This window comes from Phaseolus vulgaris, chromosome 2, assembly GCF_051622355.1.
Source record: "Phaseolus vulgaris cultivar YP4 chromosome 2, ASM5162235v1, whole genome shotgun sequence".
NCBI classification, from domain to species: Eukaryota; Viridiplantae; Streptophyta; class Magnoliopsida; order Fabales; family Fabaceae; genus Phaseolus; species Phaseolus vulgaris.
The window spans coordinates 8,006,733-8,078,821 of NC_143499.1; the positions used below are offsets into that span (position 1 = coordinate 8,006,733).

General features: G+C 32.5%; 3 protein-coding genes and 1 pseudogene across 4 annotated transcripts; 2 read left to right on the plus strand and 2 right to left on the minus strand.

The window, feature by feature from the left end:
* The first annotated feature begins 26,082 nt into the window (after nt 1–26,082).
* On the plus strand, nt 26,083–30,166 carry PGSIP7 (Nucleotide-diphospho-sugar transferases superfamily protein). 2 transcript variants are annotated; one of them, XM_068611882.2, is made up of 5 exons: nt 26,083–26,514; nt 28,207–28,465; nt 28,688–28,889; nt 28,967–29,114; nt 29,317–30,166. In XM_068611882.2, the coding sequence occupies exons 1-5, from the start codon at nt 26,258–26,260 to the stop codon at nt 29,858–29,860; spliced, it is 1,410 nt and encodes a 469-aa protein (XP_068467983.1). In that variant the 5' UTR covers nt 26,083–26,257; the 3' UTR covers nt 29,861–30,166. The 2 variants fall into 2 exon arrangements, with proteins under 2 accessions (XP_068467983.1, XP_090154329.1); XM_090298203.1 differs by having other exon boundaries at nt 26,152–26,514; nt 28,386–28,465.
* Nucleotides 30,167–36,964: 6,798 nt separating this feature from the next.
* Nucleotides 36,965–39,490, plus strand: LOC137810545 (putative pectinesterase 68). Its single transcript, XM_068611883.1, has 5 exons — nt 36,965–37,443; nt 37,556–37,745; nt 37,818–38,024; nt 38,581–38,819; nt 39,241–39,490. Exons 1-5 carry the CDS (start codon nt 37,169–37,171, stop codon nt 39,395–39,397), a joined length of 1,068 nt encoding a protein of 355 aa, XP_068467984.1. The 5' UTR covers nt 36,965–37,168; the 3' UTR covers nt 39,398–39,490.
* A 2,608-nt stretch (nt 39,491–42,098) lies between these two features.
* Nucleotides 42,099–49,904, minus strand: LOC137810547 (protein transport protein SEC16A homolog). The gene is made up of 13 exons (XM_068611884.1): nt 47,696–49,904; nt 47,219–47,539; nt 46,681–46,809; nt 46,481–46,603; nt 46,174–46,341; nt 45,937–46,062; nt 45,723–45,857; nt 45,110–45,237; nt 44,929–45,037; nt 44,528–44,845; nt 44,290–44,424; nt 43,905–44,203; nt 42,099–43,100 (listed from the first exon to the last, which is right to left on the minus strand). Exons 1-13 carry the CDS (start codon nt 49,466–49,468, stop codon nt 42,593–42,595), a joined length of 4,272 nt encoding a protein of 1,423 aa, XP_068467985.1. The 5' UTR covers nt 49,469–49,904; the 3' UTR covers nt 42,099–42,592.
* A 14,033-nt stretch (nt 49,905–63,937) lies between these two features.
* Nucleotides 63,938–64,588, minus strand: LOC137808985 (secreted RxLR effector protein 161 pseudogene; annotated as a pseudogene).
* Between the last annotated feature and the right edge of the window lie 7,501 nt (nt 64,589–72,089).

The following is a 72,089-nucleotide window of genomic DNA, read 5'->3' on the forward strand; positions in this document are numbered from 1 at the left end:
GAATATGAGAGGCAGAGAAGGTGTGTTTTGGAGCATTCTCGTGCCTCTTATTTATAAGCAAGGTGAGAAGTGCAACAACCTACTAGAAGAGGAAAGTGCAGTTCAGGTGGAGGTGACGTCGGAGACATGTCGGTAAAGGTGAGAGTCAACCTAAAGAGGAGGAAGACGTGCAACAAACGTGGAAGACCCAATCTTGAAAACAAACCAAAGAGAAACCCTATCTCGCAACGACAAAGGATTTTGTGGATATTTCGCAGAGTTGTTGCATTTTCACAACCTTTTCCACAACCTCCCTTCCACTACCTCCGAGAATCTCTACAACGGTAACATCTTCCACTACCTCCGAAAAATCTGCACATAGTCTATTTTTTATGTTTTCTATTTTGCAATATCATATATCTGTTTTGCAACAATTCTTTCGGTAGATGAATCCTCCGCCCAACAAGGGAGTGGAGTTGGGGTCATTTTAGAATGACCGAATGGGCTGTTAATCAAGCAAGCCCTGAGGTTCACATTTTAGGCAAGCAACAATCAAGTTGAGTATGAGGCCTTGATAGCAGGGATGTTGCTAACCAAAGAATTGGGAGCTTGAAGCTGGTAGGTGAAAAGTGACTCATTGCTTATCATTGGGCAAGTCATAGACGAGTATCAGGCCAAAGAAACAACTAGCTTCATACCTCAGGTACGTAAGGATCTTGAGGGAAATTTTCTCTACGTTTGACCTTGTTCATGTTCCCAGAGAGCATAACTCCTTAACAAACCTGTTATATAAGTTAGCTAGCTCAGGGAAGGGAGGTCGACAAAGGTCAGGGATTCAGGAGACATTAAAGTCACCCAGGACAACTGTAAAAGTGTTGTCCGAGGTTGACCATTTTAAGGTCTTAGGGATCAGCTCAGGAAAGGGGAGAAGACATCGGTCGATGATTCAAGAAACCCTAAAAGTCCCAAGGATAACCACCCTTGAGTTATTCGAGGATGAATCTTTTGAAGTTTTGTAGGTCAAGACCACAAAGACATGGGTAACACCCTACAAGTGTTATCTTACTGATGGGTTACTCTCCGTCGAGCCTGTGGAGGCCAAGATTGTGAAAAGGAACGCAAGTCAGTATACCCTGATAGACGAGAACCTATTTTGTCACGGTTATACCCACCCGATCCTCACGTGTGTAAGTGGAGATCAGTGCGTCCGCATAATGGTCGAGCTTCATGAAGGCATTTGCAGCAGTCACCTAGGAGGACGAGCTCTCTCGTTGAAAGTCATTCGAGTTGGGTATTATTGGCCGACCATGAAGGAGGATTGTGTGAAATATGTTCAACGTTGTGAGCAATGTCAGAAGCACGTTGATTGGTGCCATGCACCAGCTGAGGAGTTGTGATCAGTTTATAGCTCATGGCCTTTTCATACATGGGGAATAAACATTTTAGGCCTTTTCCCTTTGGTAATACGTCAGATGAAGAATCTCATTGTGGCCATAGAGTACTTCACCAAGTGGATTAAAGCTAATCCAGTTACAGAAATAACTGCTCATAAGGTCCAACATTTTGTGTGGAAGAACATTATCTACCATTTTGGGGTTCTAAGACTCCTAATGTTCGACAACCAAACTCAATTCACTAGCCAACAGTTGGGTAAGTTGTGCTCGGAGCATGGAATAAAGCAGGTATTCACCTCGGTAGAACACCCACAGACGAATGGCCAGGCTGAGTCAGCTAACAGAGGTCTACTAAGAGGGTTGAAAAGGAGGTTAGAAAAGGCAAATGGAACTTGGTAAAGAAATTTCCAGAATCATGTGGTGTTATCATACCACCCCGCAATCAACAACCAAAGAGACGCCTTTCAGTTTGGTATATGAGTCAGATGCCATGATACCAGTAGAGATACAAGAGAATTCTCCTAGGTTCCAAAGTTTTGTTGTTGAAGAATCTAACAAAGGAAGGTAAACCTAGATTTGTTGGACGAGGTGTGTGATCATGCTTGTATCAACTTGGAGGCTTTAAAGACAAGGGTGGAGTTAAAGCGCAAGACCAAGAAGAAACCTTGATAGTTCAAGGTTGTTGACTTGGTGATGCGAAAGGCTCACTCCTACCAGCTAAAGAACAAGTTATCTCCAAAGTGGACTGGCCCGTTTCACGTAGTTGAGGTGCTTGGGAATGAGCGTACAAGTTGGAAACCATGGAAGGAGGAGCCATCCCATGATCGTGGAACGTCGCAAATCTCAAGTTTTACTTCAATTAAGATATTTAGTTTTTGATGCTTTTATTTTAAATAATATATTGTTCTAGGTGATGCTCATTTTCCCTTGAAGGGGTTTTTGGGTTGAAAAAAAGCATCACCTAGAATTTGGGTTTAGGTGTCCAATACAGGGAAAATCCGTCCAGTAGGGTCGAATCTCCTATTGAAGCTCAGACTTTAACAAATTTACCTTTAAAATTTTGTATGACGATTGGAAGAGGGTAAACAAACCTTTTCCAGGGGCACCGTTTAAGGACACCCACAGTTGGCGGCTCGTGTGCTTAGCCTCAAAGAAATAAAGAAAAACTTCCACAGTTGGCGAGATGCCGAGCTGTGAGCACAAAATAATAAAAGCTCGGATAAATGTCCAACTATTTGGATGTAGTTGGGCAGGAGCTACATTGAGCTAAGTTAACAGTTCTTTTTTTAAAGATGGACAAGGGAATGTGAAAAATAACCTTTTTGAAAATGGTGACATAAAAATAGCAAAGTGGACCATCAGGGCCCGACAACTCATCACAGCAAACATGTTCACTCTCCCTACACTCTACGATTTTGACAAAACTTTCGTATTTTTTACTCATGGTGCATCCGTTTTCTCTCAACTCCCTAATTCGTAAATGGGTTTTATAATAAGTGATGGCATTTTCATGTGTTCTTCTTGAATCAAAGTAGAAAATAAGGTGCGGAAGCAATGGGTGAGATGATCAAGACCCTCCTAGGAGTTGTGTTGGCCTTGTAGGTGCATGATGAGTATGGTGTTTGAGTGGTTCGGCCAGCTCAAGGGAAAAGGTGAAAGGATTGAAGTTTAGAGCCTAGATTTCTAGGAGAAGTAAAGCTTGTGCACAAAATTGGCAGCATAACCTTACTCAATTAAACTTGAAAATACAAGGTGTAGGCTCCTCCTTTTATAGGCTAAGGAGGACCATAATGCAACCCTAATGCTAGCCAAATGAAATGTAAATGTGAAGCACATGGGTGCACATGGCACATGGGTGCACAAATGAGCACATGGGGAGGGGTGTGTCTAGTTTTTATGCTCACCCCCCCTCCATGGTCTTTCTAGAATGTTCACACAAATATGCTTTCTACACTACTCTAATTACTAAGCACCCCTAATGGGCCTTTATGTAACAATTACAAAGGTCTTCTCTTCCCAAAACCGTAGCTTTGACCCATGTGTATGTGAAGCTAGACGGTCTAGAAGGAATCCTCATCATGGCCTAGACGCTCCTTATGTAGCCGCTCCTCATCATGGCCTAGACGCTCCTCTTCATGGGCTAGACGCTCCTTTTTGAGTCTAGACGCTCCTCATTATAGGCTAGACCGTCTAGTCTTGGAGGCTTGGCTTTCATCGTGTGGTGAGCTTGGGCCCTCCTCCATCAATAAGAAACCTCTTTCAAATGCTCTTTTTTATCCCAGGGATACATAGAACCATAATCCATTGTAGATATAGCTAGAACACAAGCATAAACACAAACAAAATACAAGCACATTTCAGGCCAGGCAAAGTAAGTGAATCGAAATGAGATTTTAGTTCAGGCAATGCAATCGACAAGATGAATAAGCAATTAACGATAGAGATTAGTGGAGAAAAAAATACCTGGTGCGATAGTGAGGGGAGATAGTTCAACAGTGAGAAGAAGTGCGAAAGAGGTTTTTAGAGTAAGAGAAGTTCTGAGAATAGAAGGTTGTGTAACAAGTAAGAGAGGAGGAAATGAGTTTTAATTATTTGAAAGAAGGAGATGAAGCGATAGTGCTTCCTCGCAATTGATACATGTGCCATGTGGACGCTTCAGATTTAGTATGGTGAGATGTCTCATCTCATAAGGAAACGCTTCAGTAACTGTGTCTCACCTACTCTCTGCGAAAGTGTCACGTCAGTTGCCAACGCTGGAAAGACTTTTCGCCTAGCCAAGCTCGGCTTGAGCCTGGGGGAGCTCGTGTATTGGCTAGGAGTGCTCGTGACCTCGGTCCAAGCATCTAGGTATATGGTCAACTCGATTTTGGGCCAGTATAAGCCAAAAGGGTAGGTCATGAGCTCGACTCAGACACTGGTGGTTAGCTCGAAAAAAGATAATTAGAATAGATGGAACATTTATTTTGGTTATAATACATATGTTAATTAAATACAAATAAAAGTTGTTGGAAATAATGTGGTTAGCACCCGAGAATAAAGGTGCACATGCGTAGAATGTTTTGTTGTTGTTAAGCACCCGAGAATAAAGGTGCACACATAAGCAATATATTTTTCTGTTATGATTATATGCTTTTTTCTTGAGATTATATTCTCCCCGTTGAAATCTTGTTTTGTTGAGATTGGAAAAAACCGTTGAAGGGATATCTATAAAAGGGGCTTGAGATCTCGAGTAAAGGTATGCTATTTCGAAATACTGGAGACTAAAACTGATTTGATATTTTGAATGCTCTCACTGACTTGATCGTGAGAGTGTGATCAACAGGTAGTGTATCCCTTTGTCCCAATGGAGCAACATCTCAAAGCACCGATTGGAGACAAATTAGCATAGGAGTTCGCATATTCAATTCGTCTGAGGTCAACCAGCGAGAACAATCTCCAAAATAGTATCTAATTTAGTCAATATAGTGACTAATTATTTTTTATCTCTACAAATGAACCTCTTTGAAATCAGTCATGATTTCAATTATACGATGGTAGTACTTTATTAGAAGAGGGTCCTTAACTTGGTATTCCTAGTTTACTTGGCTCATCGTTAGCCAAGAGTCCCTCTTGCATTGCACCTTTCGTGCTTTTATGTTCTTTGTTAGCAATAGCCCTGTCAGGAAGACCTCGTATTCAACCCGGTTATTTGAGGTATTGAACCCAAATTTCAAAGATTGTGTTTATCCAGATGTTACCAAGCCCTTCCAAGACTATCCCTGCTCCTCATCCATTTTTGGGTAGATCCATCTACATAAAGAACCCACCTTTCCTCCTTTTCACTCTCATTTTGCAATTTGAAAACAAATTCTGATGGGCATTGTGCTTTTATTGGTCCCTGTGGTTCGTACCTTATCATAGCTCCACCGACCATGTTATCATTCGGCTGCTAGCTCCAATTTTTGCTAGCTCCAAGTTGTCAGAAAAAGGACTTGGTTTTAGAGTCGTAACAAGGTGATGCAGTGCAACTTCGAGACTTAGGTTATGGATGTTGAGGGTCATTTTTCTGAACGGGACCATGAACACTCGAAGGGACTCAAACTTCTCTTACTAGATGTTGATCGTCGTTATATAAGTGATATGGTAGGGGCGGCTTGTGGCGAAACTTGGTCACTAGAGTGTCAAAGTAGTCAATTGACTGATGAGGGAGTTGAATCAACCAACTCAAGGCAATTCTCTTTAACGACGTAGGAAAATCGACACAACAACACATCGTCAATCGTTTAAAGGATGCCCTGTGTCACATAGGTGTTTATGTGTTCGTTGGGGTCTATTGTCCCATTGCATTTGTTCAGGGGTGGGCTCTTCCAAGTATTAGGTAGTGATGTTTCCATGATTGCCTCCCTGAAGGGATGTCATCTTGACGATGTCCCCAAGGTGGCAATCAAAGTTATCAATCTTGTTCTTTGGTGGTAAGAGTTGTTCTCGCCTTTCCATTTTGATATTGTTCGTTTCCTTAACTCCTCCGGGTCCCTGGACACTTCGTGTACTGTTGATGTCCTCCCTATTTCAAGCTTGTGTTTCATTTGTGTGTTTTCCGCTTTCAAGGGGAGGGGGTTACCTACAACTAGTATTCCAACTAGTATTCCAACACTCAAGTAAGATATGTCTGAATTAAGTTATATGTGAGATCAGAAGTTCATTACCTTACAAACTAGGGGTATTCACCTATTTATAGTTTTGGTTATGGGCCCCTACCTATAGGGGAGGTTAAGGTAGGTCCATATAGACCTATATCTTCTTAATCATATTTTAAAGGCTTAATTAAATTCTTTAGTTGCTAATCATTTCGGTATGTTTTCTTTGATTAGACTGAGAGGTCGACTTATTATTCTTTAGTTAATTACTAATCGTTTTGTTTTCTTGATGTGTCGTAAAATATTTATTATGGACTTGATCACTTAATAATACACTTATAATATGTTTTATTTTTTTATCATTATCTCATCTCATGAATGTTGAGGTTGTTGTTGAGAAAATAAAGTTTTTGAAATTGTTAAGCTATTTTTTTTTATTACTATTCTATTTATTTTAGTTTATTGAAATTTTCAAATGACACTCACTTTCTCACCTTTTTCAAATGATTAATGTCTTTAAGTTATGTATCAATACTTATTATTATTATTTAAATACAATATTTTATTATTAGAAATAGTTGTAATGTAAATGTTTTGAAAAAGTGGGTTGTCAGAGCATATTTATCCTAATACTTAACTAAGGAAACATATATTATTTTTTTTATATTATGAATTGATGATTTGTTGATAATTTGTTATAAAATATGAACACGATGTTTGCATGTAGAAATGTTAAACGCATTCTTAAGGAAGATTTTGAAATATGGTGAATTTGATAGGTGTTTGATGTGCACTGTATTGTAAATTTTCTTGCATGCATCTATTTTGAGATTTGGTGTATGTTTAAGGAAATGTAAATTTTGCTTACATGATCATGAAAATGAAGTCTTCACTTAAAATAAAATTGTGAAGAAAAAAATCTCAAGAAAACAAGTTAGAGAATACAAAAAATGTAAGAAAAACATATAATAGAAAGTCTCCGCGTGATAGAAATATATTGAAAAGAAACACAGGATGGAATAAATTGTTTTGATATTAGAATAACATGGGTTATAATAGTTAACCTATGTCTATGTGTAAAATGAGTCTTACATCTTCATTTAGAGTACAATGAATGTCACTTTTGATCACCCATTGAATAAAAATCAAATTGTGTTTTAAAAGTCTTTTTTTGTGTTTCTTTTATAAGAGTTGCTTACTTATTTGGTCTGTCCAAGTGATCTATCATTCTCTTGTCTTCTTAGAATAAAAAGAAGTGGGCCAAGAGACCTTCAAAGGTCATACCCAACTATCATTATTATTTTGTATATTTGATAAGGTAATCACCACCCAACCTTATCCTTTTTCCATTCCTCATATTCACCTATCTTTCATGTTTTTCCATTCAATTTCTTTTGTTTTTCAATTATGTTATTTCTAAGCTTCCATCCATGGTCTCTCCATTCCTTAAGTTTTTTTAAAAACATCACAAAACCCTAAACATAACCCTTGGCCAACATCTAATTTTATTGAATATTTAAATTTTGAACATTTTTAGTTTTGAATATGAAAATTAACTGTGAATTGAACAAAGTTGAGTCAATTGAAAAATGATTTGAATAAACATTCAAACTTTTCTAATTTTTAAATAATATAGTAGATGAAAGGAGTCTATATAGAATTTTTTGCACCTTATCGTGATAATAAATGCTATGAGCTATAGGCTAGTGTGCGGGTTTGATTTTAAGTAAGATGTTACAAGTCTTCTAGAAATGTAGCATTTACGATAAATTAAGATTTGTTATGTTGGTGTTTGATTTCGATAAACATAACATAAAATAACTTGATTAATTAATTTTTTTATTTATTAGTTTAAAAAGAGGGTTTTACAATGTGCATATACACTAGTTTAAGTGAGAGTGTCATCTACAAAAATGGAGCGACAACGGTTGCCTATAATAATCACTATAAACTATCATTTTGTAGACAGTCATTGTCTATACATGTGTCTACCATATAGACTACGATTATTAAATCATAATCGTTATTTATATGCTTTTTTATTTCTCATTTTATGCCTTTTCATCTTCACACTTTCTTCTTCGTTGTTCCTATTGATGTCTTCTTTGCAACCTCTCCTTGTTGTCACTACTCATTCCTTGTAATGTGTCCTCTTTATTATTTTTATGTTGTTTTTCATATATTTTTTACTTTCTTGATGGGTTTTTCTCCATTTTTAGTGAACGAGTGGGTTTTCCAGGTTCGAAATTTTTGCTCATGTTCTACTCATCGTCGTTGTGTGTTACCGTTGAATCTCTTGAGTTCCTCCACAACCTTTGTTCCTTTACCACAACCTTTGTCCACCATCTTGAGTTTCCATAACTCGAAGTCATTCTCTATCGAAAATTTCTCGACATCAAACTTGGTGATCATTTCTTTATTTTCTTGACTTTCTTTTCTTGTCCCCACATATTTTACCAATTGTTGAATTATCAACGATAACAAAGCAAGAAAAATAAGAATAAGATTGAAAAAAATATTTTAGAGTACCTATGCTATAAGTGACGACTATGTAGATAATCATCGTCTGTAATAAACTAATACACTATGTTATGTTTGTATGATCGTTGTCTATAATTCAAAATTATAGATAATGTGTACATAAATTAGGGTTCTAAAACCATCGTTTAAAGTCTTTAAAAACCATTGTCCAAAAATAATTTTATTACAATAAAAAAATTATATCAGTATATTTGTAATTATAATATTCACATAAACTACTTTAGCTATATACACCTATATATATATATAATAGTCTTTTTTAGAATTATTATTTATAATGTATTTGAATTTATGATCTATTTATCTAGAAAGAGATTTAACTACTTTATATTTATATTTATACTATATAAGTTTATCTAATAGTTAGTAATTATAATTACAGGACATCACGGTCATAATTGATTTCCTAATTTATAAAATCTAAAGTTAAAAGTTAAGAAAAAATGGAGAAAAAAATCCCAAAATATATGGGAAATGAATTAAAATAATTTGAAGATATTTGAATTATATTAATATTAACCATTATAAAAAGTTGAAGTAATAACTAAAATTCACTTTTATAGATAAATAAATAAGAGTTTTATATTTAGAAAAACAAAAGATTTTTGAAGGTACTCATTAATGGCATTTGGCACCATATTATTTGTAAGAACAAAACAAATTTTGTTCTATACACTTGCCTGCAAGAAAGTTCCAGGAAATTTCTTCAGTGGCTCCACTCAGATGAAATTTCTCTTTCTCAATGTACCCCACAAATGCATTATTTATTATCTGAAAAAAATTTCTTTCACACTCTAATAGTAAAAAGTAATAATTCTAAAACTATTTTTTTTAAATAAAACATTATATTATAATAAAATAATATTTTTTTATATATCAATTGGATGAAATTGGTATCAAATATATTGTTCTTATTCTTTTATACGTAAAATTTCGTATCCCAAACTTTTATTAGTGAGAATTCAATATCAATAGCAAAATCCATCAAAATCAAATTTTCTCCTCAAAGTTTTCATCCCATTTTAGATTTTAAAACTTTTTATGGTCCCTACTATCATTTCATATAACGAAAAATGGATTATTGAAGTTAATGAATTAATGCAATATAAAAATAATAGACCATTCTTCCTAAGCAATAGGTGTAGAAAATTATAATCTTAATATTTATAGTCATAATATTCTATAATTTTAACTTACAAATTAAATGAGAAGGTGCCTTTGAGAACCACTGTGCTTATAAAAAATTAAATGAACGTTTATTGAAGTCAACAAATTTGATGTCTATAAACAAATTATATAACAATCTTATTTGAGATTATAAAACAATTCTCATTTAATGATACTATAAAATTAGAGTTTAAACATAATTTATTTTATCTTGTTAATCAATTAAAAAATATTACCAGATACCTTTTTAAAATAATATAGAAATTGAAAAGATTTATCACACATTATGTTTACTGGCAAAAACTCTTTTTATTTTTTAAAACAATCTGATTAACTATCAGATATTGTAATGAAACATTTAAAAGAAATATTTTAAATTAATTTTTCTGTTTATTCAAAATAAGATATATTAAAATATAAGAATTGAATAAAGCAATTTTAATAAGCTAGTTGTGAGTTTCGTACACCTAATTAATAGCTATACTTAGATTTTGAAAAAAAAAATGTTCACCGAAGAAAAGAATTCTATTATATAATATTATTATTTATAATTTATTACATAATTTATTACATAATTTATTTTTTCCACAAAATTAATTAAAAACTTAATTCTTATGAATTATACCAATTTGGCACTCTTAAATAATATTTTTACATGTTAAACAAACTACAAATCACCATAGACACAACTTTCAAGAAATTTGTTTTAAAATAATAGTATTAATACTTATATGGTTAGAATGATATCTAATTTTTGTTGGGTTAAACATGTTTTTTAAATGTCAATTATTTTTTTAATTTTAAGTTTTATAATAAAAAAATTTAAAATAAGAATTAGAATATTAAAATATTTTATGTTGTTTGATGAATAATATTAGTTATGTTATAATATTAATTTATATTAAAGTTTTGTTAAAAAAAATGTTTTTTATTACAAGATTTAAGGTTTGATGTAGGAAAAAATCAATTTCTTCTAAACAAATATAATAAAAAACATATTTAATCTATTTTTTAAAATTATTAACATATTCTAATTAAATTCTACACATTCCTAACAGAAGTCTAAGACTAATTTGTTGAAAGACATAATAAATACTAAACCAAATCTTGCCTCTCAATAATTCTTTTATACAATCTGGTTTCCACATTTTTTATTTTTATTATTATATTTATATTTATATTTATTTAAAAAAAATATAGATTTATGAGTATTCGTATGTATTATAAAAGATACGGAAAAAACATAAGAGTTATGTTATTAAATTTCAAGATATTTGAAGAAGAAGAGAGATAAGATGAGAAAGAACAAAGAGAAAAAAAACGTTGATAAAATTTTAAAAAATTCTAAAATTCAGATTAAAAATAGCAATGGGCCATAAAAATTAAAGATATATTTTAAAAAATTAAATTAAAAAAAATTATTCTACATTTAAATCTACTACTACTGATAACTCTTTCACTATGTTTTAAAAAAAATAGAAAATAATGACATATATTATAGTAATAAAATTAAATATTTATATAATAAAATTAGAAAAATTAAGGGATATAATGATTATGTCCCTGACATTCTTTATATACTCCCACCACCATAAACTTAGACTTGGATGTTTATTTTCCTCCACCCAAAAGTACAATTGTATTCGATTTTAACAGACCTATAAGAAGGGACTTTGAAGAAAATGGCTCATTGAGCCAGCAGCCAAAACCAGGTTTTACCCAAATGCGAAGGTGAATGAGCAACATGGTTTGAAGCTGCGGAGAGGCAAAGAAAATGGGGTTGCACATGCTGGCTGTGGCCAAGTTCCACTTCATAGTTTCCAGACACAGTATAGGCCCTGTGGTGGCTTGGACCGTTTGTCCTCTGGCGTTCAAACTTTTTCTGTCTCTGCGTGTGTTCCAAGATGAAGCTGTTTATAAAACCAGGTTGTTCTTCTTCCGAATGTCTCAGATTTTGTTCAACAGAGAAACACCCTTTGCTCACCGCACAAGGGTGGGGCGAGCCTTCCGATTAATGTTCCAGACACTCAACAACAACAACGACAATAATTCTACGACACCTCAGCAAGAACAACTCAACGAGGATACCTTCAACACTCTCTTAACGCTCACACTTTAGTGGCTTTCTTGTTCTTATTAGTTAATCGGTTCCGTTTCTCTTTTTGCTTGTAGTCGGATTAATAAATGTTATTAACTAGCACGAGCCGCAATAAACATTCTCCAGAACTATGTGTTGTATGATATGACATGGTTGGTTGGTTGGTTCTATCAGTATTAATTCTGATCTTTTGTTGTTCGTGTTTTAGATCTCAGCAAACATTGATACTTCTGTTTTATTTGAGATTTTCCTTTTGAGATGTACGGTCAGGTTTGATTGTGAAAATAATAGATGTAATTAGTTATGAAGTAAAGTGGCAATTTTATGATTAAAAAAAAAAACGTTTTGATAAAAAACCTTCAGTGAATTATTGCTAAGTCATTTGTCAGTATTCGAGATTTTTTGTATGCTTGGCTACAGATCAGGCGAAAATTAAACATTAATATTTTAAATACTAAAATCTATTTAAAAGTTAATATGTTTTCATAAATAAGATGAATTTGTATTACATGTTCGAATCTGATAATATTGTTAAGAAATAAATCGTGTCACCAGAAAACTTAAGATTATATTTGATTTCATGATAAGTAATTTATACCAACACTAAAACTTAAAAGAACAATATATTATTTCTTGGTGTAAAAGATAAAATTATTGTGAGGAAAATTCCACCTCCCTTTTTATCTAAAATGATCATGAAGAAGAATGCAACAAAACTTCAAGACAGCCACAACAAAAGTAAATAAAATTTCGGTATATATATTTTTTTCTGGCTTTTAATATATATTTTCAATATTTTTTTCACCACTTTCAAAAGGCTCATGACCATAAATTATACTGACAAAATATTAAAAAAATATAATAAGGGTAAAACGGCAACTTACGAATAAGTTACCTTCACAATGTATCTCACATTCATTATCACTAGGGGTTTTTGAAGAGGAAGGGGAGTTAGACATAGAAGATTGATCACTATGTTCACTTACTACTTGTCATCCCTTAACCATCATGGTTCGTTTTGTTGGACAATTGGCCGGTATGTGCCTAAAACCTAAACATTTAAAACACTTTTTACTTGAGGTTTTGGTAGGGGACTTAAGTATTAGAGTGGAAGGTTTAGAATCCCTAGGGTTGTAAGTGGACTCCTTTACAAAATTGGAGGGAAAAGTTTTAGAAGAAAAAGTTTTTAGATTTCCAAGATGATTGATAGTAGCCATCATTATGAGAATTTTTGGAAGAGGTTTTCTTTGAAAGTTGTGATTCAACTTTGATGGCAAGATGGACCAATTTTTCTAAAGAAGAGTACTCATATAGTTCTACCACATCTTGAATTTCCCTTCTCAAGCCACTTACAAAACCTAGCCATTTTGGACTCTTCACTTTCATGCTTGTCAACTTTAGTTAAGGTTGTTTCAAGTTCTTTAAAATAATCATCCACACTTTGTGTTCCTTGTTGAAGCCGTTGGAGCTTCAACAAGAGCTCTTTCCTATAGTGTGGAGGAAAAAATCTAACGCGCATGCATAACTTTAAATCCTCCCAAGAGACCACGGCTAGCCTCTTGTTAAGTCCAATGTCTATTACAGTTTTATGCCACCACTGCATGACATAGTCTAAAAATTCTAAGGAGGCTAACTTGACCTTTTGGTCTTCTTGGACCTCATGTACATTAAAAATTTGTTCAACTTTAGCCTCCCATCCTAGATAGATATTGGGATCACCTTCCCCACTAAAACTAGGATTTTTTACATAAGGCAAAGACAATTTAGAAACATGTTGGCGCCATTCTACAAAATTGTTCAATCTCCATTCGTCCTCTTCTTCTTGGCTGCCATATTGGTGATAACTCCTTGAGTCACGCCTTTGATTCCCTCTTCTTCCTCTTAGGGGTCTATCATGGGCCGATTCAAGTTCGTGGAGCCTCTCCTCCATTTGTCTCATTTCTTCATCCTTTTGTGTTAAGGATCTTTTGGCCGCTGCCAACTCACCCATAAGGAAAGCTTTTTGGGGAGATTGGGGTTTAGAAGATTTTCCTGAAGAAAGATTAGCCATAATTCACAAGTGACAAACAATTAGTGAAATAGAAGTTAGTAAGAAAAACACTCTCAAGTTTGCGCCACTTATGGAGAGATCACTCAAAGCACTCAAAGAAAATTTTCCTCCCTTCACAAAGGTCTTTGTTGTAGTTGAGAACTCTCAAATGAAAAAGGTCAAAGCCTTAAACACTTGATCTTAAAGGAAACCACCACAAAACTTAAGGAAAATGAATAAAAGACAAACAAGAAAAGCTAAACCAAATATGAGAAAGAGAATATGACAAAACTTGAAGAAAGACAATCAAGAAAAAGGCACACAAAAAGGACTCAAAGATATTTACTAAACTTTTAACAATGAAATTTTTTCTTTAGAAATTGCTAAAGCAAAAGGATAAAAATTCCACAAAGGTTGAAATCCATTTTCCAATCAAGATGAATCCAAAATTTTGGAAATGTTTTTCTTTAAGAATTGATACCACAAATTTGTGTTTCCACTTCTTTTTTTTTTTTTTTATACTAGTTTCTAAATCATGGAAATGAAATGTCCATAGTTTTGATCATGCATATTTTTCAATAACTCCAATTTTCACAAAAACTTTGGGATTCAATATAATTGAACACTTGAAATCTTTTGTTTGGAACTTAAATCCACTTCTACTAAAACAAGTTCCTAATTACTTCTTAAACTTTCAAAATTAAAAGCAAAGTAAATAGAATCAAAGTAAGGACTCCTAGAACACTAATGAACATATGAATCAAAGCAAAAGAAGCAAGAACAATAAAAGACATAAAAATTTAATCCAAAAGCGAAACAAAGCTATGGAAAAGTAAAAATGGCCAAATGAAATTGCAAGAAAATAAAGAGCTTAAAATTTAAATTGCAAGAATGTAAAGACAAGAATTTAAAGGTACTTGAATTTAAAGACAAGAAATTAAAGGTGCTTGAATGTAAAAAATGTAAAGTGCCAATCAACTCAAAGCAAAATAATCTCAAGAACCTAAGCTCTGATACCACATGATGTGAGTTGATTTTAGGATTGTTCATTTTATGGTGTGACACTTTACTTAGATTGAGATTTTAAGCAAGTATATGGTGAGAACTCTAAGAAGATCCCCACTGGACATGAACTTAACCAAGTGGTTAAGTAAGTGTGAAAGTTCACTTCACAAGAACAAAAGAAAAACACAAGTACATGGTGAATATGATGCCAATAGGTGCGGAATTAAAGAACATGAAAAGGAAAGCCAAATAAGAATTGTCGAATGGAAGAATGAAACAAAGCAAGTACATAACACAAGAGTAAAAGCAGAATGACAAATGGAAGAAGAGATGAAGGAAGGAGAAAGCTTATGTGATGGATTTGAGAATTGGAACACGCCACTTGGAGTGTGATTGACCTCTAAGATAAGTGTTGCTAGCCGCCACTTGAAAGCTCTCAATGACTCACAAGATAAGACCTAAATGCTAAGAGGAATCAAACCTCACTAACACCTCACACAATTTGTGCACAAAGGGAAGACCTCCTATTTATAAGTGGAGGAGCCTTGGAGAACAAAAAAGAGGATATGATGGGAAAATTAAACATATGATGCGGCTAGGGTATTGACCTTGATCAATGTCGCACCATCACTTACATTCTAGAAGGTAGGTTTAACTTCCTTCCCTAAAGGAATCCTCATAGGCCCAATTTGATAACTACACCTCCTATTTATGCTATATGGACCTACTCTAGCCTATTCTACTATTTGTCCATATTATTTACAACATATTCTAATAATTAAGAAGACAAACATGAAGAACATTAGATGCTCTGATCTTTGTCCATTTCTCCCTCTGATGAGGTCTTCACTTGTATGTTGAGATGACTTCTCATAGTGTAAATGGTCATTTGCATCCTTGGTCATCTTCTTGTTGGATTGGCTTGTATCACATCTGTTGCAGCATGAAAATATTTTTAATGAAAATGATATCGGTGAAACTTTATTTGACTTCATGGACTAAATACTTAAAAATAGGTAATAATTTTGTTATCTTTAACTTATTACTACTACTATTGTCCTATATTATCTAATATTATCTAGACATTTTGCTATTTGCAACAAACTTATAGTATTATTTCTTGGAACACTTGTACCAATTCTTTGCCTAATTCTCTATTGGCTTCAACGGTTCAAACAACAAGGGAGGATATCTCATATTCATTATTTAGAGGTGAACTTCTGCTCTAGCGTATCTTTTAGAATCTAGACACATTATTTTTATTTCAAATGTATTTATTTTCTTTTCTCTTTATTTCACTTCAATTAAATAATTTTTATTTGTACTCTATTCTTCTCTTTCCTTTACCCATCAAGCAAAATTTTCTAGTATTTTATATTCCATTATTTCTATCTCCCTTAAAATTTAATGTTAGATTTCAATCATTGTTAATATCCGTGAATGATCCAGAAAATAAATGTTGTGGGAGCTAAAATAATTAATTAAAAAAATTATTCCGTGAATAATCTTCTGTACACTTGATATCAGCTTAGTAAAAGATATCCCAAATGAGAATGCATATTTTGATATCGAATTTGTGGCTATAATAGAATAATGAGCATAGCAATGTGGAATGAAGGAGGTGAAAGGTTTGGTGTATGTGAGATGAACTTTGAACTTGTTTAGAAAAGAACTTATCTCCATAGAAAGACTTGCATTGTTAGAATTTGATCTTGTACCTTGAAGACTAAACATTAAAGGCTACCAAGGATGTTCAAATTATTCAATTGAGATAATAGTTATGGAAACTAAACTTGGTTGTGATTTTTCAGCAACTTGCTTCATGGGACATACACATGATGATCATCACACAAATGAAGGGCTGTTTAATGTATACGTAAAGGCCACAGGGACATACACATTGATGATCATCACACAAATGAAGACATTTCCCTTGCTATCGTGTGGAAACCATTGCATGAGCTGATTCTTTCATTTCTTTTTGGTTTTCTTTAATAAAATTAGAATTCTTTAATACTAAAACGTGTTTCACTATTCTGAATTAAAGATTTTTGTGCAAATTATATCTTTATATAATTTTGTATTTCACCATTTCCTATCTATGCACAATGGCATCTAAGTAATTGCTGATGATTTTAACAATTCTAATGGAAATTGTAATATGGATAATTTGGATACTTTTTTAGAAATAATCATTAAGCCTCTGTTTGTTTCAAGGGTTGTACTGTTCAAGAGGAAATATGTGAGTGGATATCCATGGTTTGGATCAAGGAATGTGCAGGGAAGGGAGAGAGTGGATATCTATGAACAGTGATTTTTCTTATCCTTCTCATATGCAGAGATTTGAGGAGAAAGCCACATAAGATGGTGGTGTTTTCCCTTGACCTTTTTTTTTTCTTTGTCATTAATGTAATAATATATATAATAATACCTTTTATTATTATTATTTTTCCATCATAACATATTATGATATTTCATACTTTATTATATATATTTTTTCTTCTTTATAAATAAATTTGTTGTACAGTTCACTATATATAATATTTTTTTATTATAAAATGTCCTCTAAGATATCTACATGGTTATGTATCTACATACAATCAAAATCAAAATCAATGAATATAAAAAACTTTCAAAATGTATAAATAAATATAACAATAAATTTGTATATGCTTAGATAATATTATTTTTATGATTTTTTTCATGTTTCGATAATATTAAATAACTTGTATTTTTTTAAAAATAATTATTTAATAGTATCGAAATAAATTATTCAATTGTACAAAAAATAATTCATAAATACAAGGGTAAATTTGTAAACTTATATTTTACACTTTTAAAAAAAAATTAAAAAACCTCACAACAATTACATCACTCACAAACTCCCATAAACTTTCCTCACACATCCACTCTAACATACCCCAATCCAAACACACACTAACTCCCTGGTTGCTTCTATGGATGTACTGTTCATAGGCAAAGAAGTGAGGGGATATCAGCTATTTGGATTTATGGTTGTGTGAGAAAGAGAGGGAGAGGATATACCAGTAAATATCCTCTCCTCTCAAAATGAAGAGATGTAGAGGGAAAGTCATGTCGGCATCCCTTATTTCCAAATTTACCCTCATTTAAATGTGTCACAGTGCTTCATTTGAATATATTAGTATTTAAATTTTTTTATTGTACAATGTTTAAAATATATATAAATATGTGTAATATTTAAAAAAAAGAAACAAATCATCATAAATTTTAAGGAAGTTTTAAGTTTGTTTATTATTTTATAAAATATAAATTATGTAGATAATGATAAACCAGTGTAAAAAAAGTTATAGTTAAATAAAATCTTCCATTTATATATTAGTTATTAGAGTAAATCAGGTTATACCTATTTTTCAAGTTCTAATAAGATATTTTATTAAATGTGGTTGGATTTAGTTTTGTTTAAATAAAAGAATATACTATATCTAATTAACATTGAAAATATTACCTGGGTTGGATCATGGGCATCACATTTTTCATTTTATTTTATCCTTATTTTTTATTATAATTTTTTATGAAATCCTTTTCTATGGTTAATTAAGGTATATTTTTGTTGCTGTAGTATTTTTTAGATTGCTTTATTGTGAGCTTTTTTAATATTAAAAAATAGTAACTTTCTATTTATATAAAATGTTATTTATTTTCTAATTTTATAGCATATGTTTAATATTTAAAGAAATTATTTGAAGTTATATTTGTATTTAATTTGTTGTTGTATTTATATTAATATATTTCTTTGTATAGTTATTATGTTTATGAGTTATAATTTATTTATTATAATTTTTTATGATTTTTTTTCTATTGTTAATTACGTTATATTTTTTTAGTATTTTTTATTTTTCATTACTACAGGGTTTTTAATTTTAAAAAATAATATTTTTTATTTATATAAGATTTGATTTATTTTTTAATTTTATAGCAGATGTTTAATATTTTAAAGAAATTACTTGAAGTTCTGTTTTTATTTAATTTGTTGAATTCATATTTTTTTTCTAATTATAATTTTTATATTATACATATTTACATTTAACATATTTTTTTTCTATTTATAATTTTTAAATCTACGAAATATGTGAAAGTTGTTATTTTTAAACAAAAACAACTCATTTTATTATTAATTTTTTTAATTGACAAGGGTAAATTTGTAAAGTAACATTTCACACCTTTAAAAAAAAAAAAAAAATTCTCTCACAACCATCACATCACTCACAAACTCGTATAAAGTTTCCTCACACATTCACCATAACATACTCCAATCCAAACACTCTCACTTTCTTTACACTTTCTTCACACATCCACTCCCTCAAATCCTCACACATCCTCTCCCTAATCCAAACAGAGCCTAAGTCTTAGAAAATATTAACATGTGTGTTGAGGGAAAATGTGATCTCTCCTTACTTATGTACATGGTAAATGGATAACACACTTAAGAATATGTTAGGACTTTTTGTATGTCTTAGCCTTCATAATTGTAGACATAATTTGTAGTATACATAAAGAAATTCAAATTTTCCTCATCTTTTAAATGAGCCTTTTGAGATCTATTCAAATTCTTAATTTAGATAGAGAATTTAATTTCTACTATATGTACAAAATATTTATATCTATCATTGACCTCCACTGCTTACTTTTATGGAATCAAAATTTAACCACAATTTATTTTCTTTTTTAGGTCAATGGGAAAGGAAGTAGATTCAAAAAAGAAAATGAAATCTCATGGAAAGAGTGAAATGAATGATCAATATTTGGATATACCTGAAGTTAAATAAAGTAAGGAATTACGGAGGAGGTTCCAAGTCAAGCGTGAAACAGGAAGCATTGTCGAGGCATCTAGGGAACCTATGAGTGTTTGTAATGGACAATTTAATTTGTCTAATTATCAAGTGCAGAATAATAACACTCTTACTGCGAGACTATTTGAGAGTAATAAGACCCCAATACAAGCCATTAATGATTCAAGAGCCAAAATACAAGCCATTACACAATCTTTTATTCAAGTTCATGCCAAAAATCAAAGAAAAAAGGTAACAACACAAGAAGCAACAGGTAAATCAAGGCTTGAAAACATTGAAGTTGCCTTACTTGAACTTGCCAATTCAAAGGCCAAACAACTATCCAAAGGGAGAATACAAAAAGAGATTAGTTCTAAGAGGATTGATAGTGTTATGGGAGAAGGATCAAATATAATTGATAAATCCAAGGACAAATCAAAATCTATAAAGAGGGCAGGAGGGGAACATGATAGTTCAATGAAAAGAAGAAAAGGTGTTAATAGAAGATTATGAGTCAATGATTGAGATGAAAATTGTTGTTGACAATAACATTCAATTGAAGGTCTTTAGTGATTCTGACTGGGCTTCATGTCCAAAGACAAGGCGATCCACTACTAGTATTTGCAAATTTCTTGACACTTCTCTTATTTCTTGGAGGTCCAAAAAGAAAACCATAGTCTCTCGTTCTTCACCAGAATGCATTCAATCCGGCTTTTCATGAAAGAACCAAGCATATTAACATTGATTATCACTCACGTTGTCCGAGAGAAGCTAAATGCTCAACTTTTTCATCTTCTTCCCATTCGGCCTTGTGATAAACCAACAGATATCTTCACCAAACCTTTGCATCATTCTAATTTTAAAACCATCATTTCCAAGCTTGGAATAATGAGTATCTATTATCCAGCTTGACGGGAAGGTACTGTAATTATATTATTTTTCTTTTTAAACGGTTATTATTTATGTTTTTCTCTGATGTTTGTAAAATAGAATTGATTGAAATTAAAGTTTTGAAATATGAATGTTAGTCATTGTTCTCGTCGGTTGACTTTGGTCGATCTTCGAGTTGAGCCCCGCCTTGATTGGTCTCCACTTGGTGCTCCAAGATGTTGCTTCACTAGGATAAATGGAGTTTTACTTGTTGATCACACTCGATCAAGTTAGTGAGAACATTCAAAGTATAAAATCTATTTTAATCTAAAGTATTCATAAAAGCGTGGTCTCAAACCCCTTTTATAGATATTCCTCCAACAACTTTCATAAATTAGAATATAATCTCAACAATAATATCATTCAACAATAATCTGTTTCACCATGTACCTGTTACTTTCAGGTACCAACATTCTTAACCGCTTGCATTTAACACTATACTTTAACTAATTCAATTATTCTTGCATTTAATATACTTCAACTAATCTAATTATTTCTTCTATTATTTTTAATTATCTTTTCACGTAAACTCACTAAAAAAATCTGAGTTGACCTTGCAACAAACTTTTTAGTCAATGCTTGACTCAAGCTGAGCTAGACGTGACACAAACAATCGAACCGACCATACCTAAACGCTTGGACCGAAATCCCGAGCACTCTGATCAATACAATCATTATCTACCAGATGAAGATTTCATCTTCTGTGCACATGCACTGTAATATCTACTCTTTAATTCATTTGAGTTTTTATTCCAAATTCATTATGAGTACAATTGTTTTTTTTTAGGGAATATCATTTTCTTTACAATAACTTAGTAAAAATTCATTTATGAAAGAAATAATAATGTTCGTTACTATTTTTTATCTTATATTTCTTCGTCCTATATTCAATAAAAAAAATCACAAATTTACTTCTTTTTTTCAAGAATTCAGTTACGAGAAAATTAAAATTGAAGCATCTTCTATCCTTGTTCAAGTTTTTATTTGTTCAATTTTTGTTTATGGTTAAAAGAGATTTAATTGAGAGTGAAATTTTAAATTATTTTTTAAATAGTAATAATTACTTTAACATACTTTCCACTTTGATGTAAAAAATGAAAAAAGTTAATAGTGGTAGTGCTAGACATGTCCTATTTCGTTACCGTGAAAACTCTTTTAAATAAGGTATTATTACTCATGAAAAACAAAAACTTTGAATAAAACAGTTGATTAATTAGAATAAAAAGATAAAATGTAATTAAAAAGTTTAAAATGTAAAATCCAAATCTCTCAACAAACAAATATTCTAGAAAAAAAATTAGCAACTTTGATTTTTCATTACGTATGGTATAATAAGTTAAAAAAACAATCTTATTAATTCTAAAAAAACGATAAGTTTCTTAAATTATTCCTTATTTCAGAAAGTAATAAACTTTGTTCTAAATAATGAAAAATCCTATTTAAAAAATAAATTTAACAAAATCACGTTGTTTTATTCTCAGGAGCAGATGAGTATCTTTAACAATATCAAAATTACGCAAATTTAATTAAAAAAAATTAAGAAAAATGCTGTACGGTGTTAATATGTTTTATCCATGTAACAAAATATTTGTTCTTTTTAATTATACAATATCCAAACAATTTAATCGTATATTACTCCAACTCATTCCATTATATGTTATTCCATTCCATTTTCTACCATAATCCAAATAGACCTTAGTTTATAAAAAAAAAAATCTTTGAAAGAAAAAAATATTTCTTTTCTGAAAAAAAAAAATCTTGTGACTGTTTTTTCAACTCCCATTACAATTCCAATTTCAATAACTTCAAAATTGAGAGTAGAAATTTTATTTTTCACCTTTCAAAATATAACTTATAATGGCGGGTAATAACATTAGCAATCTTTATTATTAATATATATATATATATATATATATATATATATATGCACATTTGGATGTGTGTTTATAGAAAATATATTTTAAAATAATCTTAAATGGTTAAATAAAAATAGTTCAACGAATTGATTATACTCTTTAGATGTGAAGATATATCTTGAAAGACATTTTAGTATTTTTGTTTTTGAAGCAACAAATTAACCCAAATGGGAGGAAAGCTTATATCTTACTTTATGCTTTGATTAAGTTCATTGTTTTAGGTATTAAATATTGATGATATCGTGCAACACTTTTAGAAATCTTAGCTGATGGTGTACATGTTCACTTTCATTAAGATCACTCAAACTAATTACGACAATTTATACACTTAAAATAATCAAACTATGTTCGTGTTAGGGTTTTGGTATTGCAAAACTTGTTCCAATGACACAAGTTGTGCATGAAATAATGGAGAAGAGTGAATAGTCAAATGAGTCGTTATTACACAAAGTAACATGAAAAAAACAAACATGTAATAAAATTAGATACAAACTATTAAATCAGAACTATATTGAAACATTTTATGAAGGTGAATTTGCTTAGGAGTTGAAGTTACTAACCAACTTTAGTACACGGTTGGAACATTTACTACGATTGTTAATTACATATAATACAATTAATACAAAAATGTAGTTAATAAATAAAGTTATTGATGTTGCATATATATGAATGCAACATTTATTTATGTTTATGTATTTTTTTTTTATAAATAAAAACTATTTATTATTATTAATATACATTTATTTATTTTACACTAAATTGTTTAATTATTTCATTGTTTTAAGAAGTTGCTACTTGAATTTAATTATCCACATGTTATAATTTTTTTTTAAAAGTCACATTTATAAAAAAAAAAGTTGACTCATATGATATTTACACCTACTTATATATTATGAAATGTCATTATTTATAGTCGATAGGAAATGAAATCTTTGACGTACATTTCTCTAGTGAATGTTAGGGAGAATGTATTTTTTTTTAGAATTACATTAGAAATCAATATATAGTTTAGCAATTTAGTATTTTTTTTATCAACAAATAGTAAAATGAATAAATGGAGATATTTAAGAGATACTTCAACTTTTGACAAAAGAAACTGACTAACCGAGACATTTACAATATCAACATAGGCAAAAGGGTCAAAATTCTTCAAGAAAGCATGCAACGTTATCTGAAAACAACAATACCCCTATAACACCATCTTTGTAATTAGGCCTTGTACAAAAATTAATGTGTTGATTTTAGGATTGCACATTTTATTGGTTGCTCTTTGTTTATGATTTTTTATTTTTAGCAATGTAAGGTGAGAACCCAAAGAAGATCCCACTAAAAAACGAACTTAACCAAATTGTTAAGTAAGTGTGAAAGTTCACTTCTAGAAGACAAAGAGAAAAACACAATTATATGGTGACAATGATGCAATGGTGCGAAATTGAAGAGAATAAGACAAAGATAACCAACAATTTAAGAGACAAACATGAAAGTATAAAGAGGAATGGAATGGGGATCGCAAAGAAAGATAAAAAGAGGAAGAGATGAAGAGAGCTTATGAAAGAAAGAAAGATGTCACACCACTTGGAGAAGAGAAGACTCCAAGATAAGTGGTGCAAAGAGCCGCCACTTGAAATGTTACACACCCAAGATAAGACCCAGAAATGAGAGCTCACAAGTCTCACAAAATCACTCATGCAGAATTTCTTTACTATTCAAATTCAGTGTGTCAATACGTGGAGAAAGGCACCTTTTATATAGGAAGGAGTGACTTGGAGGACAAGATGAGTGAGGGATAGAAAAGGAAGGGGAGAGGGGTTGTTTAGGGTGTTAACCATGGTCAAAACCGCACCTTAGGCATAACTTCTAGAAGTTAGGTTAAAAACACTAATTCTAGGTGCATGTGTCATGAAAAGTGGGTTTGGAACAAACCCATTTTGCTAAGTACACTCCTATTTATGTTATGTAAACATACTCTAACTTATTTTTCTATTTGGACCCGTAAAGTGAGTCCAACTTATTTACAAATATTTTATCTTGTAAGAAGACCAAAAGAAAGAACATTTGATGTTCTGGTTTATGCCCAATTCTTATTTTGCTGAGGTCTTTCTGACATTTGGTGGGACCTTGTCTTGGATGCTAATATTACTTATCAAAGTGTGAAGTGTCTCTTGTGTCCTTGATCATCTTCTTGACTATTTGGGTTGTATAAAAAATGGTACAAACATTGAAATTGGATCTTCAAGAGTACCTCATCCTAAGTGGTCAATTTTGATCTTTTTTACAATGCTTCAAATCCTATTTGAACCACAAAAAATTGTTTCTACCAGCCACACCTTTGTACCATATGACAAAAATAGTCTTAAGTTAATAAAATATTTTCAAATAATTATATTTAAACAATTTTTAAAATTTTTTCATTCATTTAGCCAGTCAACCTTTTGGCTATGAGTCTATGAACAATTCAGCGGATGGTATATTTATTTGAAGAGTGATATGTTTTGGTCGAGTAAAAGGTTGAATACAAAAGATATATGCGACTAGTGAGTTAGAGAGACATTTACATTTCTTTTTTTACTCATTTAAAAAAAAAATTATTTCCCCCCTCCACATCTAAATAGTTTTAGTTAAAGTCTTTTAAGATGTATTTCGAGATTCTTTTACTAGGGGTTCTATTTACAATTAATTTATTCGCTCAATGATTATTTATTAAAGGTGTTTACATGTGTTTAACGGATTTTTGGATGATTTCAATTTTATATTTTAATTGTTGGGTAAAATATATTTGATTTTCATAATAAACCATAAGCATATAGCAATAATAAATATATTCGACTCACAATAAGTTTTGACGGGAGGAACAAAAGATGAAAATAATTTTACAATTAGTTGTAGAACTAGACTTAGCCTACCTACCACTCAATCCATTCAGATTTACCTATCAACTCACCTTCAAAAAATTCATCTAATTGTAAAAATACGTTTAAATTAAAATTTTAGTTTTTTAATTTATTATGTATTTTTGTGAAAATTTGGAATTGATAAAAAAAATTGAAACCGGAAAACTTAATATTTGAAGATTGAGTCTGTTTAACTTTTCAATTCTTTAATTCGTTATATGTAAAAAAAATAAAATTATGGAGTTTTAATTTACATGTATTATTTTTACTAAATATATTAAATAATTGCTTTTAAAATATAGGTAGATCGATACTTATAAAGTTAACGTAGAAGAGAAATAAAGTTAACTCAAAACAAGCTATTTATTAGTAATTAATCTTTGAATAATATATATTTACATTATTAAGTTTGGATAATTTGTTTTACAAAATATTATAAGAAAAAAATATGTTAGTTTTTCAGAGATTAAGAAATGAATAATTTACATATGATATCATCTTACAAATAATTGGATATAAATGATTAAAAAAAGTGATTTCACGTTGTGAGAAGACTTGGAGTTTGTGTGTTTTTGGCGGAGGATTAGAAGAAAACGAATATTACACAGAAAGATTCCAAAATTAAAATATGTATTGGCATGTTACGTTACTAAAAACATGGCTGGTTATCTCGCGTGTTAAAGCAAAAACTCGTGAGTTGATTCGTTCTCAGTTACTGTGTACTGGTCTAGCTAGCAAACATTTAAAACCTGTTCTTTCTTCTGCCTCTGTTTCCTTGTCCACATTCGATCTTCTGCAAGCGCTCTCTCTCTCTCTCTCTCACACTCATAAAACCCTTGCTTCCTGCTACTTCCAACTCCACCACCAACTTTTCATAAAAATGGGTTGCAATGCAGCTTTTCTGAGATGGTCTACGATGATCTTCGTATTGGGGCTGGGGCTGTGCCGGTTGCCGTCCACCAAAGCGACGTCGTTTAGGAATGCCTACGCGACGATGATGTACGTCGGCACTCCCAGGGACTACGAGTTCTACGTCGCCGTTCGCGTCCTTCTGAAATCCCTTTCCAAACTTAACGTCCAAGCCGATCTCGTCGTCATTGCCTCCGTCGACGTCCCTCTCCGATGGATTCGAGCTTTGTCAGTCGCTTTCCTCTTTCCCTTTTTTAATTCTCAATAATAATATTCTTATATTTTCCATTTAATTATTTTTTTGCGGCGTAGATTACAATGCCTTTGCTTCGATTATGTTTATGTCACATTAATCTCCCTCTTTCCTATGTTTCCTTCCCATGAAGCTAAAGCCTGCTCAAATTTAGTCACCTTATTTGGGGGTTTTGGGAATATGCTTTAGCATAATCAAATTAATTTATTATTATTATTATCATTATTATCAATCCATAAATGGCCCACCACCTAGTGAAGCTTTAATAGAAGCCCTGTTCTGGTCCCAGCAAAGCCACCCTAGTTGAAACCAAGTTTACCCCTTTGGAAAAACTCTTTAATTTATTAACGTAAATAAGGATTATTTAATTCAGAAAATAGTATATATATTGATAATATAATATATATATATATATATATACTTGTGAATTTTATAATAATTATTTAAGATATCATCATTTGAGTTAGCTGGCATAAAACATACTTTTACATTTTATATTATAAGAGAGAGTATTTAATTTAAGTTTGGGCATTTTTTTTGCGTACTGTTTCTAGCCGGTTTTGTTCCACCAAACAGTTACTGCTGTTATTATTGGTGGAAACATTACTATATTTTTTTTTCAGTTATCAAAATAAAATAACAGTGGAAGAAAGTGGAAAATGGTAAAAAATATAACGTGTAAAAAAAAAAGAAAAAAAAGTTGAATCTGTCTCATGTTTTAGTATAGGTTATTGACCACTTGACATGCCTACCAGTAAACGACCAGTCCCTCCACTTAAATATAGTTTGATCGCGTCAAGGGACAGTGGTGGGGGTTATGCAGGTGCTGTCTCGTTTCATAACTTTAGGTTCAACTAACTTCTTCTTCATGTTAAATCTTGTCAACAATATTGTTCCTAAATTATTCATTTATCGCGGTTATCCCGTCTGGATGTTTATTTCTCAAATTCCCTTTTAACTTATGCCTTTTCCCTTCAGCTTCCAATCAACAACATATTCGTCTGTTGTCTGTAATATACATAAATATGTCCAGACATGCTTTATATAGATTTCTAATGTGTTACATAATTATTAAGAAACTTACTTTTAATTTTGTTTCAATAAAAGATTTTTTTTTAAGGAATTCATAATTATATATATAATTTAAATTTAATTATTAAACATGATATTGAATGTTGTAATAGATGAAATAATATTTTTTATCCTTAGAATTGCATTGCTTGAATAAAGATATTTCTTAAGAAGTGTTAGATGAGACCTTTTCAATGGAAAAATTGCTTCAGTTATGCAAAGCAATTCTAGTTAGAGATACTCTAGTTTTTTCCCTCGGGAAGCAACGTCTCTTTGAATTATCTTCTAATAATTTTTTTTTGTAATTATTCAATTAAAATGAATAATAGTAATTTGCAACTACTTCATCATCTTATAACAGGCTCTGGTCCACCTTCTTTCGAAAAGTAGCCGTAGTTTTTGAATTTGGAACTTGAAAACAGTGGTTGTGTTGAGTCCCAGCTTAATTAGGTAAAACAGAGTTTGATGGGTTGAAGGAGGCAGTGAAATTGATGAGAGTAGGGCACATAGGTTTCCAAGTTTTGTTAGTGGGTGGGTACTGTTATGCATTTATTGGGTGGGGGAAATTAATAGGCAGCATGGGTTTTATTTATCAGTGAAGAGGAAGATGGTGCAAAAGTGGTTAGGGTGGAAAACATGGAGAATCCGTACAAGCATCAAGATAATTTTGACAAGAGATTTAAATTATCATTGAACAAACTGTATGCATGGAGCTTAGTGGACTATGACAGGGTTGTCATGCTGGACGCTGACAATCTCTTCCTTCAAAACACAGATGAGTTATTTCAATGTGGACAATTCTGTGCGGTCTTCATCAATCCTTGCGTCTTCCACACTGGCCTCTTCGTCTTGCAGGTAAACATTCCTCTTCTCTTTTCAGTTTTAACTTTCCTTTTCTAGGTTGGATTTTTTTTAATAATTGTTACTCGATTCTGTAAAATTGAGTTAGAATATTGAAGAACAATTTTCCATTGTAGTTGAAAATTTATATACTGACAATAAGAAGAAATAAAATTCCTTGGCCATCATAATTGAGCTCTGTGATAACTCATGGGTTCTAATATTTGATAATGGCAGCCGTCAACGGTGGTGTTGAAGGACATGGTTCATGAATTACAGAATGGGAGAGAAAACCCAGATGGTGCAGACCAGGGTTTTATAGCTAGCTACTTCCCGGAGTTGCTTGATAAGCCAATGTTTCATCCACCTCCAAATGGCACCAAGCTTCGTGGAACATATAGGCTTCCTTTAGGTTATCAGATGGACGCTTCATACTACTGTAAGTTAATCTTTCGGTATATATTTTGAACTAAACTTTTGAACGGCTTAGTGAAATCTATGTTTATTTTAATTCAGATCTTAAACTTCGATGGAGCGTGCCCTGTGGACCAAACAGTGTGATCACATTCCCAGGGGCACCGTGGTTGAAGCCATGGTATTGGTGGTCCTGGCCTGTCCTGCCATTAGGGCTCCAGTGGCATGAACAGCGTCGTCAAACTTTGGGGTAATCACTTTTAGTGCCCTCTGATTTCATTGAGTTTCTGATACAAAGTAGTCATTAAGGGATCTGTAATTGAAAAACAGGATTTTAGTAGCCTATTAATTTCTAATTTCTAATCATACCTTTTGTTTCTTGAGATAGATGTAGATGTTTATTTTCATGCAGTATGAAAGGTATTTCAAAATTTGAGGTATCATTGGTGTAGGTATGGTGCTGAGATGGCTGTGATACTAATCCAATCTGCAATATATCTGGGAGTAATAGCAATGACGCGTTTGGCAAGGCCAAGCTTCTCAAAGTTATGTTACAGGCGCTCTGATAAGAGCATCAACCTTGTCCATAACGGCCTCAAAATAGTAGCTTTGTGGTGCATCCTTGCTGCTTACGTAACACCATTCTTTATCATTCCTCACACGGTTCACCCTCTTCTGGGCTGGTTCCTTTATTTGCTTGGTGCTTTTGCACTATGCTCAATTGCAATAAATGTCTTTCTGCTACCAACATTACCAGTTTTGGTACCGTGGTTTGGAATTGTAGGGACCCTTATGGTCATGGCATTTCCTTGGTATCCTGATGGGGTAGTGAGAGCTCTGATCGTTTTTGTTTATGCCTTCTGTTCTGCACCGTTTTTGTGGGCATCTATGGTGAGGACAGTGGCAAGTCTTCAGTCATCTCTAGAAAGAGAAGCTTTTCTGCCTGCAAGATTGGTAGAATCATCGCCAAATTCATGGTTTAACAAGTTATATTGAGTTGTCCAGTTGGACACAATACAATGCTGGGACGAAGAAGCACGTTCTTGGCAAGATCAGCAAAAACTGAAGGGAGCACGATACATTAGTAGAAGATGTGACGGGCTAATTTATTAGAGTTAAAATCATCAGTTAAATGAATGAGTTCAAGATTCACCTCTAGATGGGTAAATCTTTAATCATGTATATTGGTTGATATATATTTGTGTAATATGAAAAAAAAGAGTATAATTGCTATATTCTCATAAAATTTTCAAACTAAATAATGTAATTTCTTTTAATTTATGTTATCAATTTTCAAATTAAGCTCGTAATTAATAATATAGTATTATAGCATAATACACAATTCACTTTGTTGCTAAAATGATATTGTTTTAATTTAAATAGAAATTGTACAATATTGTTTGGGTCAGTTTAAATTGTTTTAATGTTAGTGTTAAAAATTTCATATCGATTTAGAAATAGGGATATTTCATAATGGGTGCAAATTTCATTTTATAAGCGGTTTTTATAAATTTGAGTTAAACTCAAAGTTCAACTTTTAAGATAGTATTAAAATTATTTAAAGTCTATCCTACGATAGTTTATTAAGTCTATTGTATTACTTCATTCACTCATTATGAGATCACTATCGTATCATTTGTCCTGTCTAAGTCGAAAGGTTGAAAAACCAATAATAAGAATGAAAATTAAATATAAATGAATAAATAATTAAATAGTGAAATATTGTAGCAAAGCCTAATAAATAGTCCAAAACATGAGTAGTGTGTTTGATAAATATTAGGCACAAAGAGTAAAAGCCCAATAAGACTTAAGACCCAGTAAGAAAATATTATAAATAAGTGACCAACTCAAAAGGTAAGTAGAGTTAATTTTATCTAATAATTAACTGAAATTGATTCTAACTTTATTATTGGAGTCTCTTACAAGTACACACACCTACTCGAAAGTTGATACCGAGATGAAAAACCGATAGTTTCAGTTAATCAAATCCAACGAGTTAGAGTCCACAAATTATACCAAAACTCAAACTCAAATCAAATGAATAATAAAGCCGAAAGACGAACCCAAGATAGAAGTCCATCTATGTGCACAACTTCTATTCCAACAATATTCATACTCACGTCTTCTTCAAAGATATATTTGGGGAAACTGATATCATAAATATGTTTTGGAAAATGAAATCATTTTTTTATAAATTGAAATTATTTATGAATAAATTCATTTATAACTTTTTACATATTATTTAAATTTTTATCTAAATTAATTTTAGTTTATAAACATATGTAAAACAAACCTTTAACCTCTTCGTATAGATATGTATAATGCAAAAAAAATAGAGACCACAACTTACTCGTTTTCAATATGATATGATGTTACCAAAACCCATGTAAAGAAATGCACTGGCTGATCTTATCTGTATACTCTTACGAGAAAGGGATCTTGCTCTCTAAAGATAAAAGAGTGGTATTTTTTACAAGTTAAGTTTCACCAAATTGTTAACGAAGAGAAGAGAAGACTCGGTTACAAAAGATTTTTAGACTAAAATATTAAAAACACAATTAGATAAAAAAAATTAACTATTTAATATTTATTATTCAATCAATTATAATTAATTAATATTAATATATATATATATATTAATTGAATATATTTAATTTTAAGATATTTACAAATATATGCATTATTAAATTTTATATATAAGCCATTTGTTCTAGATAACAAATGCAAATCACTCGAGTGATTACTCTGTAGAACTAAGCAGAAGACCACCGCGGTTCTCTCCTTACGTTGTGTTTGCTTCAACAGTTTTTTTTCACATTTATGTACATGGGCAAATGCCAACAAATTTATCAAAATGGTTCAGTTTTTTTTTACATTTATGTAAATGGGCATATGCCAATAAAAAATGTGAAAGTTGTCAATGATGGAATGAACATTAATTAAATTTATTAATTCTTGTATTTTTATTTTTTAATTAAAGTTTTTAACTGAATTGACAACTTCAGTTTAAATAAAATTGGATATGAGATTGACAATTTCTCTCTCAATTAAAGTTGTCAATTCCGTTGTCAAGTTCAGTTAATTTTTTTTTTTAAAAGAAATGACAATTAATATTTTTAAAAGTAAAAATATATAGTTAAAAAATTTATTTTAATTATAATATCAAATTTTAATTTTTGTTTTATTTAAAAAAATGATATATAAAGTTGAAGAATTAAAATTACTTTTTTTTACAATAATTTTAAATAAATTGGGTTAAAAATGAGTTGTGTGATAAATTAAAAATATTTACTATTTTTTAAATATTGTTAAGTTAAAAATACACTTATAAAAATGTGATATGATTTATGTATGAATTTTTAGATTATATAATATATGAAAGTATAAATTATATAATATGTAAAAAGTAATAATATACATGTATTTATGTAAAATAAATATATTAAAAATAAATGAAAATATTGAATAGAAGTCATTAAAAGAAGATGATATTAAAATATTTGATGAGAACAACATTACAAATGATGATTCTAGTGTCTAAATGGACAATTTTTTCTATTATGACCTTCATTGTGACAGTAATAACATTTGGCTTGTTTTGACTTCCACATGTCCATCTGCATTTTAAAAGAAATAAAATTACCTTATACATACACATATATGATAAGCAAGAATATATTACCTTGACGATTTTGTTTGAACTTTACACTAGAAGGAGAAAATAATGTGTACAAACTTTCTCCTCGATTTTTTTACTTGGATACAGGAATTAAGACAAGAAAAAGTGTAGAACAAAGGATGAATGCATTTGTGTACAAGACTCCATTGTTGTTCCATTATATAGCAAATGTTGTGTCTGAATTAAATATAATTTTAACATAATCATTAAAATTTGTATTGAGAAGTCAAATCCTCAGCAATCTCTGTGACATTTGTGTATTTAAAACCATAACGCGTGTATAGAAAACCATCATGCCACGCTACACTTTGTTTCATTTATTTTTTTCCAATTTCATAACAAAGAAGTTGTCTTCACACCATTGACAACTTGGGAAAAAGTTGCATTCACCATTGACAACTTTTATTCAAAGTTTCCTTCATGGTTGACAACTTTGCATAGGCACAAAATGAAAAAGTTTCTCACACTATTGACAATTTCAATTGCAAGTGCAGCAGCAGCTTGATTTTCTCACAAGCAATGACAATTTAGAATCACACTCAGACGTTAATGACAATTAACATTTCAAGTCTATCCCTAGCACTCAAATATGCTAAGTATTGATGTTTAGGTCAAAACCCTAAAAATACCTCTCGGTCAGATTTAAGATTCTCAATTTGTCACGGAAAGTTAAAAGTAAAACAACAATACCAATAATCAATCAAGAACTGAATATTAATATATAAGATATCACCTCAATACATAAGAGTTTGAACAGATTACTCCCAATCCCAAATGGTAGAATTAGCCACGCATGTCGGGTCTTCTTCTCAAGTTGAATCGTTTCAACAACAATCTTTTCGTCCGCCAAGTGTTCAACCGATCCAGTTGTTCAGATGATTATGTGTAAAAAAAAACTACTGAGATAATCGCTTATCCATGTCTCTTAATAGATTATGTGATTGTGAGTTGTATTTCACCTTCCTAACTTATTTTTATTTTATTGTTTGTGCTTTTTTTGTTGTGTTATTATTATAACAAATTATTTCACAATTAATATTATTATTTAATTCAATATAAATTATGATCATAATTATATTTTATAAAATAATGAATATTATATTTATTTATATGAATTTTACAATTTAAATTTTTTACATACATTCATAATTGTCCACTTAAATTTTTTTACAAATATGAAAAATTGGAACTTGTTTTTTAATACAAACACAATTATCATTTTAATAAATTTTTATTTTCTTACAAATTGACATAATTCCAACACAGTTTAAAAAATAATGTTTTAATTAAAAAAAAATCTGCAAATAAATAAATTATATTTTAAAATTATGTTTATATGAATATGATTTTGTGTATTATTTTTATGACAATTTTTCATGTTCCGACAATGTTAATTAACTCATCATTATTTTGAAAATATTAATTCAACGTTACAATAATTGACAAAATTTTGGTTAACTCAAATATAGTAAAAAATGTCTCATGTTTGATTATTTATAAATGTTTAGTTACAAAGATAAATTTATAAACTCACATTTAACACCTTTAAAAAAATTAAAATTTTTCTCATAACTATCACATTTAATCACAAACTTCACTCAACTTCCATTACACATCCATTCTAACATATCACAATCCAAATACACTAACTTTTTTCACACTTTTCTTTCAAATCTCCATATATTCACTCTCTCAAATTCCCACGCATCTTCTTAACAAACACAACATTAATCTGCGTTTGCATCCAAAGATAAATTTGTGAAAACAAGGAATAACAAAGATTTCAAAAATCAATAAATAAAAATAAAAAATGAGGCACCGAAATTCGTGTACTCTTTCTTCGAAATGAAGCGAGGGAGAAATATTATATTTTAATATATTATATGGTTGATCATATATATGTTTACATTTTTATATTAAATATATTTTTTATTTTTTATTATTAATTCATTAATATTTATATTTATATTATAATAAAATAAATATAATTAATCATATAATATAATATAAATAATGATTATTATTTTTAATTAAAAATATTAATAATAAATTTAAAAATTATAAATAATGAAAAGTACAATTTTAATCACACCTATCATATAGTACTCATAAATTTTGATAAACCTTCCTTCCTTTTTCATTCTATTTACCTTAATTCAAACAACATCTTTTTTAAAAAAATTGGAGAAAGCATTGTGTTCTTGCCGGTGGCTCGAGCTTCTTTGTGTGTATCTTCTTACGGTGGAACGCTCTTCCTCGATCTCAATTCTCCTATGTGATGTTACCTGCAATCACAGAGACAAATGGCGCGCTCGTGGCCATTTGCACTCCGACGCTCAAGTCAGTACTGGTGGCAGAAAACACCGTGCTCCTCCGTAGCGGAACAAGACTAGATCTGTGTTCTTGGAGGTGCGTAACTGAATGTGTAACCGAATTCTCTCAAGTGCTCAAGTGCCTAAAGTTTACCAAATGACTGAATATTTGAAAAACGTACCTTGTGTTGTTTCTCACTTAACCTTATATACCTTTGCTAGTGTTAATGCCACGTGGCAGCTCTGACTTGTGCTTTGACTTGAGCTTACTCACGAGCGCACCTCATAGCGTTGTATCTCATACTTAGAGAAATCTCAGCGTGTGAGGTTGCTCTTGCGGAGTGCTAGCGCGCCCAGGGGTGACTATGTGGGGCCAACCGACGCACCCGTACCTGAGTCACTTTCCTTGGGAGTCCCCTGAAACGCCCACGTACCCTGCATGTAGATGCACCTCTGGGGCGTGGCCTCTCAAAGGTCATATCTGGTCCAAAGGGCATTAACGGTGGTGCATTCTGCCGCATCCCTACACCTCATGTGTGGATACGTTGTGGACTGGGGCTCTTTCTGCTTGTACTGAAGATGTGGTTTTAAATCCACCTTTTTTGGCTATGTTCTTTATCTAACATAGCGCGTCGCCTCCTCCTATGTCGCCACCCCCTCCACGGTCTTTCCTACCTGTGGGTATCAGGAGGTGGCGCCATCCAAGCCAAAACACGCTCTTGCGGCAATCTGGTCACCCCCTTGAAGTGGGGCGACGCCTCCTTCCTGGCGACGCTTCAACCAAGCGACGCCCCATCCTAGCGACGCTTCAACCAAGCGTCGCCCTATCTTGGCGACGCTTCAACCAGGCGACGCCCCATCCTAGCGACGCTTCAACCAAGCGTCGCCCTATCTTGGCGACGCTTCAACCAGGCGACGCCCCATCCTGATGACGCCTTAACTAGGCGAGACCCAAAACGGTCAACACGTTGACTTCCTCTTGGAGTCCCGGATGGATCCTACCAAGAGTTGACTTTGGTCAACGCCCGATGATGGTCGGTACACATTGTAACTTTAAAAATTATTTTTTTTTATACTCCATCAACCACATAATAATCTATTTTAAGAATAATATGGTTATTAAAAGAATAAAACTTTATGTTTATAAAAGATAAATAAAAAATATAAAGTAGCAGTAAAATTTTATTCTCAAAATATGATATCCATGTTATTTTTACGCATCATTACGAACCACTTTTTTCAAGTTTGGGAAAATATTGTCTCATTCCCCTCACTCTCGTGTTGTGTTGTGAGTGACGTAATTGGAACAGAAGAGTGGGTTGGGGCCCCAACGTTCAAAAATGTGGTGGGCTCTGGTGGGGCCCGCTTGTCTGCGACTAGAACGAGCCAAAGTGCAAAAAATATTATTTAATCCATGCCTGGACCATCCTCTGTTATCATAACATTTCGTATCATCCCCATCAAAATCAAAATGACCGTTTGATATACATGGTGGTGAACCAGTGACACGGACACAAAAGATAAGACACACTCTATTCAGAAAATTAGTACTTGAAATGGACAAATGGATCCTATGAATGGAACCTACCATAAAAAATAGGATTATGTGCATTTTATGACATACTATTCGTAATCAATGAACGGAATAAATAAAATTAACTTTTGCAATCAATTGTATCGTCAGTGCATGCAACTACAACATCCCACCATTGACTTTTTCAAACTTTAATGGTAATGAAACACTAATTGAGTGAGTATTAAAAGAAGAAAGGAATAACATCATAAAAAGGGAATGCTAATTTCAATCAAAACAGTAACCACTTCAATACTCCATATCTCTATCAATGCACTTCATTACTATTAATCATGACCAATTATTGAACACAAGAGACATGCTACAACCTAGGTGGTATCTTACTTAGAGATACTAAGACAAAAGGATGAGGACTAAGTAGTTTTAGAGCACGAAATTGTCTGCATTACCGCAATGTCTACCAATCAAATTTCCAAAACCATGTACTCCCACTAAAAATGACCGTTGGAAACACAATGCTCTTCTCCTTCTCTTTCTCAAAAACATATATAATATACATAAAAAAAAAAACCTGTAACCCCAAGCACAACACACCCAAATAACCTCTCTAACTATAAAATATAACAGGTGCCTCTCTCTCTTTTTTCTTGCGTTTTGCTTCCAAATTGCGCAGTGCAACAATATCTGAAGACTTCCCATACAAATATAAAAACACTTGTCTCCGCTGTTTCTTCAACATTCTGTTTCTCTTCGCCTTCGATGCCACAGTCTACCATCTAATGGCTTCCCTTTTAGTAGTGCTCCTGGTCTTCTTCACCTGTATATTCCATGCAACAACAGTGACGTCTACAACATACCACGACCGTACCTTCAAGACATTCTCTTCCGCCAACGCCTCCAACAACCACCAGTGGGTCGGACCCATCGGTCACCGTAAAATCACGGTTGACATTAACGGCGGTGGCCACTACCGGTCCGTTCAAGACGCCGTCAATGCCGTCCCCGACAACAACCGAAGGAATATCCTCATTCAAATCAACGCCGGATGCTACAAGTATATATATATATATATATTAAACAGATTTCATTCATTATTATAAGTAATTATAGAGTAATGATAATTAGTACGTTTTATTTGATTTTGTTTTGTTTTGGTTATGGTGCAGAGAAAAGGTGGTGGTGCCCGTGACGAAGCCGTACATAACGTTTGAGGGCGCGGGTAAAGAAGTTACGGTGATAGAATGGCATGATCGAGCAAGTGACCCCGGTCCCAGTGGACAGCAACTGCGTACTTACAGAACCGCTTCCGTTACTGTTTTTGCCCCCTATTTTTCTGCCAGAAACATAAGCTTCAAGGTAACTTTACTGCAACTTTTTACTCTAATGGAAAAAGAGAGAAAATATAAAAGCTTTTGATGATGCGTGCAGAACACGGCGCCTGCGCCAATGCCGGGGATGCAGGGATGGCAAGCGGTGGCGTTTCGCATATCCGGCGACAAGGCATACTTCTCCGGCTGCGGCTTCTACGGCGCACAGGACACACTTTGTGACGATGCTGGCCGACATTACTTCAAGGAATGCTACATTGAAGGATCCATCGATTTCATCTTTGGCAATGGCAGGTCCATGTACAAGGTACTCTATTCATCATTACCCCTATCAATTTTTGTTTTATATTTAGGCTTTATTTTCTCTGCAGAAAGAGAATATAAACAAAGAGAAAATACAAAACAGTGAAGATAAAAGTAACATACATAAAGTGAACTTTTATTAAAAGTAACATTCAATGTTTTTTTTTTCAAATAAAGATTATCCATGGGCACTGGTTAAGAAACCGAGTACACTTTTTTCTCAATGCAATTTCAAGAATGATTTTTAACTAATATTTGTTAGGAAGGTTTCTATAATGTTGTTGATTATTGACATGGAAAAGAATACTGATATTCTGTTGTAAAGTTGATTATATATTTTTCTATGGGTGGCTAGAAAAAGGAAACAAGCTTTTGTGTCCATTAAACCTTTGTGACAGCAAACTTAGGATTGAGTTGGAGAGATCCAAAAAGTGGAGATTGGATTGGACCACACCACACCATCATGTGATATGTATTAAAGTATTTATACATTATATTAAGGTATTTGTGAAAGTGAACAAAAGTAAGAGGGTATTGGGTTGATATGGTTGATCTATCAGGATTGCTGGCTACACTCAATAGCAACGAGGTTTGGGTCGATAGCAGCCCACGACAGGAAGCAGAAGGAGGAGAAGACAGGGTTTGCATTCGTAGGATGCAGGGTGACAGGTACAGGTCCACTGTACGTGGGACGAGCAATGGGACAGTACTCTAGAATCGTCTACTCCTACACATATTTCGATGACATTGTTGCACATGGTGGTTGGGATGATTGGGACCATGCCAACAATAAGAACAAGTAACTCTTCTAATCTCATCAACTGTTTTAGAGATACATAGAGAGGTAGCAGAATGTTCCTTCCATGGAGTTATTTATTTCAGCTTAGTGGAATCTTATTCTGAGAAGCTATCCATGTGATAGATGCAGAAAAACAATATACACTAAATGCTGTGGTTTTCAAAGTATAAAATTTTTCTGTTACAACATAAACCAATTCTTCATGATGGACTTTCCAATTTCAAGGATGAAAATGCATCATGGAATTTGCTTATGCAGGAACAAAACCCATATATCTGTTGAGAGACTAAATTCCTGAAACAAAACATTGCTTTGGTGAACATATCTCACAATGTTACTTTGTGAAGTTATTTTTTGGTAGAAGAACAATAAAACATGATGGTATCTCTTTTGTGACGGTGACTGGATTTTACAATTATAGGACTGTGTTCTTCGGAGTGTACAAGTGTTGGGGAGCAGGAGCAGAGGCTGTGCGTGGGGTCTCACTGGCACGAGACTTGGATTTTGAGACGGCTCATCCATTTATCAGAAAGAGTTTCGTCAATGGCAGACACTGGATCGCACCATCTGATGCTTAATCATCACATCACTTTTTTACGGCTTACATTAAAATTTACTTTTCACATTCATTCATTCATTTGTTTTTCTCAATAAAGAAATTCATTTATTCCCTTTTGGTTCAGTCCTTAATAACTCAAGAAATTTACTGAACAAAACACGTGCCATATTATACTTTAACTCCTAACAAAAAAAATGCATTTTTTAAAGAGAAAATACATTCACATAATAGACAGCTTGAGCACACTAAATTAATTAAAAATAAAACTTACTCTAAAAAAAGTATAGTTTTTTTTCGATTAGAATTCAATTCTACCTAACAATATGCACAATTAAAATGTTTAAGATTACTTGACATAAATTAATCAAAACTCCAATTATGATCAAAGAACAATATAAAATATCACATATCAAACTACATCTTGCATATAAGCTTTCCTTTTTAGTCTATATACTCCAAAGTTAATTACTTTAGTCCTTATACATATTATTTTAATTTGTTTAGTTTTTATACGTATTTAATTGTAACGTTCCTCGTTTGAGTAAATTTCTGCATAAATATTTCTAAAAAAATTAAAATAATGAAAATTAAATAAATTTATTTTATCTATAAGTTAAAATTAACTTATATATAAATTTAAAAGATATAGTTTTTTAAAAATGTATTAAAGAACTTTATAAATTCATTTTATATAAACTAATTTTAATTTATCAATATTTTTTTTTATCTAAAAATTACTTGTAAAAAGGTTTAATCAAATAAACTCTATTTTTTTATTCTCTAAATTCATGGGAATGATACGTATAATATATTATTCTTAAATGTATAAAACTTAAAAGGTAAAATTTGTAATTTAAGGGAATTTAAGCTAGTGGTAGTAGCATATATATAGGATGCAATTTAAATCCAATCTAAATCTAAATAATTAAACTTGAATTAAATCTAAATTCATATTTTAAATAGATTACATTAGATTATTTTAATCCAAATCTAAATAATTAGATTGGATTTTAAATTAAAAATTAAATTAAAAAAAATAATTTGGATATTTATAAATTAGTTTCGTATCAATTTTAAAATTAATTACTACAAAATAATTTTAAAATATTATATTTTTTTATAAGAAAAACTTTTCAAAAGAAAATTTGTTGGAGTTTTATTTCATAAAATGTGGAAATAATCAATAATTTAAAAATAAATTAGTTTTTTTTTTATATCTTTTACATGCTTTTTATAAAGCTAGGTACACTGTTTTGGTATGCATCATGAACCTGAATGCATGTGTCACTTCCTAATAAGAATGAGTAAATGATATATTTATTAAGAGTTTAGTGGTGTTGAAAAGATTATGTAAAACCAATCTGAATGTAATCCAATACTTTATTTGGTCGGAAAAAAAAGAAAGAGAATAATTAGATTGAAATTAAATTCAAATTCATATTTTTTTAAGAGTTAATTTGAGAATTTATTGAATGAAAATCCAAACATTTGGATTATACTTTAAATCCCAATTCACATTTTCTAAAATTAAATATTTTTGAATATTTATAAATCCGTTTGGTACTAACTATTAACCTAAAATAAGTCAAAATTAATATATAATTTAATAATAATATTTTTTTAAAAGTTTGCTGGATTTTATTTTTTCACAATATGTATAATGAATTAACAATCTAAAAAAAAGCAGTTTTTTATAGTTGGTACATGTTCGTGGTAAAACTAAGTAATTGGTACAACTTGGATGTGAGTGTACATCACTCATAATAAGAGCAAATGAGATAATACATAAAATTTTAATATTGAAATATGAAGATAAAGAGATATCAATTACTATATTTTAATTAAAAAAAATACAAAATAAGGTGTATTTTAGTTAGATAAGACTAATAGTTTTTCTGTAGATTTTTCTTTTAAAAAACAATATCACTTATTAACTTATTAAGATTTGGAAAAAGAAAATCTAAAATAAAAATATTTTCATTTTAGCATTATCTCATTGTGGCACTAAATCAAACGATTGCAACACGTGATTTTATGTAAAAATGAGTATAGGACTTCAATAATATGCATGTATATATATACGAGTATAATTTTACTTTTACTGGTATCTATTTTGTTAATCTTCATGTTGCTAATAATCAAAAATTAAATTACGTCAAATCACAGTCTTTTACACCTTCAATTAACATTTATTTAAACAGATTATTTTTATTTATCGATGCATGAGTTTTAGACAAAAAAATATTTCACACTAAATATCGTTACTTTTTAATTTTATCATGTCATTATTTATTATAAATTTTAATAATAATTTTAAATAAACATTATTGATCAATAAAATTTTTATTATTTAATTGAAATTACTTTAGAAAACAATCAAATTAAAAAAAAATATGATTTTAAAATTAATATTAAATCAATTTATAAATATCCAAATTATTTTCGTCTAAAAATATAGATTTAAATTTCAATCCAATTATCTGAATTTAAATTTATACAAGTCTAAACTAAATCTTTATAAAAAAATATGAATTTAAATTTAGCTCTAATCCAAATTATTTGGATCTATAATGAATTAAATAAGTTGAATGTTAAAAGCAGATTTAATTTTATGGAATTTTCTGTCACCGATGTTTGAACTTTGAAAAGGAATAATGGGCGAAAGGGTGGAGAGTGATTTATTAAATTAATATAATTTAATAAGTGATGATAGAAAGAAATAAAATAGAAGAAAAATATATTTGACAATTCCATACACTATTCTTTTATGTTGAGGTAATATTTCCTCGTGAGGCGTTTCCTTGTTTGTTTAATAAAATGAACAAATGAGTTGTACTACTCGACTAAGCAGGTGGTCCTATCCATTGTTGTAGCACACCAGTTCCATAATCCTCAGACGGTGTCCACTGCCAACTCCCGTGGCATTTAAAACAAAAGAAAAGAAAAAGAAAATCTACTCTACACTCGAGTCCACCACATTTAATCATACATCACCAGGTTGGGAGTTGGGAGTTTGGGACATAAAAAAATACTGAAAAGAGGACAGGGTACATATCTGTTGTTATTGGCTGATCTGTTTCTGTTTCTGTTTCTGTTTCTGTGAACCCCACCTGATGTGTACCATTGTTCCGTTCATCCTGAGATGCAGGGAAGTCCCAACTGTTCTGATCTCATGATCAAAAACAAAAATTATATTTACAGCTTCAACATCTGCTCAAAGTTCAACCTCGTGAAGATCTTCTCCATAGCTGCTACTTCTAGCAGGTGTGTGCATTGAAGATTCATCAGGCATAAATCTTGACGCTTCCAAAGGCCTAATATTGCCACTATTTGGAGGGCTATATGAATTATTAAGACCCCCACTCCATGAGGCTGCTCGGCGTGAATGAGCAAAATGAGAGTTACTTCCTTCTGTCGCTCCCTGGTTTGGGATGTTACCCAAGCTGGGAAACCTTTGCATGGTCATGGCCGTTGACGATACATGTGCTGGGTCTTGGTATGACCACTCATTTGTAGCAGATGTTGAAAGATCTACATTTGTTGCACTAACTTCTTGATTGCTTTCTGATATCGCCTCCATTGCCTGCTCATTTGACGATGGTGCAGGACCAGGAACGAAAAACTTCGCATTGGCAGCAAGAGCCGGTTTAACAGATGGAACAGAAGGGGATTGAAACAGGTTTGCAGAGTTTCCCCCACCTTGGTTGAAGGTGTCAACATACCTGTATAGTCCATTAAGCATTTTCATCAATATTATGCCTTTCAAATCTTGTCAACGAATAAGAAAATTTTCCGTGTTTCTGGAAACCGAGCTAGCTGCAAAAGAATTGCAAGAACCCATAGGTTCTTCCTCAATTTAAATTTTATAATCTAACAGGGAACCAATGGAATGGGAGTTCGACATTACAATGCTTAGGAGCCAAGACACGAGTTACAAGGGATTGAAACCACCACCAATCCAAAATCAGACAATAGGTTTATGGATCTTCTTCTTTATGTGTTACTCAATTTTTTCATTTCTATTCTATATGAGACCTAGATTATTCTTAACAATTTCCTAACAATCTCTCCTTAAGTGAGTCCCTTCCATATAGATACACTCCCCTCGAGTAGAAGCCTTTTTAACCACGAGTATTTCATTAGTGATCCTTACTTGTACTCCCATTCATCATAACAGGACATACTTGCTTGAAACCTCCGTCAGCAAAAATTTCCATAAGTGACCATATTAAACTCGCTTGAGCTGGTCATCAAAAACAAACTATCGGACTCTGATACCACTGTTGGGTCTTTCGAAAGGGGATTCACCAGGAGATTCAACAAACAATGAGCATGAACCAAATCAATACAAGAGATTGACACCACATTCAAACCAAAACCTTATGAAAATGGGGTTTGTATTCCTAGGGTTGTTGAACTTTCTCATTTTTACTTAATGTGGGACTTAGACTCATACTTGTATTCTTAATAAAACAAGCCCTACTCTTAATTATAAATATAAATAATCTAGTAGACAAAAAGATTACCTTGACCGAACACCCATACGACCCCGGGCAGAGAATTGATTTGAGCTGGGTGGTATTGGTGGCATCCCTGGACTAAGTTCAGGGCTGGATATTCTTGTGTTTGACCCCTCCAAAGGAGGTGAACTTTCAGTCTTCAATGCAGATTTCAAGTTGTATTCAGTTGACCCATTCTGAAAAGCAGCAGTTGTTGGTGGTGGTGGAGGCAGTGCAGCTTCTTCAGCTGGAAGTGCTGCACCTTCCTCCACCCATCTCTTCAGTTTCTCATCATAATAGAACTTGTTTTTCTCACCCAATTTAGCCTACATGAGATTAAAATAAGAACCATTAGAGAACTCACGTCAAAGCACTGTTGCAATTAAAAAGAAAATGAAACAACTAATCACACCTGCCGACCAGGGCGAGGTTTCAAAACTAGCCCAACTGTCTTTTGCAAAAGTTGTGATCCAAAGCCAAAGCGGGAAAAGCGGGAAGTACCCCCTGATGCCTGTGCTTTCCCTTGTGCATCAGGTGAGGTCATTTCCTTAAAAACATCAACCAGAACTTCTCGATCAAAACTCTAAATAACAGAAAACATGCAGAGGAAGATGGAAATCAACAGTACACCTTTAACAGTACTCACACACCTGTCTAGGGATTCTACCAATATCTGGCTCAGAAACACTTCTATTAGGCTTTGGCATTCTATTATTGTCAGCTGTCCAGTCACTGATAGGTTCCATGGAAGCAGATGGAACTAAGGATGACACAGCCATTGTGGATTGACTGGAGGATACTCTGGGTGCCATATGTTGGTAATGTTGTTCACTTCCATGAAAAGTTCCTTGAGATGATGATGGAGCAGGTGGAGGCAAACCTCCAACAACTCGATGAGCAGTGCTATCAAAAAAGTTGAGCAGTTTTCCTACTAATTTTCCAGGAGCCATATTTGCAGCATATCCACCCTGAAACATTTATTGATAAACAAGATGGTTACTGATCATTATCAACACTAACAAAATGAAGATTTTATATAAAGGACAAGTACCTGTTGGTGAGTTCTAATCCTCTCCTCAAGAGATGATGCTAATTGTTTCCACGTTTCTAATTCTGGAGCACGGCCAGTTTTCAAGGATTTCAGTAGCGCTTGGCAGTACCTGAAATCAAATAACAATAATAAGAGATCATATAAAAGGTAATGGCAATTAAATAATGTTACACGAACTTACTTCAATGAGTCTGAAACCTTCCCCACTTCAGCTAGCATATACGCATATATAAGCTTATACGGCTGAAATGGATGCAGAGTAAACTGAGAGTTTCCAAGCACTTTTGAATATTCATACAACTCGGTCCTCTGTCCAAGTACAAATCAGGCAAGATTAGTTTGAGTTATTGAATAAACACATCATGTAACATACTGGATCATACTGAACATGTTCTTTTTAGAAAGTAACAGATCCTGAGAAGGAACAAGTAACACACAGACGGATTATTTAAGAAGCTTACAAAACAAAAGCCTGAATAAGAAAAATAAAATTATTTTATTCAAAGAACAAATCAAGAAAGAAGAAAAATCAGAAAAGGCAGATTCAATCTTTTAAGCATCTAGATAAATATAGTACATATGAAACAGCCTCATCTGAGTCTACCCGAATTCTAGAACTATAACAATTGGTAACCACAAAATCTCTGAGATGAAGACAGAGTTTTGGGTAGATGGACGGACACAGCAATGACAGCATACAGAAAATTGTGAGGAAAGGACTCAAAAATGTACATTAATAAAAAGCCAAATTTTGTGGAAGATGCAACTTAAGAACTAGAGAGATTTCAAATTACCTGGATAGCCTCTGGAGTAGCATATGTTCGAGGAGATTTCCAGTGGTCTGCTCCTATTAGACAGAGTCTTGCACTATCTGAGTATGACTCAAAGTTTGCTTCAGCAACTAAATAGCAGATGTGTGCAGCAGTAATCTAAAATGAGAATCTTAAATGAGAACCAGAGAGGAAAACTGTAACAAGCCTTAAAAAAATGAAAGATTGAGAACTGTACCTCACTTCTTTCCTTCCACAAGCAATCACCCAGGTGAATAATTACAAGTTCATCACCTTTGGTTCTGTTTGCAGTTATTACAGCCAGATTCTCCTCCCACTCGTCAAGCATACCATTAGACCCAACCTGAATGCCAAATCAACAAAAAGTTGAGTTCCAAACAAAATAGAAACTGATAACCTCTGAAACTATTGAACCAATGAAACAATACATGTGGATTTGTTCAATTAGGATTACCTGTGCTGACACCTGACCCATGTTAGAAGCACCAGGATGCCCATTAATTGAGGAATCAGTAGAGAATACTTCAGCTGGTTGACCAGCAATTAGAAGGCATAATGTGCGCAAAGGTGACCCTGCCACCAGCTGGCGAAGCGCCATTTGCTTCACTGTATCAACATAGAACTGCAACACAAATATGGACAAAATTCATCCCCCGACAAAAGCAGTACAAGAACAAAACTGTAAGACCCCAAAGGCACTCTCTAACCCAGGCATGAAATATCAGCAGAGTATTGAACAGTCTGAAAATTTGAGATCTGACCTGATCACCAAGTTGTGAGGCAAGAACAAGTGCTGGTCCCCACAATTGTCCTTCTTGCGCACATTGTAAAGCCTCCTTCTTTCTCCCAGAGACAAGAAGATTTTGAACCTCAAGAGCCATTGCCTATATCAAAATCAAAATCAGCAAAGGAGGTACAAAACAATCTGGGAGTGGAAATGGGTCAGGAGTCAAATACAAACCCTCATTTGTCCTTCAGAGGCCAAATTTTGCAAGCAATGGCTTGGTGTCCCATATTGAGGGAACTCTGTGCCACTCATCTTGGAAGAAGCAAAAAGTTTTGCAACTGCAGATTCAGGAGTATCATTTTCCTGTATCAAAGCCAAACCCCAAATGGTTACATAATTAGCAAGTGGTGGATTACATGAGGAATATCATTCAGGCAATAATATGACTGAGAATCACAGGTTATCCGGGGAATAATAAGAAAGCCAACGGTGGTTTTAGCCAAAGAAAAGAGGATAGAGGCCCACAGCTATTGGCAAAGCAATTACGAATTATAATGTCATAAACCACTCCAAACAGAAGTGATTCAAAAACAGAGAAATAAAGGACAATAACCGTCTGCATCATGATAGAAACAATGCAGAATAGTGAACATCTAACATCTCCTAAAGATGAATGGTACGGCACTAAACAGAACGTCCCTCATAAAGTTATAGCATGACAATGTTTACGTAAAGGGGGAAAAGAAACTGAATAACTACAGAAGTAACTTACTTTTAGTAGGGTGTCCGTCCCAAAAGGCGAACGTAGCTTTCCATAATGTTGACAAGCTATTTTAAGCAAGGAAAGAAGGAGTCTCAATCTTTCACCTTTCTTATAATCCAAGTCAGGTGATTCAAAATGTGCAATCCTCTCATCCAACCATTTGTACAGTTCCTTACTTCCAACACTTCCACCAACCAATGGACCTGGGAAAGATTGCTGGCTCAGAGCACGAAAATAATCACTGGTACCATTTCCGATGCTCAAAGAATCCATACTTCCCGTGACAACTTCTATCAAGTTCAACACAGAAACAGAACCTTGTACAGAATCCTTCAAATATAAATGAATATACTGAGTTAATCGCTTTGATAAATTACTCACAGGAATGTAGAGAATAAATAGGAAACATTATTGATCAACCTCGAAGTTTTTCAAAAACCACATAAAGCATAACATCAAAACTAAAAAGAGGGATCAAGAATTAACCTGGCTTCCGTATGATGAGCTCAAAAGATTACGATCTTTCATTATGATGAGTTTTCCCCCAAATCCAAAAGTTACCAGAGCATGAGCAGGACGTCCGGCTGATGATCTCCCAACATCAGGGGCATGTGAAAACTGATGCCCTCCCTGAATTGATTGCGGAGAGTAACTAAAGGGCTTTTTATTTTCAGTAAAATCATTTGAAAAAACATTTTGTTCACCAAACTTAGTGCTTGAATAATTAAACTGTTGACCAGTGTCCCCACTTGGGCCAAAGCTTCGTGGTTCAAAAGTTCCATTAGCCAAACCGTGATTGTGGTTTACTTTATTGTACAGTGTAACTGATCCAAAAGAACTAGAGGTATGTTGTTGATCTTTGTTCTCAGAAAAACTTGGACCATATGAATGATGAATTTGTTGGTTGCCACCAGAACTTATTTTATCCCCTCTTGAAGCAGTCCCAGTTGTGTACATCTCAAAACCCTGCTTATGGTTAGTGGCATACGAACCACTCCAGCTGCCATCTACAGCCTGGCTATCAAAGCTCTGCGGTACATACTTATCAGCTTGGCCGTATTCACCATACAAACTATTATCATTTGGCAAGAAAGTACTGGTAGAAGCATGTCCATTTTCTTGTCCAAGACCAGAAGGCTGGACGGTTGAATTGTAAGTTTCCAATGAACGCCATTCTTGGGCAATGGTGTCATAATACCAACCAGGATACTGAGGATCAAAAACCATATGCTCTGGATACCCACTGTTCCCTTGTGAAACCTGACTCCAGCTAGATACATTTTCAGTTCTGCCAGTTTCAGCTAAAGTTCCACCAATAGATTGAGCAGTTTGCTGCATGTAAGAGATCTCTGTTTTTCCAGCAGAAGCAGCAGTCCAATCTGCAGCTGTATTGGCTTCGGAGCTTTGCTGAGTAGTGGCGGTTGCACTATACCCATCAATTTGATACCATTGTCCACTGTTGTGGTCATATTTCCAGCCAGGATAAAGATCCTCGCAGTACTGGCTACTACTCAGATCTTGTCCATTTGTGTGATCATCTGAAGATGCAACATAATTTTGATCATTTTGATATTGTACATGATTAACTGAAGCATTTAAACCATCACCTTGCCTGTTTGTGTGGCTTTCTAAAGATTCATAACCTTCACCCTCCTGATATTGCACATAATTACCTGAGGAATTTAAGCCAACATTTTGAACTTCATTACCTGGCTTCGCCTGACTACTTAAATTATCATATACGTTCCCTTGAAAATTACCAGACTGATCTCCCAACTCACTGAAAAAGTCAGAATACGAACCAAACCCATCACCTCCATTCAAATCAGCATGAAAAGAATTCCAACCCACCTCCTTAACCCCAGAACTACCGACTTTATCACTTGTGCCAACAGCTGAAGCAGACGTATCTTCCGATCTCACCCCAACCCCATCATGACTGGGATCCACGTTACTATCAAATCCAACTGAAGTAGAAGAGGGTACAGAATTCCCCTCCTGTTCAAGTCTCACATCGGATTCCGCAGTACCCAACTCCCCTTTGACTTCAACCCCACTCTCACCAACATAAGAATTCTCAGATACAGTAGTGGCATCGACATCACTGATTCCCAGATTTGCAAATGCATTAGCCTCATCCGAATCATCACCCCCTTCATCATGGCCAGAATTAACAGGCTCCATGTCATCCTCAACCAGTTTATCAAAGAAATCCTCATCCGTCTGATCCTCCAAGTGAAATGGAGGATTCGAAGCCATCGACCAAAAACCCTAACCCTTCACAGATTACCCTCGATCCCAAAAAAACACGCTCAATCAACCTCAGATTTCGCCTCTCACAACTCCTAACCTCAGCGTCAAGCTAAACCTCGAGATCCAGAACAAAAAATCTCGAAGCTACTGCTCCCTTGAAAGCTGAACCTCGAGTACAAGGTGCAATAACCAAAGCAGAAAACAAGATCTGGGAATTCTGAAACGCACGCAATCCAATGACCAGAAAGCAATGAAAACGTACCGGGAAACTGCAAAAACCTAAGAGCCTTAATTCAACAATACAACTCCGCGATCCCTTTTGTCAATCTTGCAGACAACCATGTAGAGAGTATTTGGAGAGAGGAAAAGCCCTCGATTTCGCAATTCCCACTCACCACCAAGAACACAATACAACTATGTTTTTTTCAGTTTTAGATTATTTATTTTTTATATATGATAAACAGTTTATAATCTATTCTGTAATAAAAAAAAAATATTTGTCTACTTGACAAACTTTTACGACGGTAGCAAGAGATTAGGCAACCGTTTTAAAAAACGTCATAGCTCAAAATTTATCCAGTAAAAATAGTTATTTGATTTATATACACAATTAGAAAAAAAGACACTGTATAGTATTTAAAAATAAAATTATCAATAATAGTTACATGGAAAATAATAATAATCCATAATATGATATCTTTTTTATTTTTTATTTTCAAAAATACTTAATAGTAAAATAAACATATGAAATGAGAGAATAATATATAATATATTATTTTTACTTGAGTTATTTTATTCACCTCGTGTCTCGTCGTCCTTTTTTTATTTCCACGTAGTTTTTTTTAAATATAAATTTAAACAAATAATAACTTCGATAATTTATAAAAAAATGTTAGTGACAAATTGTTGTGTACCGTTGTTGAAAAAGAAGATGATGACAAAAAGTGACATGAAAAATGTGCAAATCTAACCTCCACGTACTATTTTGTCACTTCACCTGTTGCTTGAAGGAGAAGGAGGGTGTGGTAGAGTCAAAGGCCCTTCTCACATGCTATATATATTATCCAAAGGTATAATCATCAAAAAAATCAAAATTTCCCAACATGAGTTTCCCAGCTAAAATGTATGAAATTTTATGCAACAAGTATATAAATATATATATAAAAAAAATATTTAAATTAAATTTAAAACTTTAAGATACTTGTCATACCAATGATATAGTTTTAAAATAAAATAAAATAAAAAATCATCTCCCTAAGAATTTCAGTATATATTCGTTGTATTTTCCTAGAAAAAATTATTAAAAAAATAGTTTTATCAAAATTAATTAATTATTATATTAAATAAATTAAATATTATTTAATAATTGATAGTTATATCTTGATAATTAATTTAGAAATTAATTTATAGATATTATTAAATTATTATTTTAGATATTGATAGTTTTTTTAATCTCTAAAATAATATTTAATTTAGTTAATATAATATTATTATTTTTGTCTTAAAATTAATTTTTATTTAATAAATTTTTTTTGTATATTAATATGAATTTTTTTCTTTTCTTAAAAAAAATGTTTTTAAATATTCGGTTTTTATTTAACTTTTTTATCTCTGTATATTTTTTCATCAGATTATGCTATAAAATAAGTGACCAAAATATAAAAAAATACTAAATATTTTTGTTTTTAGTAAGTTTTATACTCCTATATTCTTTTTTTTCTTTTTTTCGCATTTGAAATTTAGTACTCTATAAGTAGATCAGCAGTAAAAGAAATATTTGATTGCATTAGGTTAGTATTTATATGTGGATAAAGTTAATACATTTATGAAATTTTGAAATTTCTTGGTATCCTTTTGAGAAGTTTTAAAGATTATAAAACAAAATTTTCTAGCGTAACTATTACTAGGAAAAACTTACGCTATCTAAATTTAGAATTGGATTTCACGAATGTTGTTAAATTTAGAATTTTGATTTCTTACATTGTGAATAATAAATTGGAAAGTATGCTTATTTATTTAGAACTATGATCTAAAATAAGTAAATAAATAAATAAAAGTTTTTAACATGGTATTGAATGAATAATAGTTTTTAAGTTTTAGTATTGGTTTATTTGTGCATATATCTAAATAGAAACTTTGATATGCTAAATGAAGTTAGTATTGTAGGTACCTTGTTAACATATTTAATTTTCTATTATACATTATTGGACTTTGTTTGTTTGGTCCAATTTTCCTTTTCTGTCTTAGCTAGGTTTTAATCTTTTTCTTAAATATACCCCGTGTATTTTACTCTCTAATATACAAGTGAATAAAAGAAGTTTATTTTATATTTAGTTTTCTCTACAATTAGGGTTTATCAATTACGATTACGTGCGATTACATACACTATATTAAACCATCACATCAGGCAAGAAATATTAATCTTCATTTACTATACTATAATATGGTATCAGAGTCATTTTTGAGCCTATCCTAGCGAGTGTTTGTTGGGTTTATCAGGCCACCACCCATAATATGTTATCTCACGCACGAGCTTCTATCTATCACTCTTGGCGTGAGGGGGTGTTGGAGATCTCACATCGACTAGAGATTAGAGCCTTTCATTATATATAAGTGGGTGCAAACCTCAACCCTATGAGCCGGTTTTATGGGGTTGAGTTAGGCTTAAAGTCCACTTTCTAATATGGTATCAAGAGCTCTGCTGCGTTTCTCTTTGATTTTTATTTTCCTCTTTGCTGTTCTTGGTTTTTTTTATTTTTAAAATAAAGTGTGAGGATCGTGCTATGCAATTTTTAAGAGGATTAAATGATCAGTATAAAAATATTAGTTCTCATGTTTTGCTCATGGATCCCATTCCTGCCATATCCAAAAAAATTTCCTTGGTTGTCCAACAAGAGAGACAATTATCCACTGTTGTTCCTACCCCTAATCTTCATAGTCTTAACAGTACTCGCACTACTACATGCAATTTTTGTGGTAAATACAGTCATACTGAAGCTGTTTGTTTTCGAAAAGTGGGTTTTCCTTCTGGTGATGTTAAAACCTCAGTTTTCTTCTACTAGAAAAATTTGCACTTTTTGTAATCGTCTTGGCCACACTGTAGACACCTGTTATAAAAAGCATGGGTTTCCTCCTGGCTACAAATTCACTAATAGGACATCCCAAGCCAACTATATGTTTACTAATAACCCTTTTTCTGAGTCTTTTTCTAAAGAACAGGATGTAAAGGGGATTCAACTTACATCACAGCAGTGTCAATTCCTAACCAAAATTTTGTGTCAGCAAAACCTTGAGGATCTTGCCCTTCACACTCAAATTAATCAAGTCGGCACCTTCTCGGCGGATAAAATCACCAATACCGAGCAATCTTCAACGGGTAAGTTTTTCTCTTCACTATCTGCTATAAAAGAATCTTGGCTTGTTGATTCTGGTGCCAGGGATCATGTTTGCCACAATTTGAGAGCTTTTACTACTTGCACTAAAATCAAACTTGTCTTAATTAGTCTCCCAAATGGCCAAACTGTTTATGCCACATATTTTGGTTTAGTACATTTTTCGGCCAAGTTTTATTTGTTTGATGTGTTATATGTGCCTAATTTTCAATTAAACTTAATATCTGTTTCCAAACTCACACCAACTTAAATGCACTTTAACTTTCACTTTAACTCACTGCATTATACAGGACAATCTCACCCAAGAGAGGATTGGTACAGTTGAAGCCATTGCTGGCTTATACCCTGTCACTACCTTGCCTGCTTCTAGTCGCTCTAAACCACATAATTTTGCTCCTCTTATTAATTGTAATATCACGGACAAAACACTGTGGCACTATAGACTAGGACACCCTTCACATGAAAGATTACAGGTCTTACGCAAACAATACCCTTTTATTACTATTGATACTCATCATGTATGTGACACTTGTAGTCGTGCAAAACAGAGAAAACTTCATTTCACTTTAAGTACTACTGCTATCTCTGCTATTTTTGATCTTGTACACTTTGATATTTGGGGACCCTGTTCCATAACTTCTATGCAAGGTTTTCGTTATTTCTTAACTATTGTTGATGATTACTCGCGTTATACTTGGGTTATTTTGCTGCATAATAAATCTGAAGTGCGTCCGCACATCATTAACTTCACTGTTTTTGTTCAAAATCATTTCAAAACTAATATCAAAACGATTCGTACTAACAATGGTGTTGAGTTTGCTATGTCAAATTTTTATGCTTCAAAGGGAATTACACATCAAACATCTTGTGTTTACGTTCCACAATGTCATTTTGTGGAACGTAAACATCAACACATATTAAATGTAACCAGGGCCTTACTTTTTCAAGCAAATCTTCCTCCTATTTTTTGGGAATTTGCTGTAAATCATGTTGTTTTCTTAATAAATTATATTCCTACTCCATTACTTAATAACATCACTCCTCATGAACAATTGTCTGGAAAACCGTATGACATTTCCTTTTTAAAAGTGTTTGGTTGCCTATGTTATGCTAGTACCATTACTGCACATAGGAAGAAATTAAATGATAGATCTACCAAAGATATTTTTCTTGGTTTCCCGCAAAATACAAAAGGTTATATTGTCTTAAATTTAAAGTTTCATCGAATAGAGATATCAAGACATATAATTTTTCATGAAACCCACTTTCCATATAAATTGGATATTGGCTTGCCTAGGGACCCCAACACTTTATCTCTCCCTATTTCTAACGCATATAATTATGCTCTTGATTTTTTTTTCTGATACTGCACCTCTTGCCGAGCCGTGTGCCTCTACTCCTGCACCATATACTGCCCCTCCACCAGCCTCATTATCCTTTGATCTTCCAACAAATAATGTATATGCTCCTGCATCCAACACTGCACCTCCACCAACATTATCTCTTCATGCACCTCCAGGAAGCACTTCACCCCATTTTCCAAGAAGATCAGCTCGTCCTCACCGACAACCTGCCTATCTTTCCGATTTCCACACAACAACCAACACTGTAAGTAGTAGATATTGTTAGAGTTAAACAGTGTCTAAGTTCAAGAGGGGAGGGGTGAATTGAGCTTATCAAATTTTCGCAAAAGAACCTGATTTACAGTGTAGCAGAGGTGAAAAGAGCAGATTGATTTTGAATGTAACAGATTGTTTTACCAAATGACTTTAGCACAAACTGAACTTGATCAACAAGGTGTAGATCAACCAGCAGGAATAGTAGAAACAAATTGATTAACTTTCACAGCTTATAAAGTTGCAGATTGTATCACAGGATTAATCAATTTTACTTAACACAAAGCATCTAGAGTAATGGACAAATGTCACAGTTCAGTCAAGAAAAACAATTCACCCTTTAGCCATATTACAGATTCACAAGAGAATTTTTATACTGGTTCACTCATCAAGAGCTACGTCCAGTTCACCTTACTCCAAGGTGGAATCCACTAAAACAGATACAATCAATTACAGCATACACAGCAGTTCTTGAACCCTTCAAGAACTTCAACAACCAAGGCTGAAAAACACTATTTTAGCATGCCTTGCACTCCAAGAAACCCTATCAAGGAGTGAATAACACTTATACCTATTACAAGAATGAATAAGGGAAAGATTACACCTGAAATTGTGTTGCAAGAACATAAACCAGTTGTTCTAGTTGCTCCAAGACAGTACCAACACCTTCATCCAGCACAAGGTTCTTTAAGAACAAGCACACATCTATTTTCTATTGAAGAACCTTTGTAAAACCTTTTCAATTCTCTTTCTCACACAATAAATGTTTTATCTCTGTAAAAACTGTGTTTACTCAGCATATGTTCATGAGAGAAAAGCATTTTATTTTATAGAGAATAATTCTTAAACACTTTTCAAAAAACAGTTTCAAAGCAGTTATAAGAACAACAGATTGATTCCAAAAACAACAGGTTAAATGTTAACAAAACTGCCAGCTCAACTTAACTGAAATAACAGACTGAGCTTTACCTTTGGTGCCCTAACAGAATTTTGAAAAGCCTTTTAACAGAGCAAAAATAAACATATTGTTTCTCAAGAAAACAGATTTATTTTTGTATTGAGTCAAACCTTTTAAGAACACTTTAAAAAAAAATTCCAAAACCATTTAACCTCATTATGTGCTTGACCTTACTACCTTGATTTGGCATCCAGGATGGGTCATGCAGCAAAAGGCAACCTTGAATACACACAAACCTAAAGTACAAGATCATCTAAGACACATTGCAACCTTCAAAGCAAACTAGCTAAAGACTACATCAAACACACTAATGCAAGGTAGAGATGAGCTTCATCCATCTTCAACAATCTCCCCCTGTTTGATGGAGACAAAAATCCATTTGCTTTGCATACTTGATGATCAAAACCTGCACAACAACATTTAGAAATAAAACCAAAATATAGCAGTATATGAGTTTTGTGGTACCTCCCTGCAGCTTGAACCAAATCATCAACTTATGTGAGCAATCTTTCATCTGTCCTTCTCCCCCTTTGGGTTCATCAAACAAAGTAGAACATGGAATAAAAGAAGCACACCATAGACATGCATACAGTTCAAACTAAAACCAGTTTATAGGTCCATTACAAACCAAAACAAAATGAAACCAGTACAGAAAAAAAAAACACAAAACCCAATTGTTCAACAAGACATAAAGGATAAAGACTTTGAAAAGATCACTTGTTATAGTGGTAGAGCTCAGCTAGCTGCTCCTGAACTCCTTCAATTTGGTCATCCAATTGTTGAAACCTGGCTTGAGTCATTTCATAGTATTCCTTTTGGTCGCATGTGAGTGTATCCAGTCTGCTTAGAACTTGCCTTTCGAACATGGATAGAGGTTCACCTCTATACACAGGTTCCTGATATGCAAGCAATGCATTATGGCTTGTAGCAGCAACATCCTCATTTACGAAAGAGTGAATTGGTAACTCATCCATGTGCTCCACACCATTAACATTTTCTTCTTCTTCATCTCCTGGATTAGCTGCTTCATTCTCAGCTTTATTTGCAGCATTCCTTCTAAAAATCCAGCTTTCTTCCTCCTTTTGGAACCCCATTTTCAAGAGAGTGGAGTTGTCTATTTCACTTGTTGCCTTAATAGTGTCATTTTTTTCATTTGCAGTATCCACCAATTTACCTTGAGCTGATTCATTATACAGTATAGCAGAATCAAATCCTCTTCATGAAGAGTAGCATGATTGCTTCCTCTAGGAGTAAGTTGCCAAGCAATTATGTAAGCTAGGAGTCTTGGAATTAAGGTCAGATTACCAACATGAAATCTAGCTACTGGTTCAGTAGGATTTCTAACATAGCTCCTATAAAACTGCATCTTGTTGAACCCTTGAATTCCAGTAGTATTCCCTTTGCTCACTTTCATTCCTGAATACTTGATTCCTCCCACATTGCTCCATATTTCTCTAGTAATTTTCAGCTTCAATCCTTTCACATGGGAAACAAGGTTCTTCCCATCTTGAATGAGGTTGCTGTAGAACACCTTCACTAGGTCTAGATAGACATTTCCAGTCATTTCCAAGAAGCTTTTCAGTTTTTGATGCTTGAGCAGAGTTTTTGCTTCAGTCAGATTTTCTTCCCTCAACCATGAGAATTTCAGCACCTTGGGCACATTGACTTGCTTTCTGCTTGTCTCATGTATGAACCTTGTCATAGCTTCAGAATCTCCAGCAAACCAATTTTCCAGAATGCCTTGGCTGCTGTTAGGTTGCCCTTTGAGCTTCTTCTTTCTGTGTGATGAGGAGGCCATGCTTGATCAAGTTGCTGACATATTCACCAAGCCCTTGCTTCTGCACAGTTCTCTACTCTCAAATCCAAGTTGGGCCTGACAATTATCTACTCCCCAACTTGAGGGGGGTGTTAACATATTTAATTTTCTATTTTAAATTATTGGGTTTTGTTTGTTTGACCCAACTTTCCTTTTGTCTTAGCTAGGTCTTAATCTTTTTCTTATATATACACCATGTATTTTACTCTCTAATATACAAGTGAATAAAAGAAGTTTATTTTATATTTAGTTTTCTCTACAATTAGGGTTTATCAAAACCTTCATTTCTCCATTACGATTACGTGCGATTACGTACGCTACATTAAAGCATCATATCAGGCAAGGAATATTAATCTTCATTTACTATACTATAATATATTAGAAAGTGGACTTTAAGCCTAACTCAACCCCATAAAATCGGTTCATAGGGTTGAGGTTTTCACCCACTTATATACAATGAAAGGCTCTAATCTCTAGTCGATGTGGGATCTCCAACACACCCCCCACGTCGAGAGTGATAGATAGAAGCTCGTGCGTGGGATAACATATTATATTATGGGTGGTGGCCTGATAAACCCAGCAAACACTCGCTAGGATAGACTCAAAAATAGCTATGATACCATATTATAGTATAGTAAATGAAGATTAATATTCCTTGCCTGATGTGATGCTTTAATGTAGCGTACGTAATCGTAATGGAGAAAGAGAGATTTTGATAAACCCTAATTGTAGAGAAAACTAAATATAAAATAAACTTCTTTTATTCACTTGTATATTAGAGAGTAAAATACATGGTGTATATATAAGAAAAAGATTAAGACCTAGCTAAGACAGAAAAGGAAAGTTGGGTCAAACAAACAAAGCTCAATAATTTAAAATAGAAAATTAAATATGTTAACACACCTCTTAAAAAAGTAAATTTTATATAAATTTTTAAAGAATAGTATTTATAGAAGAATATTATGAAGGATTACAAGATTTTATGCTGGAAATATTGTTTGAATGCATCTACCGTCGCTACTTAAGGATGTGTTTGCTTCCAAGTGGGAGGAGAGAGGGGGTGGTTTTTGTGTTTGTTTCCATGGTTTAGAGAGTGGGGAGTGAATGGGGGGAGAGGGTGGAAGATTTTTTTCATTCTTCACAAAATGAAGAGATTTGTGGGGATTTATGTAGGATTGTTGCATTTTACCAAAATACCCTTGTGCATGCATTTTATTACAATATATAAAATTAAATATTACATAAATTTATTTATTATTTATAATTTTAAAAATATTTAATTATACTATTAATGACAACATATAATTATAAATAAAAAAATAAAATTATAATATCAACAATATATATATAGTTATATAAAATAACAAATGAATATAATAATAAATATTATTTTCATAAATTTTAATGTATTTAATAAATTTATTTCAATTTAACACCAAAATATTTTATATTATATTTTTTAATTTTTTATTAAAATATAGAAATAATTATGGATATTATATATTAAAAATATTTAATCAATTCAAACCTACACAAAAAAAATCATAATTCATTATTTAACTATTTTTTAATAAAAATGATAAATTTGTAAACTTACAATAAACCATCCTCACAAATTCACTTTATCATCCCTCAATCCAAACAACCTCACATATCCTCACACATCCTCTCTAATCCTCACAAATTCACTCCCTCCCCTCCTCATAAATCCCCTCCTCAATAAACAATTAGATTTTATGTTATAGTATTTCAGTTAAGGTCAATTGATTGTATTATTAACTAATAAATTAATTATAGCTCAATTAAAATTAAATTATTGATTTATTAATCTTCTAACATTTATAATTTTGTAATTTTTTATATAATTGAGTCATTTTCGCTCAAACAGAGAAAAATAATAATAATATGAGAATAAATAAGAAATCTTAATTCAATTAAGAAATCCTTGTTTGAGTAGATGATTACTAACTCAAACAAAGAGAACAACATGCCAATATATCGGTAACAAACCACAACTCAACTAATAAAGAATTAATACCATGTATTAACTCTATTTAAAGTGTTTGTATGTCTCATAATATAATATAGTTCAAAATATATTATATAAATTTTAATATATTTTTTGAGAAAATATTGGTTTATTAAGAGTGTGAATGAGATCTTATAAATTAGGTGAATTTTATTATTATTGAAATTATAAAATTATTAGTTTTTTTTGTTATTAATTTATTAATAACGATGTGGATGAATTAAATCACTAAAAAAAAATAAAAAATTATCATGGGTTAGTTAATGGAGGTTACAATAACCTTCACTAAGAGACACATATTTGGGATTTTTCAAACTCATGTTAAGTGTTGGCGGATTTTAAAAAAATTGTGGAAAAGTTTATACTATTTTAACTTTTTAATATTTGAAGAGAGTCCGGGAAGGTGCGCGACTTCATTAGCAAAACTTATAAAACATTATGATTTAAGATTTAAAATTTCACAGGCACTCACTTACTTCATGAGCAGGTTTCGTTTTAGAGCCACATTTTCTTCATTAATGCAGATTTGCTTTCAAAGGCAAAACGAGTGAGTTTCATTCCAGTGTAAGTCATCTACAACCTTTTTTCTGATTTCTTCATCTCTCCAAACTCTCCTTGTGTCCTAGTTGCACTAAACCATTTTTCACTTTAGGCCACACTGACATGTCAACGGGTAAACAAGTGTTGTCTAAAGTAGGTATAGGCAATGATTTTTTATTGTTGCCCATGTAGTAAGATTTATTTCTCTCTTACTCAAAATATTTGAAAAAAAAACGTTGTCTATTTATTTTAAGCAACATTTTATAAAACATGGACATGATTATTAAAATGTGAGTATTTTAAGAAACGTTTTTAGAAATGTGGGTGTTTAAAATAGCATTTTAGACAACATTTTTTAAAATGTGGGTGCTTTAACTAATATTTTACACAATATTTTTAAAGATGTAGGTGTGTTAAATAATATTTTAGGCCAAATTTTTAAATTGTGGGTAATTAAGCCCACATTTATTAAGTGTTGTCTGAAATCACTAGTACAAAATACCTCATTAACGAGGCGGTTTAAAGTCGGTTTGGAAAGAACCATCGTAATAAACGAGGCGGTGGTAGCATCGTAATTTTTTTGAAATTTTTTACACTTTTAACGACTTAATAAACTGTCGTTAAAAGTGAGAGTTGTAGGTTTTAACGACGGTTCTAGGTTGACATTCCACGACGGTTCACTCTTAACCGTCGTTAAAAGTGGGTCGCCTTTTTTAATTCACATCTGAACGTTGCTTTTCACTCTCTTCTTTCAACCAGCTATTCCTTTTCTTCTCTCTGCCGCAACTCACCCTGTTCCGCGACCATAACCGCGACTCCACCGTGCACCGCGACCACCACCGTTCGACCACCACCGACGTCGCACCTCGACCACCGTTCGACCGACGCTTCCACCACTGCGCGACCAACGTCGCAGCTCCACCACCGCGCGACCCACGTCGCACCTCCATCACCGCGCGACCGCCGTCCTACTCCCAGTGACCACCGATTCGCGCGACCATGCGATTGCCCAATCCTCTGCGTTCAGTGACCGCTGACCCACGCCCTGCAACCCCCGAGCCGCGACCCGTGACCTCTGAGGCGCGCCACCGTTCCCACCTTGCCCTCCGACCGCGACCGCCACCCATTTTGAGGTTAGTATATTTTTATTTATTTTTAACTATATTTTAGAAGCATTGGAGTATGTGAGAACAACATGGTCAAAGTATTTTGTAACCATGTATAACACTCTAGTATAGATAAATCATTACAATGACAAATTTTTTCATATATTACCAAACTTTTTTTGTATAATGTTATAATTTGTTGTATTTAATTTTTATATTTAAATTATGATTTGAAATGTTTTTATTTTCTGGAATTGAAAACTTTAAGCAGGTTATTTGAGATTTTTAATTTTTTTTTTAATCAAAACATATAACGACGGTTTCACTTGGAACCGTTTTTAAAAGTCATATTTATAACGACAGTTCCTTGGGAACCGTCTTTAAAAGTGCCTTAAATTTTTTAAATTTAAAAATCGTAACCCATCTTTAACGACGATTGTGGAATCGTCGTTATAAATCAGAGTTTTAACGACGGTTATGGGAACCGTTGTGAAAAAACCATACCTTTTAACGACGCCGGTAATAACGATGGTTCCGGAACCGTCTTTAAATGTCGATTTTAACCGTTAATCTACCTTTTTGTACTGGTGAATATATTATATACATATGTATATATGACATGGCTAAAATTAGTTGACTTCACTTTGTCACTAATGTTTAACATATCACCGAGGATTCTCTAAAATTAATTCCAAAACCTAAATACTAAAATAGTGTTCCGAAATCATAATTCCTAAGCATCTTCTTCAAAGTGAGATTCCATACAAACCAATAATATGTGTGAGTCAAGCAGTTTGTAAACACACCATCAAGGGTTCTGAAAACCCTAATGGGGGAGACCACCACCTTGAAGTGGAGTCAAGCGAAACCAAATATATTTGTCAGAACAAAGATGTAGGACAAAGAAGGTGAAATTTAATTGAAACGTCACCATTGATTAATTTTTGTTTTCTCATATTCATTTTTGTTTGACTCATTTTGTTCCTCTCTTTCTCTCCAGGGATTCCCCCGAGCCAGCAAAGGTTGATCTTTATCGGGAAATAGTTGGAGGATGATCGTACCCTCGTCGATTACAACATCCAAAAAGGTTAAGAAAATCTCAATTTCGAAATTGCTTACCGTTTGGTTATGTTAATTCCTATACTGCTTTGAATGTGAGAGTTGATTGATTTTTTTTTATATGGATTTTAGGAACTGTAGCTAGCCATATATGTGTATAGAATGGAAAGAGTGTAGGTGTTTGAGGTTGAAATCTGTAGTTTTTAATTTGATAAGAATTAACATAACAATCTTTATGAATTTGAAACACTTGGAAGATGATCGTACCCTCGCCGATTAAACATCCAAAAAGGTTAAGAAAATCTCAATTTCGAAATTGCTTGTCGTTTGGTTATGTTAATTCCTATACTGCTTTGAATGCGAGAGTTAATTGATTTTGTTTTTTTTTTATATGGATTTTAGGAATTGTAGCTACTATATATATGTATAGAATGGAAAGAGTGTAGGTGTTTGAGGTTGAAATCTGTAGTTTTTAAAATGATAAGAATTAACATAACAATCTTTATGAATTTGAAATGTTAGATTAGGATTCCTCAATCATATAATGAAACGAGAATAATGATTAAATAATACCTGGTAGACCTGTGATCGTATGGCTGAGGGACGAAGACATGATCTTGATCGGGTTGAGAATAATGATTAAATAATATCTGGTAGACCCGTGATCGTATGGCTGAGGGACGAAGACATGATCTTGATCGGGTTCCCCTTTAGGGTGTATCGCTTAGAATGGAATTGTGTGAGTAGAGAGACAAAGAGATGAGAGGCTCAAAAATCCCTTTAGAGAATGAGTTTCGGCTGTGTGATGTTAGAATATGAGGGTATCTCTTTAGTTGTCTGGTAATCTCTATTTATAATACACCCAAGGGGAAACCCTAATTATTTATGGTAAGAGTAATTACGTCCATCAAGTAATTATCAATAATATAATAGGATAATTATGGTAATTGATCAATTAATAAGATAAATAATCGTGAGGTGCCACGTAATATTCTTACATTCACCCACTTGGCCAAAGGATTATTTATTATGAGCATTAGATAAGTCTGGCCAGATTTTAATACTCATTTTAGTCCTAAATTGAAATTATAGCAGAGAAATACAGTCTTTGAATCAGTATTCAACTCAAGACCCCCATTAATCATACTACAATACAAATTTAAAACTTAAGTAAATTTTAGGATCAATTGATAAGCCCTTTAGACTTTGATTTGTACAGTTAGTGTCTATGTATATTTAGGCATGCATAAACATATTTAAGGACACACAAATCAAGGTAAATGAGGAAATTTTATTAAACATAAGTAAGTACAAATATGCTAAATAAGGTCATTAGATAATCCCATCTTCGAAACATGTTCTTCGAATACTTTAGGTGGGAGACCTTTAGTCATCGGATCCGCAAGCATATTTTTAGTACTAATATACTCAACACAAAGCTTATTTTCCTCAACTCGCTCACGTACGAACAAGTTGTCTGGTAATCTCTATTTATAATACACCCAAGGGGAAACCCTAATTATTTATGGTAAGAGTAATTACGTCCATCAAGTAATTATCAATAATATAATAGGATAATTATGGTAATTGATCAATTAATAAGATAAATAATCGTGAGGTGCCACGTAATATTCTTACATTCACCCACTTGGCCAAAGGATTATTTATTATGAGCATTAGATAAGTCTGGCCAGATTTTAATACTCATTTTAGTCCTAAATTGAAATTATAGCAGAGAAATACAGTCTTTGAATCAGTATTCAACTCAAGACCCCCATTAATCATACTACAATACAAATTTAAAACTTAAGTAAATTTTAGGATCAATTGATAAGCCCTTTAGACTTTGATTTGTACAGTTAGTGTCTATGTATATTTAGGCATGCATAAACATATTTAAGGACACACAAATCAAGGTAAATGAGGAAATTTTATTAAACATAAGTAAGTACAAATATGCTAAATAAGGTCATTAGATAATCCCATCTTCGAAACATGTTCTTCGAATACTTTAGGTGGGAGACCTTTAGTCATCGGATCCGCAAGCATATTTTTAGTACTAATATACTCAACACAAAGCTTATTTTCCTCAACTCGCTCACGTACGAACAAGTACTTTGTATCAAGATATAATCCAGCGCCACTCGAACTTTTATTGTTCGAAAAACTAACGGCAACTGAGTTATCACAATAAAGCTTCAATGGCCTGGAAATGGAGTTAATGACTTTGAGTCCAGCGATAAGATTTCGCAACAACATTCCATGACAAGTTGTATTGTACACTGCAACATATTCTGCCATCATTGTTGAGATTGTTGTTAATTGCTGCTTATGACTCTTCCATGAGATAGGCCCGCCTGCTAACATAAAGATATACCCAGAAGTGGATTTCTTGTCATCTTTGCATTTTGCAAAATCAGAGTCAGAATAACCCACCACTTCTAAACTGTCACTTCTCCTATAGGTCAACTTATAGTCTTTTGTGCCTTGTAGATATCGAAGTACTTTCTTAGCTGCTTTCCAGTGATCTAGACCAGGATTAGATTGATACCGGCCTAGCATTCCAGCAATGTACGCGATATTCAGACGAGTACAGACTTGAGCATACATAATGCTTCAAATTACAGATGCATAAGGTATCATCGCCATTTGCTCTTTTTCAGCCTCTATTTTCGAACATTGAAAAGAACCGAAAACATCTCCCTTAATTACTGGAGCCACAGAAGGAGAGCAATGTTGCATGTTATAACGAGTGAGGATACGGTCAAGGTAGGCCCTTTGGGATAATCCCAAAATCCCCTTAGCTCTATCTCAATATATTTTGATGCCAATAACATAAGCGGCCTCTCCGAGATCCTTCATGTCAAAATTATGCAAAAGTATGCGCTTTGACTCATGCAACATGTGTATACTATTACTTGTCAATAGAATGTTATCTACGTAAAGGACAAGTATAGTAAAGTTGCTCCCACTCATCTTGAGGTAGGTGCATTGATCCACTTGATTCTTAAGGAAACCTTGTTTCTTCATGACTTCATCAAACTTTATGTACCACTGCCGTAAGGCTTGCTTCAGCCCGTAAATGGATTTCTTCAGCTTGCAGACTAAGTGTTCTTGACCTTCAGGTTTAAAACCTTCTGGTTGTTGCATGTACACGTCTTCATACAAGTTGTCGTTAAGGAAAGTGGTCTTGATGTCCATCTGATGTAGCTCTAGATCAAAGTGAGCTACGAGGGCCATTACGATCCTTAAGGAATCTTTTCGAGAGATAGGTGAAAAGGTCCCTTGATAATCAATTCCCTCTTTCTGAGTGAACCCTTTTGCAACCAATCTTGTTTTGAAGCGTTCAATGTTTCCATTCTGATCTAGCTTGGTTTTGAACACCCATTTAGATCCTACGGGTTTTACTCCGTCGGGTAATTCTACTAGATCCCAAACATTGTTTTTCTTCATGGAGTCAAGCTCATCGAGCATGGCATTATTCCATTCAGAAGACTGGTCACTAGTAATGGCTTCATTGTAAGAGGTAGGATCAGTATACCTTCCGGCATCCATTTCTGCTTCAGTCAGGTAGGTTACATAATCATCAAAATTAGTAGTAGTTTTAGTTCTAGATGACCTCCTGAGCTGATTAGCGGGTTCTGCATTGTACTGATGTTTGTCGTTCAGGGTGCCTTCATTGATCTTGAAATCCTCTAGGAAATGAGCATGCTTGGTTTCTACAATGCGGGTGACGTAGGAAGGACAATAAAATCTATAACCCTTTGAGTGATCGGGATACCCAATGAAGTGACAAGTTACTGTTTTCATGTCAAGCTTCTTTAAGAAAGGGTTATAAACTTTAGCTTCAGCAAGGCAGCCCCATACTTTCATATATATAAGACTCGGTTTCCTTCCAGTCCAAAGTTCATAAGGAGTTTTAGGGACAGATTTGGAAGGAACTCTATTGAGTATATGAACTGCTGCTTTTAATGCCTCGGTCCAGAGGAATAAGGGCAAATTGGAGTTGGCTAACATACTACGCACCATGTTCATTAGGGTCTTGTTTCTCCTTTCAGCAACACCGTTTTGTTGAGGAGTACCGGGCATGGTGTATTGGTTCACAATCCCCTGGCTTTTACAAAACTCATAAAATGGACTAGGGGCTTGTCCCAAATCAGTATGTCTACCATAGTATTCACCTCCTTTATCTGATCGCACAACTTTTATTTGAAGATCAAGTTGTTTTTCAACTTCAGTTTTATAATCTTTAAAAGTTGTAAGTGATTCAGATTTTTCCTTAATGAGATACAAGTACATGTAATGAGAATAATCATCTATAAAAGTGATAAATGAATTATGTCTTGTTATTCCAACGATGTTGTAAGGGTCACTAATGTCAGTATGAATAATTTCTAATAATTTTGAACTCCTAGTAGCACCGTTCTTAGTCGTGGATGTCATTTTGCCTTTGAGGCATTTGACACATGTTCCAAAATCAGTGAAATCGAGAGATGGTAAGACTTCATCCTTCACAAGTCGAGATAAGCGATCTCGTTAAATGTGACCTAAACGTTGATGCCACAACATGGATGAAGTTTCTAAGTCTCGTTTTCTCTTGGTCTTTGTTAAGTTCTCATTAATATTATATGATAACAAAGATTTGGAGAAGCTATCATCTAGTTCTAACTTATAGAGATTGTTATCCAGAAAACCAGTACCAAACAATTGAGAATTTAAAGAAATAGTAAGTTTACCATGACCATGGAAAACATAAAAACCATCAATGTCTAACTTTGGTCCTGAAAAAAGATTCCGAGTAATCTCGGGAATATATAAAGTATCATAAAGTTTAATACATTTTCCAGTTTTCATAAGTAATTCTAAGGTTCCCACAACTTCGACAAATAGTTCTTGTCCATTCGCCATCTTAAGTGTTCTTTGGTTTCTTTCCAGCTTCGGGATTGTAAGGAATCCCTGGATTGAATTGGTCACATGAACCATAGAACCAGAGTCAAACCACCAAGTATTAGTTGGAACATTTAAATTAAAGAACTCAATTGTCATATTTAGATGATTACCTTTCTTAGCCAACCACTCCTTAAAGCTTGAGCACTCATACTGCTTATGTCCTACCTTGCGGCAGAACTTGCAGTAGGACTTGCTAGTGGATTTGTTAGAGCTGGAGGGTGCACTTGCATCAGTTTTAGGGACCTTATTAGATTCCTTTTTATGGAATTTGCCCTTCCGCTTCTTCGATTTAGCAACCACGAGGTAACCAACATCTGGTTTCTCCAGCTTCAAGCGCTCTTCTTCTTGAACAGTCATAGCAATCAACTCACTCATGGACCATTTGTCCTTCTGAGTATTATAGTTGACTTTGAAGACTTCAAACGCAGAAGGAAGAGAAGTCATGATGAAGTGGACTAGGAAACCTTCACTGATTTTCACCAGTCAAGGTCTCAATTCCTATATTAGGGGCTGGTTAGACGATGAATTAAGATAGTTAGGCTAAGGAAAAAGTTAGAGTGACATAGGGAAACTTAGATCTAAAGCAGGCATAAGTAAGAACCATTATGATAATGAAGTTGTGATAAAATCTATTATAACATCAAAATAATAGACTAGATTAGGTTCTACTTAAACAATCAGCTTTCACTTTGGTTAATTACCAATTATTTAAGCATAATGAACAATTATAAGTAAGGTATGTGCAATAAGAATGTGACACATCATCTTTGGACAGAAGTGAACATTTAAGCTTATGCACATATTAAGTTTGCAAAACACAAGTGCATCAAACATCGTTGGACAGAATAGAAATAATTGTGTTTTTAGGCAAATGTCATGTGAATATTTAATAATTAAGTGTACTCACAAGTAAGTGAAGGTGCTTAATTAGACTCAAATAACAAGACATAACCCATCATCGTTGGACAGAAGGGAGACTCCTGTTATTAAGTTTAAGCAAAAATTTTAATTTAAATTTTGTCAAACTTAATATTTTTTTTAATTTTTTTTAAGAGTTTAACAAAATAAGTATTTTTTTACTTTTTATTTTTTTTAAACATAATTACGGTATCATGAGATTTACCTTATTTAATTCGATAAATAAAAGGAAACGCATAAATATGTTACTCGTAAACCCGATAAGGTGAGTAGCGGAATATTAGGGATTTGATTTTAGATTTGGTCTTCAAAATTTTTTTTAATTAGATTGATATGTTTCCAAGTTTGACACGACTGCTATTTTCGAAAATAGTAATAATAATAAGAATACCCAAAAATTAATAAGGCAAGAATATACTATCCTAAATAAGGAAAAACTTGGAGACTAAGATATCAATTTTTATTTTTATTTTTTTTAGGAAAACACAATCAAATCAAATCCATTCCTAATTAAGGTAATACTCACAAAAATTATATGAACAACAAATAATGATGATGAACATAAAATCAAAATTAATTTCATTCCAAATAAGGAAATACTCACGAAAATTATGAAGAACACATAACATTCATATTAAATTTTTTTATGGATCTCGAAAAAATTAAAATTTATTTTATGATATCAAGGTGGATTTTCGAAAATAAGTGGTTCAATAATACCAAAATAAAAACATCGAAAATCAATAGGTTGAATCAAAATCATCGTTTCTTCCAAATTTATGGAAAACGAAAGAAGAATCGATTAAGCAACATAAACGCTTTGATACCACATGTTGGATTAGGATTCCTCAATCATATAATGAAACGAGAATAATGATTAAATAATACCTGGTAGACCCGTGATCGTATGACTGAGGGACGAAGACATGATCTTGATCGGGTTCCCCTTTTGGGTGTATCGCTTATAATGAAATTATGTGAGTAGAGAGACAAAGAGATGAGAGGCTCGAAAATCCTTTTAGAGAATGAGTTTCGGCCGTGTGATGTTAGAATATGAGGGTGTCTCTTTAGTTGTCTGGTAATCTCTATTTATAATACACCCAAAAGAAAATCCTAATTATTTATGGTAAGAATAATTACGTCCATAGTAATTACCAATAATATGATAGGATAATTATGGTAATTAATCAATTAATAAGATAAATAATCGTGAGATGCCACATAATATTCTTACATGAAAATCATATATTTTTACTTTATTTTGTTAAACTCCAAGCACTTTCGTGCTGAGAAACAGTAGACCTCAAGTATTATTTCTCAAGTTTTTGCTTGTCTTCCTAGAGAGAAACAAAGAAAATCCCTCAATACATTTAGACAAAGTACGTAGTAGCAATTTTAGAAGAACTTATTCTTGAGAACAGGGATATCCGAAAGTAGCATATATGTGAGTTTCCGCCATAGCCCAACATTCCGTTTTTGACAAAAGTGAACAAAGCAATTGAGGATTCTCGTGGAACTATGACTTTGAAGGACCAATTAAGAGATGTTTTTGATCGTTTTAAACCATGAAAACTTAAATGTGAGGTATATGGTAATGTGTGAGCTTCGCAAGCTTTTGGACTCAAGATGGATGTTACTATGATCTGATAACGATAACGGTTGGACTTGGTTCAGACTTGGATGTCTTGAGTTCTATGATAACATCACTATTAAGAGGATGTGCAAAAGAATCAAGGACCACTTTAGAAGGTGGATATTATTTTGAAAGTAAATAATAATATTATATAAATTGTTCTTAGTTAAAAAGTTTGTATTTTAAAGTTATGTTATGGAATATAATATATAACATAATTTATAAATATTTTTGTTTCCATGGAATAAATGAATAACAAAAGTTTAAAATTATAAATGTGGTTTAAATGTAAAATTACGTTTTAAATCAATTTAAAAATGTTGACTAATGCGTAATTTTATAAATTAAGATGTTTGTAAATAACATATAAAAGGTTTTCTAATGTATTATTATTAATATTATTATAATATAAATTATTGTTAATATTATAAACATTATAAATATTAATATTATTATAATATAAATTATTGTTAATATTATAAATATTATAAATATTATTAATAATAATATTATTATTATTATTAATATTAATAGTATTATTAAATATTATTAATATTAATACAAATATTAATGTCAATATTATAATTAATATCAATATTATTATTATTACAATTATTAAAAATAGTTTGTATGTAATACTTTTTGTATGTAATTATTCTCGCTTCATATGCTTCATGTAGCACCTAATTTTATTTTTAGTTTTTTAATGGACTGCAACACATATGACCCAATTAGAAAAAGGGTGTTATAATTCTAATTGGATTTAGACGGAGACAATCAATATGAAATATTATTATTGATACTAATATTTATATATATATATTATTTTATTTTAATTTTACTATTATAAATTTTTCTTTAATTAAATTAAAAAAATAATTAAACTCAAATTACTTTTCTAATTTAGTTATAACAACATAATAAATCTTAAAATTATTTCAATTTCATATAACCTTCTTTTATATTTTAATTTTTAATTTTTTTATTTCAGTTTGTTCATTGCTTTTGATTCCCATTAAGAACTATACGAATCCAAATCCGTATGTAACACACACTTTACATATGAATTTGAATCCGTATGTAAAAATCGGTATGTAACACTTACTTTACATATGGATCTGGATTCGTATGTAAATATTTGTATGTAATGTTCACTTTACATACGAATTTGGATTTTTACGTAAAAATTGGTATGTAACACTTACTTTACATACAGATATGGATCTGTATGTAAAAATCCGTATGTAATGATCACTTTACATACGGATCTGGATCCGTATGTAAAAATCCATATGTAATGCCCACTTTACATATGGATTTGGATTCGTATGTAATGCTCACTTTACATACGGATCTGGATCTGTATGTAAAATTTGTATGTAACGCTCACTTTACATACAAACATGGATCCATATGTAAAAATCTGTATGTAAATAGCAAATTTCTTGTAGTGTCAAACTCGGTGGTTGTTGTTGCTTCCTTTCTTAGTTGCGATTGACACCATTGGTTTCCGCAATTGGTTTGTGTAGTTGAAAAATGTTTCTCTTCCTTCTTAGACATCTCTCTATTTCTATGTCAATTTCTATTTGTGTTTGAAACATTTGATTTCTCTCTGTTTCTATCTCAATTTCTATTTATATGTGTTTGAAACATTAGATTTAGTGTTTTAATTTTTGTCTGTAACTTGTTCTTTCTTCATCGCGATTTCAAATTCATAATCATTAGTTTTTTTTCTTCTTCTCATTACAAATAAAATGTTGGAATTGAAATTAAATTTTGTTTAATTTCCATATTTTTTTTTTGGGATGGTGGGTTCTTATTTACTTGTCAATTAAATTTGGGATGGGGAGGTGCTTCCTGTAATGTTTAAGTGTTGTTGTAGTAACACTGTCTTGGATATTGCAAAGGATAAAGAAAAAAATGAGAAGGATGAGCAGAGGTGTAGATGGGATATCTCAGTACCTTTTAACTTTTGATGGGAGTACTGAGACATGTTGAAAATGTTAAAACTTGGATACATAAGATGAGTGATCAATTAGCATGTAACATAAAGAAAAGAAAGAATTAATTGTGTATGTTGTTTTAGTCCAAAAATGATTTTAGAGCATTACAACCTGACTTCAGAATTGATTGTGCATTTTTTAGTTCAAAATCACTTTGCATGCATTACATTTGGAGTTAAAAATTGATTGTGTATGTTGTTTAAGTTCAAAATCAATTTGCATGCACTTTATATAAAAGCAAAAATCGATTTAGTTAAGTATGGAGAGTTGAAGATCAATTTTGTGGTTCATTTAAGTGCATGTACAATTGATTAGGGCATGATTTAGTTCTTTTGTGGAAATTTTTCTTGAATTAGTGTAATTTTGTTTTGATTTTGCCAAAATGGGCAAAAAAATTTATTCCTGAAATGGACAAATCGTCAACACAGTACAATAAGCAGACAAACGAACAATTAATCGTGTATATAATAAAATGGATGAACCACTTCCAAATAAGCCAAACAAATGCTCTTACTGTATGGATGAATTTCACAATAGAGCAAGGTATCCTTATAGACAATATTAAAATGTAGACTCTTTTACTTTTTTATGTTTTTTATGACAATTA

Excerpts from the sequence above, each read along its gene's own strand:
- PGSIP7 (XM_068611882.2), top strand. The coding sequence starts at position 26,258 with ATGGGTTGCAATGCAGCTTTTCTGAGATGGTCTACGATGATCTTCGTA. Across the intron at positions 28,466-28,687 it reads CTGGCCTCTTCGTCTTGCAG|CCGTCAACGGTGGTGTTGAA; the intron begins GTAAACATTCCT and ends TGATAATGGCAG. Across the intron at positions 29,115-29,316 it reads CAGCGTCGTCAAACTTTGGG|GTATGGTGCTGAGATGGCTG; the intron begins GTAATCACTTTT and ends TCATTGGTGTAG.
- LOC137810545 (XM_068611883.1), top strand. The coding sequence starts at position 37,169 with ATGGCTTCCCTTTTAGTAGTGCTCCTGGTCTTCTTCACCTGTATATTC. Across the intron at positions 37,444-37,555 it reads ATCAACGCCGGATGCTACAA|AGAAAAGGTGGTGGTGCCCG; the intron begins GTATATATATAT and ends GTTATGGTGCAG. Across the intron at positions 37,746-37,817 it reads CCAGAAACATAAGCTTCAAG|AACACGGCGCCTGCGCCAAT; the intron begins GTAACTTTACTG and ends TGATGCGTGCAG.
- LOC137810547 (XM_068611884.1), bottom strand. The coding sequence starts at position 49,468 with ATGGCTTCGAATCCTCCATTTCACTTGGAGGATCAGACGGATGAGGAT. Across the intron at positions 46,604-46,680 it reads CCTCTGAAGGACAAATGAGG|GCAATGGCTCTTGAGGTTCA; the intron begins GTTTGTATTTGA and ends ATTTTGATATAG. Across the intron at positions 46,063-46,173 it reads TGGGTCAGGTGTCAGCACAG|GTTGGGTCTAATGGTATGCT; the intron begins GTAATCCTAATT and ends TTTGGCATTCAG.